This window comes from Macadamia integrifolia, unplaced genomic scaffold (genome assembly GCF_013358625.1).
Source record: "Macadamia integrifolia cultivar HAES 741 unplaced genomic scaffold, SCU_Mint_v3 scaffold1291, whole genome shotgun sequence".
In the NCBI taxonomy this organism is placed as follows: domain Eukaryota; kingdom Viridiplantae; phylum Streptophyta; class Magnoliopsida; order Proteales; family Proteaceae; genus Macadamia; species Macadamia integrifolia.
Window position 1 is genome coordinate 115,943 of NW_024868146.1, and position 64,552 is coordinate 180,494.

General features: G+C 42.6%; 1 protein-coding gene and 1 long non-coding RNA gene across 2 annotated transcripts; one reads left to right on the top strand and one right to left on the bottom strand.

The window, feature by feature from the left end:
* The first annotated feature begins 18,983 nt into the window (after positions 1-18,983).
* LOC122063316 lies at positions 18,984-20,540 on the top strand. Its single transcript, XR_006135300.1, has 3 exons — positions 18,984-19,118; positions 19,495-19,695; positions 20,070-20,540. It is a non-coding gene; the product is annotated as an uncharacterized LOC122063316 (long non-coding RNA).
* Positions 20,541-21,077: 537 nt separating this feature from the next.
* Positions 21,078-56,665, bottom strand: LOC122063315 (dihydrolipoyl dehydrogenase 1, mitochondrial-like). Its single transcript, XM_042627033.1, has 2 exons — positions 56,324-56,665; positions 21,078-22,700 (listed from the first exon to the last, which is right to left on the bottom strand). The coding sequence occupies exons 1-2, from the start codon at positions 56,600-56,602 to the stop codon at positions 21,450-21,452; spliced, it is 1,530 nt and encodes a 509-aa protein (XP_042482967.1). The 5' UTR covers positions 56,603-56,665; the 3' UTR covers positions 21,078-21,449.
* Positions 56,666-64,552: the final 7,887 nt, after the last annotated feature.

Below are 64,552 nucleotides of genomic sequence, written 5' to 3' on the forward strand. Positions count from 1 at the left end.
AGCAGCGAAATCAGAGTATAGTAGCGGATTTTATAAATAAAATGGGAAAAACTTCTAATGGCAATATAATAGCAATAACCAAGTTATTCTATTACATTCATCCATGACATATACTATAATCTCAAAATATACAATTCAAAACTATATCCAAAAGTATCAAAAGATGATATACAATCTCACGATGCAGCATAAGCACAGTGGTCGCAAGCACAATCCTGGTCATGCTTCTCTACTTCTGGCATCCACCAGTTGCTCACACCGTACTTCGACCCAGAAGATACTGGATCACCCACCATCGGCACCATGATACCTGCATCATCATTTAAAATGGGGTGTATGCGTGAGTGAGCTTTCCAACTTGCTTAGTGAGGAGTGGGGTCAAGCACATCCAAGCAAGTCAATAGTAGTAGAAATTTATGATGCATGATTACAAAAATTAAACACATAGTCCATGATGCTTGTGATGCAATTCATTTATTTATTATCCACCTAACAATAGAAACTAAGTCCGGTAAATGCTACTACGTTGCATTAGGCTGTATCTCTCGTCTCAGAAACGACATCGACTACGCAACGATACAAACCCTAGCTATGATTAGAAGCCTGTCGGTCCTCGTATGAGTCCATGGGTTACACAGCAAACCCCTAATAACCCCCTCCTAGCAATCACGGCATCGATAACACATCAGCCACATCAGACAGGTTCCCACCTCCGACAACAATCACATTGTACCGTGGGAGTGGGACTTCAGAAAGGCTCATCAAACATACCACAATGGGTTATCCAATACCTCAACCCCTGTTGGCAAGGGTGCGTAGCATAGGGAGTGATGCCTAACCACATATATACTACATGCTTTTGCAATGTTACAGTTAGTATGGATTACACGATACCAAAGAGACCTCAGCCACAAAGTGTAATCCATCTCTAAATACAGTCCCGGGTTCACGATACCAGTGAAACCTTGGCCACAAAGTGAAACATGAGACTGTTTACCTAATCTAGCATACAAATAGTAGTTGAATATGGACTACGTAACACCGACAAGACCTCGGCCACGAAACGTATCTATTTCGAAATGTAGTCCCGGGGTACACGATACCAGCGAGACCTTGGCCACAAAGTGTAACCCGCGACTGCAACTAACTCTAATGCACATAATCAATGCATGAATGCATCATACATATGGCAATTAAGACACTGGTACCACCTCGGCCACGCTGGATTCCGTCTCACACACACCGCATCCAACATACATACGACGATCACAATACCGGTATCACCTCGGCCACACCGATTCCCGTCATACATTCCATACAATTCATATCATGATCATAAAATAACAATTTCAATTAAACAGATAATTCTAAGCATGTGATAAATTTAATAAATAATAAACATTTCAAAAATAAACACAGTCCATCCCTCATATGTTTCATGATCAATTTTGTTTGGGTTCAAGTACGGCCATTGATCGATCAATTCAATTCTAGCTTCAGGGCATGTGCCCATTATTGTCCTAGACACAAGGGAATCATATATCAATAAGTGTCAGAAAACATCGGGAGGGACCCACACAGGTCACCCCCAAAATGTACAGACACTGTCACTAGGTGACAGTACTGTCCCTGGAAACACCCATTGGAAACAGGGCATTTCCATCGGAAATATCAGTCTTGTTTCCAATGGATGTGATAGAGAGCACATTAGGCTCATTTGTCCATCAAAAACAGCTACAATGCTTCCTGTGCTATATTTCCAGTGGACACAGAAAGGTCCAACTCGAATTGGGGCTTTTCAGCTCGGGCCCGATCGCCTAGATTTGTTTCATGGAGTTTGTAGGGGATGTTTCTAGCATCATTCTAAGCCGAGAAAATTCCATTTTCACTGAGCCATTTGGGAGATACGTCGATTGAACAATCGAAACCCTAGTTGGTCTTTTGGCATTACATGTTGCCAGAGCTCACCGAGCTTGGTTCGAGCTCAGCAACAACACCAAGAGGGTAGAACACCCATCCTACAACCCTAACATGATGTGTACACAAAGATTCCATTCATAACTAGATTTTCCTCGGTCAAAATGAAGAGAGAGAGAGAGAGGCATGGGAGGTTGTACTTACCTCCGGTGGTGAATCTGGCAACAAGGCGGCAGCCGGCACCAAGGTAGGCCTTCAATCCCCTTCTCCTTCCTCTTCTTCTTCCTTCCTCTCTTCTTTCTCCACTCTCCTATGTTGGGCACAATGGAAATGTGGAATGAACCCTCATTTCCCAACTTATAACTTAAGTTGGCCCTTAGGGTCCGTTTGGTTTGGGCCTCTTTTGAACCAATCGGGTTAAAACGATTTTCGGGGCACGAGCACCCGCATAATTGGGTCCATTAGGTGTCCACATCAAGAGGAAGATGTGGAGGATGATTTGGGATTATCTAGAACCATTAACGATGAGAGTGGCGAGACCCACGGGCATCGAAACCTCTACAGTAGCCAATGTACCCACCAGAAACAGGCACTGGATTCATGCCCAAGCTGCTTTCGGTGGCTTGTTTCCGATGGTCAAGATAGCCTGCTATCTTGATAACTTACTGTCCCAGGGTTGGTCTCACATGGGTGGTCACCCTCGGTCATGCCTAAGGATTCTCGGTAATTATGATGCATACTAGAATTCAAGTGTGGGAAGTGGGTCACTTACTGTCTGGGATTGAAAGGTATGATTCCCCTCCAGTTAGATAGGCATGAAATGCACGAAAATGTGGAGTCATCTCTACCCCTTTGGCAATGCACAGTCGTGAACCAAAACCCGATCGTATTTTTGATCTCCGATCCGAGACCTATCACAATAGTTTAAATTTGACCGAATTAGGGCACGGGTGTAACAGCATCCCTCGGGTTAAGTAGAGATACCTACTTGTGTGCCTCTCTCTAGCTTTTTTCCTATTTTATTTTATTTATTTAATTTTTTAGCATTTTTTATTTCAGCACTTTTACTTTCATCTATTTGCTTTTTAATTGCATGGTTTGAGTATTTAAATTCCTAGATGCGAATGGTTAGGTCGTTCAATTTTTATTACAATTTCAATTTCCAATTTCCCTAGTTGTGTTGGTTAGGACGTTTTTTGATGCATTTGTGTTAGGACGGTAGTTAGAAGTAGATCACTATAATCAATCATTGCACTTTTGCATTACTAAAAGAAGCTTAAAATAAAGTGGTTGCTCTCCTTATGTTCGACCCATTAGTTACACTGATCCGTACCCTTGCGAATACTTTTAAAATTCAAACACCATACCTATTCTTGAAAGATGTCTTTTGTATGTCACTCCCCTTGATTTTCAACTGATGATATCCAGATCTCAAATCAATCTTCGAGAAGGTAGTAGCACCTTGCAACTAGTCAAACAAATCATTAATGCAGGGTAATGGATATCGATTCTTGATAGTCAGTTTGTTCAATTTCAGACAATTAATACACATCTACATACTGTCTTTATTCTTCACAAACAAGACTGAAGCACCCCAAGGTGATACACTAGGTCTATTAAAACCCTTCTTCAATAAATCCTATAATTTTTCCTTTAATTCCTTCAATTTAGCAGGGACCATCCTGTATGGTGCCTTGGACACAGGTTCTGCCCCAAGTATTTAGGTCAATACAGAACTTAGTCTCCCTATCTAGGGGCACAATACATAATTCCTCAGGGAACACATCAGAAAATTCTCTTACCACTTCCAACTCTTCCAATGTTGCAGTCTTTTTAGTGGTATCCTTGACACATGCCAAATAGGCTTCACACCCTTCTTCTAAAAACTTCCATACTTGGGTAGTAGAGATCAATAACTTCCTAGCCTGATCAATCTTGTGCCCCTGAAATGTAAACTCATCTCCTTCTCAGGGTCTAAATAAGATCTTCTTTTCTGCACAAAGTACACAATCTTGATATTTTGACAACCAGTCCATGCCCAGTATCACATCAAAATCCCTCATATCTATGAAGATTATATGAGTTATCATATCTCACCCACATATCTCTATGATACATGGCTCATATACATCCTCTAAATCCACAATAAATTCAGTAGGTGTACTAACCATCATCTTATGTGCTAAATTTTTCGGTTCTATTATCAATCTTGAGGCAAAATGAGAGGACACAAAAGAATGGGATGCACCAGAGTCAAATAGTAAATATGCTGGTATCATAGAAACAATCATTGTACCCATCACTACTCCAGGTGCAACTTCAGCTTCTTCAGCTATCAATGCAATCACCTTTCCAATTGCCTGTGGCTTCTTGGTAGATGCAGATGAAGAAGTCACATTGTGTTCTCCAGACTTTCTTTGAGGATAAAACCTTGCATAATGTCCTAGTTGTTGACACACATAGCATCTCACATAAATGGGCTAAGTAGTGGTGATGGCTGGCTGAGATTGGGCAAAAGCTTGACTTGAATCTATCTTCCTAGGTACAATAGCAGAAGAAGTAGCTCCCTTTGCAAACCTCCCAAACTGTTTTCCTATGATAACTGTCTTGGCTCGTCTTGCTACCTGAACTTGATAACTTTCCCTTTGCTTGACTTCAATTGACTTGGCAATTTGGACCACCTCAGCATAAGTCTGCAACATCAGACCCTTCTCTAACTTCTTAGCTTTTGCTCTATCATTCTTTATGTGCTCAGGCAAGAAGTAGTATAGGACTTCAAATTGCTGCTAGCACTCTAATACTGATTTAAGCCCTTGCATCAATGCCATGAACTCAGCTTCCTTACTGTCCCTCACACTGATAGGAAAGTAATTTCAATTGAAGGCCTCTACAAACTGTACCCAGGTTGGTTGTGGATACCTGGCTAATAGTATGGGTCTAGTAGCCTTCCACCAAGCATGGGCTTCATTCTGCAACTGGTAACTGGCACACATAATTTTTTGTTCATCACTGGAACCCAATACTTCCAATTCCTTCTCAACTCCTTCTATCCACTTGGTAGGAACTAATGGTTCATGACTCACTCCACTGAAATATGGGGGCCGATACTTTTGGAAATTCTCCCTCAATTTTCTAATATCATTCCATACTTGCACTGTTGGAGGGGTTTTTGGTGTCTGCCGTCTTGTAAGGGTCCCCATGGCTAGCACTGCTTGGGATGTATGCCCACTAGTGGTATGTACTGTGGTTGGCACCCCATAAGCAAACTAAGGATAATGGATTGTGGAAGCTGGGGGTGGTGGTGCCATAGATGCATGATTGGATGGTGATTCTTTGGCACGTATAGCTATAGCCAGCTCTTCTACCATTGCCCTGTGTGGTTGTTGCTGCTGCTGTAACTGTCGCTCCATATTTTACTGCATTGTTTGTTGCAGACCTTCTTGAATTCCTTAAAGCATGTTTGTCACTATTGCTGCCATATCCTATGCTGTAAGTACTGGTGGTGCAGGTGGTGGCATGGATGTTGCTACTGCAGGGACAGATGCATGAGCAAGTATATTAGTCCCAGATGCAATCGCACTTTCTGCCTCATCTTCCACTGGCACATAAAGGGTAGCTCTAGTAATTCGACCCCTTTTTCAATGTCATGGCTCTTATTGAGGTTGAATATATATTGGTGGAATTTTTGGGAATTCTTTAAAAATAATGATATATTAATTCCCAATGCTCAACACATATTTAGCAAGGATGTCATGTGGCATAATTTACAATAAGTCAATGTCTTGGTGTCTAGCCAATAATACACACCTTCATAGCCTAAATATACACTCTTTCTTTCAATAACATACAAGCAATATCAACAGCAAGAATGCTTTTATCTTGAGATTTTTAGATATTTAGTACTATGACACTGGATGTTCTAGAGTCTTATGAGTTATGAGACTTTATCTCTAGAATCTTGGCTTTGATACCACTCTGTCACACCCTGCCTCTAATTAGGCCAAGGTATGCGGCACTAGACACCTTACCATATCCAGTCAGCCTATTTCCCCAGCATCTAAACTCAGTGTAGCTCATAATGCGACAACACACAGCTATAAATCAGAGTTCATAATGATATAAATAGTCCATCTGCAAAATATATTATATCATCTCCAATGTCTCTAAGTGATACTTTATGTTACAATTATCCAGATGAAAGTACACATATTTGTACATTTTTCTCAAAAAAAATATTTACACAAAAAATAAAACTTCTCGTAAGTAACTATATACAATTATATACATCAGAGTGCTCTCAAGCAGAAGTATATATACAAAAAGGTAATGTCAGGATAACTCTCTTCTCCTCAATAGTACTAGCCTCTGTAGGCACAGTCGTCACAGTCATAGTTAGTCCATGGTCGGCCGCATCCTATGGAAAATGGGCAAAGTGATCCAGGGCCACTGTCTCATGAGTTGAGCAGGAAGTCGGTAAAACACTAGCATCATCATTTAGAAAAGTAAATAAGAGGTGTGAGCACATCATGCTTAGTGAGGGGGTGGGGGAAAGCAAGCACATACAATACAAAGGATGTAATGCATGCTCCACACTTTTAATGACGCTTATGGATTCCTATAATATTACACTACTTCCTAGTCCATTACTAGGTCTGATAATCAAGGGTATAGTGCTATGCAACTTAAGTGGTATTCCCGACCCTGTATGTTGGGCCTCAAGAATTCAAGCTCATTGGAGGCAGGAGTTAGCCAGCCCTAGAAAGTAACCTTGGTCGCCCTGCTAACTGCTAGGTTCGTAACCCTAGACAGTCAAGTGTACAATACATCGTACTCTGCTGTTACCCATTTCTGGGTACAGTACATTGTACCACAAAAGTGTACTACAGATCAGGCAGCCACGGGTCAGGATTAGTCACTACCTATCCCCTACTGACAAGGGTTGTAGCACTTGGGTGGTGAAAACCTAACCCACAATTTCTATATGATGCATAGTCAACATACATCATTCACATAACACACAATACACATTGAGCAACCATCAATGCCCCAACTCACCTATCTTACTTGTTTATGCTTCCCTGTTCACAAATCAGTGCCAATAATAATAATAATAGTTTTATGCAAATATCATATGCATGATTTACGGGTAAGATTATAACTAAATAAACACTCCATAAAATAAGTCAGAGCACTCACTCACTTTGGTATTCAATTCTGGCAAGTTCACTTCTTGGGTTCAATAAAATTTCCACACTGTCACTTATGTTCCCTATTTCAAAATATATTTGAATCATTAAGTACATAATTAAATCTTACATCTATCCACTTGTTTTAAGTATGGCATTCCCATTCCCAATATGTAGATGTTTTTATCTGTTCTTCCCTATGTATATGTGTTGATTCCCCAAATCTCCTCTATAGCAGAATTGGGTATAAAGAATTATTAATAGATCCTCATTGGGTGAAGGGGTTTCATCCATACTTACAATCCTCGAGGTCATATGAAATTCCAAGCATTGGATCCTATAGTCATGAGTTATGTTTCTCATTCATTCTTATATATTCAAATGCAAACTTATGTCCAAAGGCCTGCTAACCTATTACATAGCTTATCTAGCTTTTGGAACCCTAATGGTGGGTTACCTAGGTCAAAATTGGCTGGCCGATTGGGACCCACCGATTCTCCTTTACTCTGTAGAATCTGATTCAGCCATCTGTACTTTACTGGTCAAGTTATTGTTAGGCTAAATTAGGCCTATTTCCCTCTTTTGGAATCTAATCTGACATATTCAAGTAAGAGGAGTATGGTTAAATTTCCCAATGACCCATATTTGGGTTTCCAATTGTTCATTTCAGGTTTCTACCATTAAATTCTATAGGAATTTTAAGGTTAAATCTCTATTTAGGGAATTCTGTGGAATTTAGGCTATTTTCCCTAAATTAATCATTACATTGGGATTGGGTACAGATACTGGCAGCCTTATACATATGATTTCAATCCAATTTTGACTTACAACAGAATATCTAAATTGATTTAAGTAATGGAATTCCAATTTTCATAACTATTAAAATTCTGCCCTAAGTTAATTCTACCTAATTGATTCCAATTCCCATCCCACATTCAGCTATTACATCTGAAATCTTAGGACCCTAGATTCCAGGGTTTATAGGGACAAATTTTAGCCAATTGGATCCCTAAAACCTTCCCTGGAATGGGGTTTTCCTCACTGGGTAACAATACCCTACACAGGATTTCCCTAGTTATCTTTAATTGGCCAACAACCTAACCCTAGCTACCCTTTCCATATAAAATTACTTCCCTACCCTTAATATAGCAGTTGATTTACTCACCTGGAAACAAATTTATCCAGAAAGAGTCTAAGATAGGTGAGTTCTCTATTAATCTCCTTCTCTTCTTCTTCTTCCTTCTCTTTGCTTCTTCTCCTTCTCTTTTCTTCCCTTTTCTTCTTACTATTAACAGCAACCCACGACCCTAAGGGGTGAAATACTAGCCTAAAATTCATTTATATGGCACCCCCGGGTCTGTTTGGCTGGGCCCTAGAATCAATTATATAAATACACCTAATTAATCCATTGATAATTAAATTTCCAAAATATTTTCCTTGCTTATTTCTAACATTTAAATATATATACCATCTCAAACCTTATTTGGGTTTATTCACATAGGAGCAACATGGGGTTTTGCATAGTAGGGGTGTGGGGCCTACACCAGGGAAAAACTGTGTTCTTCCAGGTAAAATGGCTGGTCAGTTTGTACCCGTTGATTTGGCCAATTTCAATCCCCTCTTTTGCCTATCATCCTTCCCCTCTTTATCTTCTCTATTATAATTAAAATGTATCTGCCTGCCCACACCTTCTGGTGATCTCCCAGCAATGTTAGCAGGCTGAACAAGAACAAGTGGGGTCATCTCTGCCTTCTTGGCATTCCACTGCTGCCAACCAAGCCAGCATTGGTCTTCTCTGCACTGTACCCTTGCCTGTTCATAGGCAGAGGTGAAATTAGATTAGTGTGTTACATGAAGCCCTACATTGAGGCTCCATCTTCTGCTCTGGAAGAGGTCATGGATCTCCATGAGCCTCTATATTCATGATTATATCTCATAGGAGTTTGAATTTTGTGTGTTCATTCCCTGCAAACACTCACGAGACACCACTCGTCCACTAGGGTAACCTAGGGGTTTAAAGGCTTGTTGCATACTAAGTGCAATGGTTATTCCTATGAAAGTGTGTTAGGTTTTATTTTATTTTATTTTATTTTATTTTTCTTCTTTTCTTTATGTTTGCTTGAGGACTAGTGATTTTTAAGTTGGGGAGTGACGTTCCCACTTTTTGTTCTTGTTCCCATTATTAATCTGGCTCAAGATAGTAAACTTAGTGCTCATGGGAGGCAACCCACCATTTTACTTTAGATTTTGTTTTTGTCTTTTAGTCATTTTCCATGTAAGAAAAGATATTAGGCAAAGTTGGGAGTACTTGCACATCAATCCACAAGGTTATATTGCTCTTTCCCTCTTGTTCATATTTATTTCTCCCTTATTTTTTATTTTCTATATTATGTGCATGCCATTGGGGGAGACAAAGAATAAAAAATAAATAATAAAAAAAGAGAAAAAAATGTTAAACACAATTTTTCATTTTTAAGCATTCGAATTTCATTTTCTTGAGTTATATAGCATGGATTCTGGGATTTATAAATTCCTTTAACACTTAGTTAAACATAGAACACTATAGTCTTCTATTGTTTGTTGAGTTTCCACTTGAAAATTTCGAGTTTTTCCATCTCTTGTAAGATGAAGATATTTCAATGTATCTATGAACGCCCTAAGTAAAAAAAAAAAAAAAAAAAAAAAAAAAAAAAAAAAAAAAAAAAAACTAGTACTTATGCATTTAAAAAAAATCACCTTGTTAGTAACCAGGTCTCTTTGCCACAAGCATTGAGCTTTGCATCAAATAGTTCGATGATTGAAAAAAAAAATTGAGATATTGCTCATTAGTTCAGTTTTGGCTTGTAGCTTATTTGGTTCGAGTTAGTAAGCCCTAGGGTTATTCTACATCTAGTTCCTTAAAGCCATCTGGCTTGAGAATAATTGGCTTAAAGCTCACTACAAGGACCATTTAGAAAGCTTAAGAGGCCATAGCATTCAACAAACTTGAGTAGCATGTGTGAAAAAGGAAAAAATATTGAAAAAATTGCATGAAAGAAAAGAAAAAAAAAATGGGCTGAATTATAAAGCATTTGAGCATTTAAAGTGTAACTTGAAATGGGTGAATTTAAGTGTATAAGTGAAAATTTGCTTCACATGGAAGAATATTCTGTTCTTTATTTAAGCTTATGTTGAAAACATTAGCAAGTCTTTAGAGTTTTTGCTATGAATTATAGAATTTGGATTTTAGTTTATTCTTAAGTGATGGAATTGGGTTGATAGTTTCTTTTATCTTTATTTCATTCGGGACGAGTAAAAGTTCAAGTTGGAGAGTGTGATTCAGATGTATTTTATACATCCATGACCATTTTAATTGAGCATTTTGATTCTAGATTGATGATAAAAATGACTATATAATGTGATTTTCTCGCATTTGCATGTTATAAGATCATGCACATAAAAGATGCTAAATGAGAGGATCCAATGCAATCTAGACACCAGTTTACCCATGGATCGATTCACATGTGATCAAGGGCAAGATGGGAAGAAGTTTCATTGAAGCTATCAAGGGAAAATGAGGAATTTATACTCAATTTAGAAGTTTGACCAAGAGATTGAGCAGCAAAGAAGAATCAGATGAGGGAGGACTTGCGCAACTATAGGGGCATGATGATAATTTTGAAAGATGAGGAGTTCTTCGCATATTGGATATTGGGCTCATTGCGTTTGTAATTTAAAATGATACATCTTTAATTCTAAGTTCGAGTCAATCCGGGGTCAGGATGGAGAGATATAACCGAAAAATTGTTTTGGGATAAGTTGGAATTTAAGTTGAATTTAAGAATTTTTAAATTAATTCTATAATCTCTCTATCCTTTCTGCTACACGTAACACTCCCTTTCCCATTCCTATTTCCTCTTAGTTTCCTTCTTTCTTTCAAACTTTCTTCCCTTACAAGTATTCTCTTTCCTACTTGGTTTCTAACTCTCCTCATCCTTATCTTCCAAGTATCTCTTGTAATATCCTAAGTTCAGAACTCCCTTAGTCTTATAGGTGGTAGTAGTGAATCATAGTCAAAAGCTAATAGATAATAATGAGAATGGGGGGATAAATGAAAGTGATGGAAAGATGGGAAATTGATCAATTTATGTGTGGAGAAGGTCCCACACATGATAGGATATGATAGGCAGAAAGCAGGAAGGCATGGAAACCAAAAAGGGCTAACTGCTAGGATAGGCATGGCTATCCGGCGGGCCGGTTGTGCTAGCAGAATGCCTAAAAATAGCCTTTTTTCTTTGTGGTCCCCACTACTTTGAGGGGTCATTCCACCTATTTTCTACCATGTATAGGGACATGTTAGAGGGTTGTTATGCAACAAATTTCATATCAAACTCATTTCCCGACAATTAGTTATTTAATTTTAAACACTTGGGAAAAATGGGTTTTTCTAAAAAACTAATTTGAACAAACAGACCCTAAGGTTTGTTTAGCCTATATAAAGGGGCAAAAGTGAGCTGTATTCTCTCATTTGCTGTTGTGAACAAAAAGAATACAACGAAGAAAAGAAAGGGAAGGAAAAGAGGAGGAAGGAAGAAGAAAGGAAGAAGAAGATAAGGAAAAGGAAGGGGGGGCTGCTGTTGCTGCAGCTGCTGATGGTGCTGCGGCCCCTATTACTGCACACACCCACATGCTGCTAGGATGCTACCACAACCCAAGAGCTGGAACTCAGGCTGCAATGTTGATGGTGGATCTTTCTACACACCCAAAACCTATTGAGAAGGTAAAACTCTAACCCTGTTTGTGAATTCCACTGAGGCCAGAATGGGTTAGGGGTAAGGGTAGTGCAAACCTGAAATTGGAAGTTAGAAATTTCTTGTGGGAACCCAAATCAGTCTCCCACAGTAAAAGCTCCAACTTCTAGACCCCCAATTGGAACCCAATTGACTATAGGGTCATCCCAGAAACCCTAAACTAAGGGACTTTTCCCAATTGGAATAAATTGACTGCAATTGGTAGTGGCATTTACTTGTGCAAGAATTCAATGTACCTAAGGACAAGCAAAAAATTTAGTTGACTCCTAGAAAGAAAATTGGGTAAATTGAGACCCAAATTGACCTAAGACAATGCTCAGAGACCCAAACCGGATTGGGAAATTAGTTTCTAAAGTGTAGGAATTGAAAATGGGGAGGATGCAACGTGATTTATGTGCTGAAATTACTTAGCACAACTCTGTCAAGAAGAGGCATGGTTGTTGGGTTGTAAACTGCCAAGGGAACCGGCCAGCTAGTTGGCCCTGACAGAATAGGGATGGTTAAGCATTGTGAAGGATGGCATCTTTGTGGATTGTGTAGACATACTCCAACCTACCCAGTAATGGTTAGGCAATGTAAAGGCCTGATTTATGACTTAAATGGGGGAAGAAAATACAATAGAAGGTGTTGAGTTGTGAAATGTCAATGTTGCCCTTACCAATGCTTGGGACCCTACCCCAAGTATATTCATAAGCCAAGGCCAATACAGATATATCCAAAAAGGTAATTATGAGTTAAAAAGTTGGAGGTTCAATTCAGTATACCAAGATTTAAGCCCCAATGGCGGTGTAGGTTAAGAAAGCTAGATTGGTATACCAGCTTAGTTAGCTGGGGTGGAATACTGACTTGAGCTCTGTGTGCTGATTACCAGTAGAGTATGGATTTTAGAATACAAATCCAAGTTAAACATTTAAGTAGGAACCTACAATATACCCGGTGAGGACACGCATGATCTAGAATTTATCGAAAGGACACCAGATTTGAGAAATCAGGTGAGTGGGTGTTTGGTTTATTTTACGGAGTATTTCTTGTATGTTTTGGTTTTTTTTACATATGTGGATGTGGTGATATCTGTGTTATAGATTTATTTTATGTAAAATTATATATTTTCACATGATGCATATTTTATCGACTTGGATGTGATCGAGATTTGTGGATGATTATTATAATAGTGGATGGTAGTGGGTGTGATATTGATGGTCTGTGGCATGGTGTGGCCGAGTATCTGTCTGATACTGTGGGCTCAAAGGTCAGTCTTACATCTATGGCCACAGATGGTTATGATGGATGTTGTGATTGTGATGGATGCATGTAGATGTATATGGTTAGGCTCACATTGCTAGTGCTATAACCCCTTGCCAATAGGGGGTAAGGTATTGGCTAATCCCACTCGATGGTAGGTCACGGAGGACTACTATGCCTAGATACAACGTACTATATCCTGAGAGAGCACAACATGGTATGACATATTGTACACATGACTGTCAGACCATGGGGGACCGAGGCTCTGATTGGGACCATGTGTCAAGGGTTACTATTTAGGGGTTAGTTGGGGGACCAAGGCTCTGATCAGGACTAACTGACTCCTACTTGCAACGAGTTTGTATTCCTGAGGCCCAACGTACATGGTAGGAAATGCCACCTACGTTGCTTATAGCACTTACACCCATAGATACTGAGACTTAGTAATTAGAATGAAAAATTATATATTAATAAATGAATCATGTGGATCTTGCATATCGAGTAAGTGGTATGATATTGTGAGCTTGTGTTGGCATTTATGATTTGTATGTGTGTGCTTGCATGCTCACCCCTCACTGAGCTATATAGCTCACCCCCATTTATACCTTCTTTTCAAAAATGGTAGGGGAGACTACTAATTTATGAAAGGATCATTCCTTCCACACTAGGCTCTCTCACAAGGGAAGCAGACCAAAATAGGGGGATCCTATATTCCTTTTACACACTAAAAATGGTAAAAAGAGGCACTATTTATAGGCATTCAAACCTAATTTGACGGACCTGCCAAAAATAGAATCTTTTTAGTCGATCCACCACACAAATAAGATAGTATTTCATAGAATCAGCCAAGGATTAAAGTATCGGTATCGATCGTCGTATTGGTCGGCCAAAATTAAGATACGTATCGGAGAGTATCGTATCGTATCGGAGATACACTAAGATACATTAAAGATACACACATAAATGGATAGGAAACATTTTTTTAAACACTTTTGCATAAAGAATTTGTTAAAAAAAGCTATTGATAACATGTATTATGCATAAACGCTAAATTGAGGGTATCGTACTAAGAATTCAAGGTCTGTAGTTGTCCCATAAATGTAAAATCCTTGTTCCCAACCTTGATTTCCACTTTAGTTAGAGAGAAGTATGGCTGACAGCAACTTTGGAACAAAAACCCTTCAAAAAATCATTTTTTTTTCCTGAAAAATTATCCATATTGGCCATTATATGACCGTAGAGCCGATACGTATCGATACTTACCGATACGTGTTGATATATACCGATACGTACCGATCGATACATATCGATACTCACCGATACGTACCAATACATACCGAAACGTACATTTTACCTCAATTTTATATTTTTCATAGAGTCGTATCAAGGCATGTCGTATCGTATCGATGTGTATTAGTGGTGTATTGATCCATATCGGTATGTATTGTAGGATATATATCGATACGAAATGATTTAAAAAATTCAATGTATCGTATCGGTGTGTATCGTATCGATCGACTAAATTTAAGATACGTATCGGAGGGTATCGTATCGGTATCGGAGATACTTAAAACCATGGAATCAGCTAATTTTGGAAAAAAAATAAAAGGACGATTTGGCAGATTTACCCAAAATTTGGCGGGCCCGAGAAAATTTTGGATAAAATCTGATCCGATCGTCCCAGTTCTGACTTCCGAGAGAGATTCAGGGAGATCCGGTGGTCCAAATTTTGCATGTGATATATCGTCATAATATCTTTTTGAACACTATCCAATGGCATGGGTTTCAAGCTCCTTTTTCTCTCGTAAAAATTCAAGAATTGTAGTGAAGGATTTTTTGGGTGTTCCAAAAATTTCTTATTCATGTCGTTCTCACACCATCAGAGAGTACATAAAATCATTTCTTAATACCACATGCCATAAGATCGGGTACGAAAAAGTCCCAGGTTGGATTAGGGTTTCAGGATGAATTAGGGTTTTAGGCTGAGTTAGGGTTTTGGGTTACTGCCAGGTTTCAGGTTGGATTAGTACCTGTGCCCTAACTCGGTCTAATTTGAATTGTTGTGATCGGCCTCGGATCAGAGATCAAAAGCATGGCCAGATTTTGGCTCGTGGCCGCCCATTACCAAAGGGGGAGAGATGACCCCAAGTGTTCATGCATCGCATGCTAGTTTAATTGGAGAGGATTCGTACCTTCCGATCCCAGATGGTAAGTGACCCGACTCCACACACATAAGTCCAGGCACGTATCGAAGTTTCTGAAAGGCCTTGAGCATGGCCGAGGGCAACCACCCATGCAAGACTAGCCATGGGATAGCAAGAAATCAAGACAAACCACCGAAAATATGCCACCGGATCCACTGGGCCTGAATCCGGTGAGCTATTTCTGATGAACATAACAGGCTGCTGTCATGGTGTCGATGCCCGTGGGTCCCACCACTTGCATCATAGACAGTCTCGGATGATCCCAAATCATCCCCCACACTATACTCATGATGTGAACGCATTTTAAACCTAAGTGGACAAGTTCTTGGGCTTTGAAAGTCATAATTACCCGATTGGTCTGAATAGGGTCCAACCAAACATACCCTGAGGTCCATTTTAACTTATAAGTTAGAAATGAGTAATTCATTTCCTCATTTCTATTGTGTCCAACATAAGGAAGGAGATAAAAAGGAGAAGAAGGAAGAAGAAGAAGGGGAAGAAGAAGGAGAAGGCTTACCTTGGTGCCGGCTACCGCCAAGTTGTAGAAATCGTTGTTGGAGGTAAGTACACTCACTTCCACCACTCTCTCTCTTCATTTTGACCTAGAAAAAGCTAGGTGTGGATGGAATCTTAGTGTACAAACCATGTTAAGGTCATAGAATGCTCGTTCTACCCTCCCGGTGTTGTTGTCAAGCTCAAACCAAGCCCGGTGAGCTCCGGCAACATATATTGCCAAAAGACCAACTAGGGTTTTGATAGTTAGATCGACGTATCTCCCAAATGGCTCAGTGGAATTGGGATTTTATTGGCTTAGAATGATGCTGGGAACATCCCCTATAAAATCCACGGAACAAATCCCGACGATCAGGCCCGAGCCAAAAAGCCCCAAAATGGGTGGACTGTCCTTAACCACCATCGGAAATAGCCCAATGGATCCACTGGGTCTGCTTCTGATGGCATATTTCCAGTGGACCACTGAGCCTTAGGAGTTCTCTTTCAGTTCCAACGAAAATAGGACTGATATATATGGTGGAAATTCCCTGTTTTCGGTGGGTGTTTCCGGTGACATTACTATCACTGATGGATTTTGTTTGTACCCTTTGGGGGTGATCCATATGGGTCCCTCCAGATATTTTCGACACGTACTGATGTACGATTGCCCTTGTGTCTAGGATAGTGATGCGCACGAGCCCCAAGATCGAAACTGTGTGGATTGATCGGTGGCCTTATCTGAGCCCTAACACAAGCAGAGATCAACAAGGTCAGGGATGGTTGTTTTATTTTGGATTATTTAATTATTATAGAATTGTTCACATGTGTAGATTTAATATGCTTAATTATATTGCTCACATGATGATGGTGATTATCATATGTTACAGTCTTATGGATTTCATACGAACTATTCATTTATATGTATGATGGGATCCAGTGTGACCGAGGTGGTACCGGTACCGTGATCGCCTTGTGTTTGGTTGTGTGTGTGAGACAGAATTTGACGTGGCCGAGGTGGTACTAGTGCCATGATTACCACGTGTATGTTGCATTCATGCATTGATTATGTGCATTAGACTTAGTTGTAGTTGTGGATTACACCTTGTGGCCAAGGTCTAGTTGGTATCGTGTACCCCGGGACTGCATTTGGAAATTGATACTCTTCGTGGCTGATGATTGGTACCGGTGTCTCATAGTCCATACTCAACTGTGATATGTATGCTAGATTAGGTAAACGATCTCGGGTTTCACTTCATGGCCAAAGTCTCGCTAGTATCGTGTACCTGGGACTGTATTTGGAGATGGATTACACTTTGTGGCCAAGGTCTTGCCAGTATCGTGTAATTCATACTAACTGTATCACTATGAAGGCACGTAGCATATATGTGGTTAGGTATCACTCCCTATGCTATGAACCCTTTCCAACAGGGGTTGAGGTGTTGGATAACCCATTATGGTATGTTCGATGTGCCTTTTCGCAATGCCACACCCCCGGTACGATGCAATTGTTGCTAGAGGCAGGAACCTGTCCGGCGTGGCCGATATGTTACCATTGCCGTGACTGCCAGGAGGGGTTTATCAAGAGTTTTCTGGGTGACCCATGGATGCATACGAGGACTGACAAGCTTCTATTCACGGTTAGGGTTTGTATCCTTACATAGTCGATGGCGGTTCTGAGGAGAGGAAACAGCCTAATGCACTATAGTAGCATTTACCAGACTTAGTTTGTATTGTTAGGTGGATAATAAATAAATGAACTACATCACGAGCATCATGGACGATGTGTTTAATTTTCGCTATCATGCATCATGAATTATTATTACTACTGTCTTGCTTGAATGTGCTTGATTCCACACCTCACTGAGCGAGTTGGAAAGCTCACCCCACGTATACACACTTTTTAGATGATGATGCAGGTACTGTCATGCCTGTGGCTAGTGACTCTTTTTCCTTCGGACCTGAGTACGGAGTGAGCGACTGGTGGATGCCGAAAGAGGAGGAGCGTGGCCAGGACTGTGCTTGTGACTTTTGTGCATACGCGGTGCCATGAGGTGTTCGGCGTACTTTTGATTATGTTGATACAGATCTGTGAATAATATGTTTTAAACTTGATATATGTAAGTCTTGAAGGATTGTAAACATAATAACTTGGTTAATGATATTATGTTATCATTAGATGATTTCCCCATTTATATCTAATGATTTCGCTATTATACTCTAATTCTGCTGCTTTTGGTTGGTTGTGATGTGAGATTGTAAAATGTTAAGGTACTGTTATCAGCGATCCTGGTAGGTTTGTATGACAGGTACGTGTCTTACTCACACCGCCGGTATTCTTAATGGTAAGTTGGGTCTATTGGAATTTGGGTGTGACAATTAGGGTTTTGTTGAATTAGGGTTTTAGATTACTGCCGGATTTTGGGTTATCATAAAAGGCCTAAATTCTCCTCTGGTGTATAGCACGAACCTCGATCATTCCCTGTTTGTCATCATTGTCGAGGCGGGTGGAAAAATTGGGTGTCTATAGGTGAGACGAGCCAACATGAGGTGTTTGTTGAGGGATGTCTTTTGCATTCACCTTGGCTTCTTGGTTCCCTTTTCCTCCTTGAACAATGAGACTCCGTAAGGAATGTCCACTGTGAAGATCTATGGTTTTTGTGGGTGGCTTGATTAGTATCGTTTTCCACAGATGGTGCCAATCTATTGTAGAAAAAATCGTCCAAGGCAATCATGGAACATGCACAGAGAGGAAAACACAAGAGAGTGAGTGCCAGGCTAATCCGACGGAATGACTTTTCGATGCCTATGTCAAATCTTACTGTAAACAGATAATTCCAGTAAGAATGGAAAAAGTTTTTTGATCCCTTGAAAAAGGGGTTTACCTGGGTATTTATACCTGAACATGGTGATCCTTTAGTGAGAGTCCCACTTTGGTAGTTTCCTAATTTGGGTAGGAGTCCAAGTATGGCAGGAGTTATAATAGGAAAGTGAGTGTGGAAGACGTCCCAACTAAGGGAACTACACGTCCAAATCAGTTCTCCATGGATAGGGCCAGATTCCCTTCTTTCTAGGGAAGATTCCCTCCTTATGAATTTTTTTGAGGGGAAATTGTAACACCCTAATTTGATTTAACCCTTACTCTGTTTTTAGGCAAAGAAGAAGAGGAAAGAAATGCAACATTGGCATAGTTGGCAGTGGTAGAATGCCTAGAGGGCAGAGATGACCCTACTTGTCGATGCCCACCCTCCAACATCACTGAAAACTCATCAAAAAGCACGTTCACAAAGGTATTGATTCAACTCAAATCTAACTATGTAATTTAGATAGGAGAACAGACCCAAAATTGGGTCAAAAAGTAGTAACCAGCAGGTCCCAACGCACTGACTGGTGGGGCTGCCAGAACCCAAAGATTGGACTTCTGCTCTGTGGGGCCCACACTTCTGCAGCACAGTTTCCCATATATTTTTCCATGAGAAAAGACTTGTTTGGGGACTGCACTTTATATTAGTGGACAGTGAAGTACAATTAATGTTATAAATTAATAATATGATAGGTTATAATAGGTAATTTAACAAGGTACCAGCCAAACAGACCTTTAGGTCTGCACTATATAAGTCCTAGGGCAGTGGGATCCTCCCTTTAATCTATTTCTTCTGTTAACAGTAAGGAGAGAAAGAAGGTAAAGAGGAGAAGAAGAAGAAAGGAGAAGGAAAGAAGAGAAGAGAAGAAAGGAGAAGGAAAAGGCAGCATTAGCATAGTTGGCAGTGGTAGAATGCCTAGAGGGCAGAGAGAGATGACCCTACTTGTCCGATGCCCAGCCTGCCAACATCACTGAAAAACTCATCAGGAAGCATGTGCACAAAGGTACTGATTCAACTCAAATCTAACTATGTAATTTAGATAGGAGAACAGACCCGAAATTGGGTCAAAAAGTAGGAACCGGCAGGTCCCAACCTGCTGACTGGTGGGGCTGCCAGAATCCAAAAATTGGACTTCTGCTCTATGGGACCCACACTTCTGCAACACAATTTCCCATGTATTTTTCCATGGAAAGAGACTTGTTTGGGAACTGCACTTTATATTAGTGGGTAGTGAAGTACATTAATGTTATAAATTGATAATACAATAGGTTATAATAGGTAATTTAACAAGGTACAACCAAACAGACCCTTAGGTCCACACTATATAAGTCCTAGGGCAGTGGGATTCTCCCTTTAATCGATTTCTTCTGTTAGCAGTAAGGAGAGAAAGAAGGAAAAGAGGAGAAGAAGAAGAAAGGAGAAGGAAAGAAGAGAAGAGGAGGAAATAGAGAAGGGATTACTACACCCATCTGCTTACGATAATTCTTGTTTTGTTCCAAATGCTACTGATGAGTGGGATATTATTGACCAACCATAGGTTGTCAGAAGGGCTACAGTTTCATATGGACTATTGTTTGTAGAAATTTGAGCAGCATACCAAGGATTACAAAGAGCGAAAGAGCTGGGTCAAATGCAGTATTCTAGGAAGAAGGGTGGCCTTAGAACCATTTTAGTTTATAGTATTTGTAATATTATGGGTTGTTTTGAATCGGTTCAAGTTGAAAAAGGATTTGGGAGGGATGTTTCTATTGCCAAAAGTGGACAGTGCTGTCAAGGTCATGTATGCCGTCAACTTCTTTCTTTTGGACGATGTAGAATATATTCTGTTTAATTAATGCCTTTTCTTTTCAATATAAAAAATAAATAAATAAATATTTGTAAGTCAGAGAAACCTTTAATCTCATAACACGCATGTTACATGGACCAATGAAATGGTGATGATTTAGAGTTTCGATCTTTTAAGGCATTCAATAAGCTTTAACTGCAAAACAGAGATCCTGGCAAACTGTATTCGCATTAAATTATTTGGTGTCCCCCCAATCCCCTCCCCCCCCCCCCCCCCCCCCCAGATAGCGAAACAAAAATAAATATTTAGTTAAATTCTAAATATTTTGAAGGTTGGTTGAAGTTCTATCAGAAGGGGGGGGGGGGGGGGAGGTTTATAGATCCATTATAAAATACAGCTCGTTTGATCTCATAGATTGTGTGTGTGAGAGTGTGTGAGAGAGAGAGAGAGAGAGAGAGAGAAGAAAGACGAATGGTTCATTTTGATCAATGTTACATACAGAAAAACTCACTAGCTTTCTGCGAAGGAACTGAGATGGCTTTATGCAGCAATCTTCAACCTCAAAACAAACTTAGCTGTAAATTCTACAACAGAAAATCTGAGCTGGAACTTTCGGCCAAGGTAACTAACAATTTAAAGATGTCTGGAAAGGTTACATTCAAAACACATCAAATGTTTTGCAAAATAAGGAAATAAATTACGACAAGGAACATAAGTGACTGAAAGAGAAAGCAGACTCACCTATTTCTTCAAATCCAGCATTTGGAGTTCCTCTGAAATGGAAATGCAGTATTTACTGGATCTTTCACCAATGGCCATAGATCTGGTCAAAAGTTCATATTTCCATCTGCTCCAGTTTATGCACTATTTTTTTTTGGGTCCATCACACTGTTTACAATGTAAGTATATTCCAAAAATCTCAACAAAAATAGAGGAGAGGGAAGTAAGAGAAGCAACTAGGTGCTCCACTTCTACATGTGGATAGGCTTATCATAAGTCGCCATGCAAGCTTCCTTCAAGGCCTCGCTCATGGTTGGATGAGCATGGCATGTTCGTGCAACGTCCTCACTAGCTGCCCCATACTGCAAGGCAAGAACCGCCTCATGGATAAGCTCACCAGCATTGGGTGACATAATGTGAACCCCCAATATCTTGTCCGTCTCCTTTTCTGCAAGTACCTTTACCACCCCTTCAGCATCATCAATAGCCTTGGCCCTGCTGTTTGCAAGAAAAGGGAACTTGCCCACACGGTACTCAACCCCAAGTGCCTTCACCTGCTCCTCGGTCTTTCCGACAGATGCCACCTCTGGATGTGTGTACACCACCCCAGGTACCATATCATAGTCCACATGGCCTTCCTTACCTGCTATGAACTCAACACAGGCTACTCCATCCTCTTCTGCCTTGTGGGCAAGCATGGGCCCTGGAATAACATCCCCAATGGCAAATACACCTGGAACATTAGTTGCAAACCGCTCATCAACTGTTATTCGGCCTATCTTATCCATATTGACACCAATCTTGTCCAGCCCAAGCCCAGCTGTGAATGGAACTCTTCCAGCGGAAACAAGAACAACATCAGCTTCAAGAATACTCTGCTCGCCACCAGCTGCTGGTTCAAGAGCCAGCTTCACACCTTCCCCAGAAGTGTCGACCCCTACCACCTTGGTCTTAAGCATGAACTTCATTCCTTGCTTCTCAAGGGCACGCTGGAATTGTTTTCTGACCTCACCATCCATGGTTGGGACAATATCTGGAGCAAATTCAACAACAGTAACTTCAGACCCAAGCCGGCCCCAAACTGAGCCCATCTCGAGGCCAATGTAGCCTGCTCCAATGACAACGAGTTTCTTAGGGACCTCTGACAGATAAAGAGCTCCAGTTGATGATACAATCTTCTTCTCATCAATGGTGACGCCTGGGAGGGACTTGACATCAGAGCCAGTTGCAATTATGATATTCTTGCCTTTGACAACGGCACTTCCACCATCATGGGTGTCGACAGAGACTTCAGAGGGGGAGATGAACTTTCCATAGCCTTTGACATAGTTTACCTTATTTTTTTTAAAGAGCCCTTCAATACCCCGTGTCAGATTAGAAACAGCTTTAGCTTTCTGGGCCATCATGGCAGGCAGATCAACCTCAACAGAAGAGAACTTCACACCATGGCTGGGAAACGCATGCTTGGCTTCATGGTACATGTGGGAAGAATGCAGAAGTGCCTGACCAAAGGAGGGGAGAATAAAATATGAATAAGTAATTAATTCAAATAGAAGGCCAAAAAAAAAAACGTCTACCATGAAAATGTGCCAGAGGGGAGAAAGGCTAGGTTGCATTCTTTGCCTGTATAACCAACTAAATTCCAAAAGAATTAGAAAATCAGCAACAAAAAATAAATAAATAAAAACCTTACTAGCTATCTTACTATAAGATCATATCAGACTATTCTATGACAGTTAAGATGGAAAATTCTTCCCCATAAACTTGAGGGAAAATAGGCATTATTTCAGTTAGCCATTGTTTACCATATGATTAACAAATGAACCATACAAATATCTCTCTACTGAACAAGAAAATAAATAAAGATTACAGCAACATATACTAGCATTAATCCTCGATCCTCGATCCACAATTTCTACCTGTCCTCATTTTGATATTCAGAAAAAGAAATGAACAAAAAAATACCTCGATCAAAGGACAAACATAAGAGATATTGGGTGCCCTAAAGTTGACAATCGTCAGAGACCAAGAATGTAACTTTCCTTCTCTGGATCATTTTACGATAATCAGCAACCTTCAATCACTAGGATGTGTTTGTAAACAATACAAGAGAAAAGAGAGAGAAAGAGGCTCGATTTGGGTAATGGGAGTCCCAATCGATGAGATTGGGCTGCCCTCCTCAATTCATTATATAGATCAGAAACTACATACTCCTAGTAGGAATAGGAAATATACTCCTAGCAGGAATAGGAGATAATAAAAAAGGAAACAAACCTAACTTCTAATTCTATTCTACTAACACAATTATAGTTAGACTATAGCACACCTAAGGGGAGTTGTGGCTTGGCTAGACTGCTGGCCACGACCCCTCTTTCTCACGCTATACTTCTAATACTCCCCCTAAAGCTGGAGCATAGATGTTAATAATGCCCAGCTTGTTACAAATATAGTCCACTCCACCATTCTCCAAAGACTTAGTGATAATATCTGTAAGTTGTTCTCCTGTGCGGATATGAGTTGTAGAAATCACTCCTTGCTGCATTTTTTCTCGAACAAAATGACAGTCTACTTCAGTATGTTTGATTCTCTCATGGAACATTGGATTTGATGCAATATGGATTGCAACTTGGTTATCACACCACAATTGCATCAAAGTACACTCAAACCCAAGTTCCGTCAAAAACTGTTTTACCAACATCAACTCACAAGTAACATGAGTCATGGCACAATACTCAGAGTCAGTGCTAGACCTCACCACAACAACCTGCTTCTTTCTCTTCTAAGACACAAGATTTCCACCAACAAAAGTACAGTACCCTATAGTTGACCTCCTATCAACAGGAGGACCAGCCCAATCAGCATCACAAAAACCTTCAACGTGATTAGCAACATGTTGTTTGATTAGACCATGAATTACAAATGTCTGGAAAAGCTCTATTGTTATTTCGCAAGGCAATCCACATCGATCTAATGACCATGATCAGAGTACAACAGACCACGCCATGTAAACAATATAGAAGAAAAGAGAGAGAGAGAGATGCAATTTGGGTAATGGGAGTACCAATCGATGAGATTGGGCTGCCCTGCTCAATTCATTATATAGACCAGCAACTACATACTCCTAGTAGGAATAAGAAATAATAAAATAGGAAACGAATCTTTTTTTTTTTTTTTCTGATGAAATAGGAAACAAATCTAACTTCTAATTCTAATCTGCTAAAAAGTTATAGTTAGACTAGAACACCCCTAGCAGGAGTCGTGGATTGCGCTACAGCTGGCCACAACCCCTCTTTCTCACGCTATACTCCTAACAGTGTTAATAAACGCTGAACTTGACAACATACCTCAGTAAGGCAAGGATATGTTGCTTGATGCATTGTTATTTCACTTTGCCCACTTCATAGAGGTACTGATGTCAGAATGCATTTATTAGTTGTCTGGAGTAGAAATATTTATGTTGTTATAGTAATTATATGTAAGATGCACCTCGATTCTCTAACAGAACATAAAGATGTCGTTATGTTATCAGGATTGTGGAGATCTAATTACATATTATCTTCTTTTTTTATTTAAGGAGGTCGTTGGGTTAGATTAGGAAGCTTCCCACATAGCCCAAGCATGTAGGAAGTTACCTTTTTGTCTTGGAATATTATCTTTATCGTGTGTCAGTTATTAGATCAGGTTAGGACACCCAAACACAGCCTGCGGTTGGGAAGGGTACCTTTTTTTTTCCTTTTCTAATTGTGTTTTATTATATTTTGTTACCTAGGTAGTTGAGTCTGTTATGGATACCCCTACTTTTTGTCAATTGTTGGGGGTTCCTTAATTGTATTTTTCTCTCCCCTGTTTTTAGCCTTTAGTAATACATGTAAGGCTTACGCAGCCCCCGCACAATTTTCTCCTCCCCCCTCCTCCAATTGGGTTTTCTAGATCACTTTTTTCCTCTCCTTCTTTCCATCGTTCTGAACCCACCACCACCCGCAGATCCTCCAATTGATCTGCATCATAGGATCACAAAATAGAGAAAACAACCAGTATATGGAGAAAGTGTATATCTTACAACAAAGTAGTCAGATCAGGATAAATTTCAGGTCCGGTCTATTCTGTTAGAGGAATAGACCCATAGTTGTCACGGCGTGCAAGCGACCTTAGAGCTGCGGAATTTGATCAAATCCTGATAATAGAATACTAAGTCGCAGAGAAGTCCTAATACGATTAGGATTCTTAACCAGCAAACTAGAACTCAAAGAATGTCTACTAGATTACTAGAAACTACTAAATAATGATATAATAAGTATTGTAATAAACCCAGAACCTGTAACCACTACCTGCAATAGGAGAGAAAGAGAGGAGACAAGCTAAGCGATAGAGAGATGATATCTCCTATTGTACTAGTAGGAAAGTGGAACTCACTACAGCTAGCTATTCCTAAAGACTAAATAGGAAACTGAATCCTACTTATGGAAAGAATTACAATTAGATCCTAAGCTACTTTGGCAACATATCCCCATGGTAGATATTTTAATGCTCCCCCTCAAGTTGGTGTATATATATATATCAAAAGAAGGCTCCAGCTGGGAACAACTATAATAGATATTAAAAGCAACACCCAACTTAAACATAAACAGAGCAGTAATAAATGCCAGTGAACACATGAGAGAACTTCATTCTGATAGCAGTATTAACATCAATCATCAGCAGCATCAGTAGAGAAAAAACCTTCTTATCGAATAAATCCAAATAGCAATGAGCAAAATAAATGGTAGTGAACACCAGCTGCAACTCATAATATCATAGCAGCAATAGCAACATCAAAAGCATTTCTCAAAGAAGGCCGGTAGTAGGTAACAGCTAACAGCTACATCATAAAAATGCAGCCTTTAACATCTAACAGCTACATCATAAGCCCTTTTCAAAGAAGTCAGGTAGTAAGCTTCCTTGGATGCGCATTTCAAGATTATTAACCCCACCGCCCCACCCCCCCAAAAAAAAAAAGGAAGACAAATAAAACGAAAATATCAATGCACTTATGAGCCCCAAATAAAGGTCACAAATAAAATTGCAGTAGAGTCACTGTGAACCACCAGTAAAAGTGTTGTATAGGTTTCTGCGAACCAAGTAATAACATAAGGTTGTTGGGGACCAAGTAGTCACATCAAATTGTTGGAGACCAAATAACTCAACATAAGGTTGCTGGGAACCAGATAGCATAAGGTTGCTGGTAACCACTGATACATAGCATGTTGTTGAACACCACAAATACCATCTTCATAGATAAAATTGTTGATGAGGGCATGAGCAGATGACAACAACAAATAATCTTCAACCAGTAACTTGAACAGAGAAGAATAATAATCTTCAATCTCCCCCTCATGTGTAGCATGACATGTGAACAAATAATCCAGAGGATGCAATAAAGAATATTCCATTCTGTAACCGCAAAGAAAGAAAGGTTCTAACTATTTATCCATGAGGGCTGAAGCGCCTTTCGAATGGTATGAGTAACGACTTCGCTTCCTAAAAGATAGATTTGACTCTGACTCAGCAGCATCCACCACCAGAAGGAATTGCCTCACTTACCAACTTGGGTCCAAAGGAGGTTCCTATATGAATAGGAACCTCTGCTTAGCTATCTAGGCCTTCGTCCAGACTAGTCCTGCGGGCCCACACTAACCCCACAACCGCATGCACCAGGTATATCCCATCTAGGTATACCTAGACGTTAAACATTGTACGCTTTTTCATCTTTTATTAAATTTATACTGCTGACCTTTTAGCAAAAATAGATGGTGCATCAAAGATCCCAAATCAGACCTCTCAATTCCATGCACAAGTAGTTGAGATGTTGAAGCATTTACCAAACTGCATGACCACTGTTTAGCATTAGTTTGAAGCCAAGTTTTGTCACCTAGCCAAGCTCTACCCTTAACTCCTCAGGGATGCTACTGTGGTAGCCGTTGAAGTTTTGAAGATAGAAGAGCAACAAGTAGAAGGTCCTAGTTGCATTGAAGACGTCAACACAACTAAAGCGGTGCTAGATGATTTAGTGATCGAGAATTGTTACACCCATGCCCTAATTCGACAAATGTTGTGTGTCACAGATGAATCACAGGGAATTGACAGTACCAATGATTATTGGACTGCAGCTATACACTGTAAAGAAGGAAGGGATGATCCTACTTGTCCGTGTAGCTCCTGTCAATAAAATTGGAGGGGATTCAAAACTCTGAGGAAACATGGGTAAGTATCTTAACATTAAGGAGATCCACCTAATTATGTATGTTAGGCGTGCCCTAAGTCAGTGTACATAGTCTTACACAAGACCCCATAACTAGAAGGGCAAGTGCACCAGAGAATACCAGTTAACATGGACCCAGCAGGACTCACCGGTTGGTCACCACCATGGTATTAAGTATCGGTACATATCGTACCGTATCGACCGATACGTATCTGTATCGGCCCTTACCGATACGATATATGGAATTTTTAAAATCCTTTCGTATCGATATATATCCTACGATACATACCGATACGCACCGATACGTGCCGATACTCTATGGAAAATATAAAATCGAGGTGTATCGGTGCGTATGCGCTATGGTCATATAATGGCTAAGATGGGTCATTTTTTAGAAAAACACGATTTTTTAGGGGTTTTTGTTCCAAAATTACTGCCATCCATATTTCTCTCTAACTAAATGAAAATCAAAGTTGGGAACAAGGATTTTACATTTATGGGACAACAACAAACCTTGAATTCTTAATGTGATACCCTCAATTTAGTGTTTATGCATAATACATGTAATTAATAGCCTTTTTTAACAATTTTTTTATGCAAAAGTGAATAAAAAAGTGTTTCCTATCCATTTATATGCGTATCTTAGCATATCTCCGATACGATACGATACGATACACTCCGATACGTATCTTAATTTTGGCTGACCGATATGGCGACTGATACCGATACTTTAATCCTTCGTCACCACCGGTGGACAATCACCCATCAGTGAGCGTCCAACGGTGGTGCTGTGCTGACATAATAGGTTATTTGCCTGTGAAGCCCGGGTCTTCGCACCCATGAACTCTGAAGCACCTCAAATGGTTTATATATCACAAAAAGTGATAGATTAATGTCTTAAATCATTGGGAGGTGGGCCCACATAGGTCAAGTGTTCAATTAAACCTATTCTTATAAAAATGCATTATTTTGGCAAACAGGCCTTAGTCATCTAAGCCATGTATATAATGTACAAGGTTAATTCATTTATCTCATTTTCATGAACTGAAGAACGAGAAGAAGGAAGAAGGAGAGAAAAGAGAAGAAAGAGCAGGGAACAGAAGGAAATTGAAGGCTAAGAGAGAATTCTTCAATCTATTGTACACTTTGTTGAGGTAGGAACTATCCATGCCTTCTCTCTCTTTCCCAATTATCTCTTTTAAGGAACCAAGTCGAGAGAATTCTCTTTGTCAGCTGAAATATACAGGGTTGATCATGCATGTAAGGAATCCTTTGCATGCATGGCCTCTTTTGATGCTTCTACATATGAAGGCATGCAGCCCTAAACTGAATACTAGGAAATTAAAGGGTAATGAACCAATTAAACCTCTAATAAGGACTTTAATTGGAATTTCTGCAGGGTTTCGGCTGAATACAGCTATAATAGGGCCATTTACTTGTCTACAGACCCTAGTTGATGCAAATTGATATGTGGTCATGCTGCAAATAGGGAAATTAAGATGTGATGGCGAAAATCCATCAATTATATTAAAATGCTAGTAAAGGAGTTAAATACCACTGTGAGAACAGAAACTCACTAGACCATAGACACCCAAATGAAGCCTTCAGCTCTGAGAAGGAAATCTGGGCAAAGATCCCACTCTCAGAGCTACACCGGTCGATGACAACCAGTGGACCAACAACAGCCGGTGACCATCCACCTGTGGGAAAATCCTCAAATCTGAAGCCACTGGTTCATCAACCGGTCACCACCATTGGTGGGCCACCATCCACCGGTGCCTACCAACCAGTGACCCTACTGAACTTATGATTCAATGTTGATTTGAGGTTATTAGTAGACTTCAAAGAAGACGATTTCCAGACATGGATGTTAACTTAATTCCCTGTAATTGGCTAGGTTAGAACCAAATTACGGTGAGGCTACGTGGTTCGGGAAATTTGAGCAAGATCACCTATTCGAGACAAAAGGTGGGAGGTTGTTGTGTTTTATTTTGGGGAGTGTTTTTATTATTTATTCTTATGCTTGAACATGTTGCATTGTTATATTTTATGTCAATTGTTATTTCTTTAAGTTCAAATATATGGTGAGTGTGAGGATGTCCGTGTATGTGTGTCTCTGTGTGTGAAGATGTGTGATTGTTGTGGTGGAACACGGGGTGGATTCCGGCACCCTTACAGACTTACTAACATTATCTAGGTTGTGTAATAAAATTACCCTAATACCCTTACAGACTTAGTAACATTATCTAGGTTGTGTAATAAAATTCATACATGATTGCATCATGATAACCTATGTTCATTTATTGCATCATTATGGATGTGCTTGCTTGCATGCTCCCACCCCTCATTGGGCTTAGTGAAGATCAACCCATAGTTGTGTTTCCTTTTCAGATGGTGACACGGGTTCTCAAGCAATAACATGTGGTGAGACACCGGCTACTGTGGCTGATGGGTTGTGGGTATAGGAGTAAGGAGCATGATCCGGACTGCATATTTGATGATTGTGCTTAAGCACCATGAAGATGATTGAGATCATTTTCCTATTTCTTGATTCTTTTTTTGTAATTATGATGTACTACAGTCAATAACTTTGTGAGCGTTATGGATATTTACTCAGAACAACAACTTATGTATATAAAGTTGATAACATGTAGATGTCTCCAGTTGTTATTACAAGTATGATCATATATGATTTCTGTGATTCAGTAGTTAATCTTGTATAAATGTGACGTTAAAGTACTGCATCTTGGATCCTAGAGGTTTGGATGGACATAAGGGTATGTCCAGGTCAAATGCCTTTACCTTAGTCAAACTGGGATGTGACAAGAACACTTCACATAAATCATTCACAAGCATGTTGTTGTTTTTAAAGAGATGAAGTATGTATGTCTAGTCTTTGATGAGCAAGTTCCCAAAGTTGAGGATTCTATGGTCACAACACATGACTATACCTCAGATTATTTATAGTCTTGCCACTAATTGCTTGGGTGAGTTGATATTAGTTCAAGAGGAGCTCAATGGATCTAACTCTCTGACTAGAGATCCGTCAACAAATGCAACTGATACGAGAGAAGCTCGATAAGACTCGGCAACAATGTAGGGACATCAAGGACCAATTAAAATTTTTCCTTCAACAATTTAATCTCAGTCGTTGAGCAACAGGTGGATGACCCAAAAAATGAGTCACCAATGATGGAAGATGAGATGGCGTCAATGGTCGTTGAAGATTACCTGGTGGAAAAAATTAAATCACTTAATCTCTTATGTGAAACGATTAATTTTATTTCTCCAAGTTAATACTTCAACGAGCTTCGCATTGCGGATTTCATATCGTTCGATCATGATTTCAATAGTGACTTCACATTGGCAAGGATGGATGTCGATCAATTGGTGCTAATTCTCCCGTTCTACAAAACTTGTGGACAGGTTTTTCTCAACACCGGGGTAGTTAATGCAAGTGCACAACCATGGAGCGATCCAAACCCATCTAGGTATCCAAATGGAGATGAACCGGATCCATATTTGACTATTTAGCTTAGTAGGATTTTAGAGAGTTTTAATTATTTAGGAATATTATATAATCTTTTATTTTAAGTCTTTCTTTCCAAAGTGGTAAGATACATAGGAGTAGATTCAGTCTAGGATTTCTTTCCTATTTGAACTTGTTTCCTTTTATAGTTTGTTTCCTTTTTAGAGTCTAGGTAGGAGTTTGAATCTTTCTTTAAAAACTTGCTTGTAGCTAACATATGGGACAGAGATTTGAAGAATAAATTGAGTTTGTGGTTGTGAGTGCCCTATGTGACCAAAGAGTGTGTGATTCTCTCCCCCCCACCCCCCTTTTCTCTTGGGTGATTTAATGTAGGAGTTGATTACAAGGACTAACCCCCACAATGTATAGCCCCAAACAATACAACTTAAAAGAGATCTTAGGACAAGGGAACAACTACATGAAACAACCCTTACAATAAATAAGCAATCCACAAGAAATAGGCCCTAAAAGAGATAATCGGCCAGGAGAGAGAAAACCTCCTGCGTAGGGTAATAAAGGGGATGGGGCGACTGCTGCTGTGAAACTAGATTGATGGTAATCCCTAAGGAGGGGACAAAAACCTAATAAAATGAGGAATTTTTTACGGCGGGATAAGGAGTTACTTTCTTAATTTCAAGCTAAGGAGAGAGAAACAAGAGAAGTTTCTCTTGATCAGGGCTGATTCCTTAACCGTGCTCAAAGGAGGATCGATGGATCCTTTGAAGGCCTAGAACACTCCTTCTAATGTCTTCCTAATCAGATCATAGAATAGGACAACAATGGCGATCGATTGCTTTCAAGAATGAGGAACTCCTTGGTTGGCCGATTCTGATTTGGAGAGCTTTTAACAGATCTAAACTTCTTACTGGATTGATAACAGTGAACAGAAACAACAAAGGAAATAGAGTGATTAAACAATGAAGAAACAAGGAAGTGGGAGAGGAGGTGGCTATCTCAGCCTGGGCTTCTCACCGGCAGCTATCCCAATTGCTCTAAGCAAATAATTACAAAACAACAACAACAACAACAAAGCCTTATCCCAACTTAATGGGGTCAGCTACATGGATCCAAGAAAAGCCAAAGAGAGAAGAAAGAGAAGGCGACAATGGAAACAGATTAGTAAATGCTAACAGAGTAGAACACAGCTAAAGCGGGTCCGCTACCTGGATCCTAGCCCTCCAATCAGCTCTATTTGAGACCATACTTGGGACAAGGCCTAATTTGTGCATGTCTTTCCTTGCAACCTCTCCTATGGTCATTTTTTGCCTACCACTAGGTCTCTTGGGTCCTTCTATCTGAATCAAGTCACTCCTCCTTACCAGTGCATCCAATGGCCTTCATTGAATATGCTCAAACCACCTCAAACGACATTCTCAAAGCTTATCAGGAATTGCGGCAACCTCCAGGTCCGCTCTAATTTGGTCATTCCTTACCTTATCCCTTCTAGTTTTCCCACACATCCATCTTAGCATTTTCATCTCCGCTACCCCTAGCTTATCAATATGCTACTTCTTAGTTCTTAACAGCCCAACATTCTACCTCGTACATCATAGCCAGGCGCACGACTGTCCGATAGAATTTTTCCTTAAGTTTTACCAGGACACGTTTGTCACAGTACTCCACACGCACTCCTCCACTTCGTCCATCCCACTTTAATCCTATGTGATACATCATCTTCTATATATCCTTCTTTATTAATGATAGATCCCAAATATCTGAAATAGTTACTTTGCTTTACCTCTCTTCCTTCAATAGCTACCGCGTCATTATCTCTCGCAGAGTGACTGAAGTTACACATCACATATTCTGTCTTCAATCTACTTATCTTAAGGCTCCTTGATTTCAAGGCAAATCTCCATCGCTCTAGATTAGCATTTAGTCCTAATTTTGTTTCATCCAATAAAACAATATCATCCGCAAAAAGCATACACCATGGGACGTCACCTTGTATGTCTTTTGTCAACTCATCCAGAACAAGCGCAAACAAGTAGGGACTTAAAGCAGACCCTTGGTGTAGCCCAATAGAAATAGGGAACTCACAGCCTTGACCGCCCTTGGTTCTCACACTTGTTACCACGTCATAATACATATCTTTAATTACTTCCACATATTTACTCGACACTTTTCTCTTATGTAGGACATGCCACATTAAACCTTTAGGAACCCTGTTGTAAGCATTTTCTAAGTCAATGAAGACCATATGGAGGTCCTTCTTGATAGCTCTAAAGGTTTCCATGAGTCTTCGAAGAAGATATATATCTTCAGTTGATGATCTTCTTGGCATAAAACCAAATTGGTTATCCGTGACTCCAGATTCTCTTCTTAAGTAAGCAAATAATTGCAATTCTTCTTTATTCAAATCTGAGCAATATCAGTACATAAGCTCCTCTATTTAAAGAGAGAAGAATTACAATCATAATAAGACTAGGAGCTAGTTTCCAAATAAGACTAGACACTCCTATTGCAACTAGGACTAGATCTATAACTCCAATATGGAGTAGAACTAAGTAGTTATTGGTCCCTACTGGACCTTACAATCGATGGGCCCACTAGGCCTTATTAACTTAAACAAGTAATTAAATAAAAACATGAAATCAATGGGCCCAATGGGCCCGAGCCTTATTAACTTAAACAAGTAATTAAATAAAAGCATAAAATCGATGGGCCCAATGGGCCCATATTTCTAACTACTAACTTAGCCACTCAAGTGGACTAAGTATGGAACTAAACATGGATCAATAGGCCCTTCTTGGCTGGGCCTTTCTTCCTTTGATAGATCCTTCCAAAGTATGGATCTAAATCAGCTCCCCCCTTCTTAGAATCATTCATCTCCGATGAATAGATGGACATATAATACTTGTAGAGATCCGTGTCAAGACGCCGGCATGGATCCAAGTGCAATCTTGTTGTGGTTGTCCTTTCCACTTGACGAGGAATGAGTAGTATACCTTGGCCCACGAACTGTAGTGAACTTGTTGTCAAGGACATCTTCAATAACATCTTCTGCTAGGGTTACAAATTGGGTAGCTTTAGGGTATGTTCCGTGTTACCTTCATCGGAATGGTGTCCCACGTATAGTGTCTCGTAAGCCACATTGAAGACATAGTTGATCTTCAGAGTAGGAGGTAATTCCAGCATGTAAGCATTGGGATCAATACGCTTCAGGACCTTGTATGGACCCATATTCCAAGGGTGAAGCTTGTGCACTATACCGGGAGGGAACCTTTCAGGTGGAATTGGAACCATCACCTATCACTAGGCTGAAATTCCACATAGTGTCGATGACGGTTAGCAGTTGCTTGATACCCGTCATTGCTAACGGCTATGCGGCGACGAACATTAGCATATACCTCTGTGATATGCCTAAGGAACTTATCAGCTTCACCACTAACACGAGCAAAAGGTGGCAAAGGTACTATGTCAACCGATCGTTGTGACTGCAGTCCAAGAACAATCCCAAATGGTGTACGACTAGTGGTACGGTTGATGGAACTATTGTAGCAAACTCAGCTATGTCCAGAACAGATGGCCAAGTATTCTCATAGTCGCGGACTAGGCAACGAAGCAAATTACCAAGGCTTTATTCACCACTTCTGTCTGTCCGTCTGTTTGAGGATGGAATGACGTGGAGAACTTGAGTTTAGTGTTTGTTTTCAGCCATAGGGTCTTCCAAAAGTAGCTCATGAATTTAACATCCCTATCTGAAACAATCGACTGTGGCAAACCATTTATACACACTATCTCTTTGAAGAAGAGCTTGGCTAAGTGACTTGCATCAAGTGTTTTTCTGCACGGAATAAAGTGTGCCATCTTGGAGAATCGATCTACTACCACGAATATGGAATCATACCTTTCCCATGTAGGTGGTAAGCCTAGGGCAAAGTCCATGCTTATGTCTAGCCAAGGTACATATGGAATGGGCAGAGGTGTGTATAATCCCACATTCTTTTTCTCTCCTTTAGCAAGTTGACAAATAATAATCCCGCATTCTTTTTCTCTCCTTTAGCAAGTTGACAAGTACGAAATCTTTGAATAACATGTTGAACATCCTTCTGTAGTTGAGGCCAATAATAAAAGTCTATCGTCATAGAGTAGGTCTTGTCTTTGCCAAAGTGTCCACCCATTCCTCCTTCATATAGCTCTCGAACCAAGTGATGCCTTAAAGAGGTGCTTGGAATACAAAGACGTGTGCCCTTGAAGAGGTATCCATCATGTATGGAAAATTTGTCATCTCTTCCTCCTTGTAACTTTTTGAACACTTATGAAAAATCAGCATCAGTAGCATACTCATCTTTGATATGTCCCACCCCTGTACTTTATACTGTGAAGGTATTCATCATTAGCACCTTCCGACTAAGTGCATCAGCTACTTGATTCTCTTTTCCAACTTTGTACTTGAGAGCAAATACGTATCCTTATAAATATGAGATCCACTTAGCGTGCTGATCACTAATGGTCTTTTGTGAGTGCAAGTATTTGAGTGCTTCATGGTCCAAATAAAGTATGAACTCTTTACCAATTAAGTAGTGTCTCTAATGCTTGAGAATTTGGACAATGGCATAGAGTTCTGTCATAAGTAGAGTATCTTCTTTTTGCATCATTCAACTTCACTAGTAGAAGACAATCAGATGGCCTTCTTGTATAAGCACTCCTCCTATCCCGACATGGGATGCATTAGTATCCACTTTAAACATAAGATCAAAGTTGGGTAGCCTAAGCATTGGTGGTTCTGTCATCTTTTGTTTGATCAAGTTGAATGCTTTAGTGGCTGCCGACGTCCATTGAAATGGAACATTTTTCCCCATTTTGTGCATTCTGTGATGAGGACTAGAATAGCGCTGAAATTCCGTATGAGCCAACAATAAATGAGGAAAGACCGTGAAAACTACAAACTTCTGTCAAGGTCTTTGGAATAGGCCAATCTACCACACTTTTCACCTTTTCCGGATCAGCTTCTATGCCTTGTGAGGATACAATAGAGCCAAGGATGATAACCCTGGGCAGCACGAAAGAACACTTCTTCAAGTTGATATAGAGCTTCTCCTGTCGTAGTACTCTCATGACACGCCTCAGATGCTCAAGGTATTCATCCTGTGCGTTGCTATAAATCAATATGTCATCGAAGTATACTACAAGAAACTTGCCAATGAAGGGGCGTAGTACATGTGGCATCACCCTCATGAAAGTAATAGGTGCATTGGTGAGTCCAAAAGGCATAACCTTCCATTCATATAGCCCTTCTTTGGTTTTGAAGTCTGTTTTCCATTCATCCCCTAGACGGATTCGAATTTAGTTGTAGCCACTACGTAGATCAATCTTTGAAAATATAGAGGCTCCTGTCAACATGTTTAGTATATCATCCAAACGAGGAATAGGAAAACTGTACTTTACTGTGATCTTATTGATAGCACGATTGTTAATGCACATTCGCCATGATCCATCTTTCTTTGATGTCAATAGGGCTGGTACTACACATGGACTCATGCTTTCTACTAAGAAACCCTTTCTTAATAGATCATCCACTTGTCTTTTGAGCTCGGCATGCTCTGTGGAGCTGAGACAATAAGTGGGCAAATTTGGGAGTACTGATCCAGGCACTAGGTCAATGGCATGTTGGATGTCCCTCATAGGTGGTAGTTCATTTGGCAATTCATCAGGCACCAAATCTGAAAAATCAACAAGTAACTCTTTGATTTGTGGTGGATGTGTGACCTCTTTTACCGGTTCAGCTGCTTTAGTAACAAGGGCTAAGATCAGTCCGGTCTCTTCACTGGTAGTCAAGAACTCCCTATGGGGCAGCACACATACCTTGTCATCCAACATGGCCTTCTTGTTGATATTGTCTTTGAATGGTTGCTTCTTGGTTCAGTGGTTCCTTTAGAAGAGGTCTTTGCAACATTCTTAAAGAGCACATTGTTGTCATAGAGCCAAGGCCTCCCAAGTAGCACATCAGTGAGGACCATGGGAATGACATCACACCATACTTTTCTTTATAATTTGAAACCTTCAAGGGTACAGAACAACGTTGAGTTACAGCCATTGTGTTGTTGTCTAGTAGTGATACCTTGTATGGCCGTGGATGGGGTTCTGATACGGCCAAATTGATTACCCAGTAGGGTAAGAACACGTGGTATCTAAGGAAAGGACACGTGCCGCCCACCTGATAGAGGCCGCAAGGATTCTGACCGCGCCAACCGCGTGAAGAGAATATTCCCCACGAAGGGGATAGGACGTATCCGGGTAGGACTCGAAAAGGAAAGGAGGCGGACCCGAAGAGGACTCCTTCAAGAAAAAGAGAAACCCTAAACCCTAAGGACTATAAGAGAGCCCGAGAGGCGGAAGAAAGGTAAGCAAAAAAAGACCCACACCATTACCCTTGTGAAAAACTGTGCGGCCGATCTCTAACTTGGGCGTCGAAGGACTAATCCCGGATAAACCTCCTGGCCACTGCCTTCTGTACTTGTGCAGGATCAGCTCATACGGATTTTCGGCAACAACAAATTGGCGCCGTCTGTGGGAAACGATAGTAATGGTGGGGAGAACCTACAATCGTAAGAAGACTAGAGCAGCGTCGAACATAAACATGGGGGAGGAGGACCTTCAGGAGGGCTCCCTCCCTCGACGGAAATCGGAGAAGAACGGGAAAACGATGATCGGGAAGGTTCTACAAGGGACCAGCGTTCGGCCGGATATTCGGTGCTCGGAGATAGTAATCCTCCACCCCCTCCTAGAGCGCAGGAATATGTGACAAGGGAGCAATTCGAAGCCCTCCAAGAGAAATATGACCGAATGGCCGAGGCAATGAAGGAGGTCTCCAAAGCTGTCTCTCAGAAGACCGACGGAGCACCACGAGGCCCCCATATTCGGCCCGAGCGAGCTCGAAACGAGGACCGGAGCAGTACAAGATCGATAAGGTCCGGTCATAATCCTCGAAACCGAGCAATGAGGGAAAGTCCCGCACCCAGGGAAAGGACGCGGCATGCCGCCCGAGCCAGGCATGGGGAACCACGCCAAGGAGACAAACAGAGACACGAGGACTCGGGGTTAAAGCAGATGATCCTGGACCTGAAAGATGAGATCAGGAAGGTGGCAGAAAACCAGATGGGAGCTCGCGAGCCATACCTCACTAATGACACGGCTCTAGCTAATGAGGTCATGAGGGACCCACCCCCGGTCGGCTTTCGCCTGCCAAAGTATGACACCTACGACGGGTCTGGGGACCCCGTCGATCATCTGGAAGGCTTTAAGGTTACTATGCAGTTCCATCGAGTCTCAGAAAACATCATGTGTCGCAACCTGCCATTGACGTTCAGAGGAGCGGCAAGGCTATGGTACAACCGTTTGCCAACGAAGTCGATCCACAGCTTCAGCGATTTAAGTTACTTCTTCGTGAAGGGATTCTCCAGTAGCCAACCCCTTCAGAAAACCACGTTGAACTTGACCAACGTCAAGCAACACGAAGGAGAATCACTGCGAAACTACATGAAGTGCTTCTAACAAGAGAAGATCACGATCAGAGGTCTGGACCCGAAAGAAGAGTTCACAACCCTGCTGGGAGGCGTCAGGGATAAGGAGTTGAAAAGGTCTTTGGCGAAGCATACACCGACGAACCTAGCCAAGATGAGAGCTCGGTGCGATAAGTACATCCAGATGGAAGAAACCCTTTAAGCTTATGAAGAAGCTGAAGAGAAGACAGGAAGGAAAAGGATCTCAAGAGGCGACGACAAACCTTCCAAAGAAAGCAAAAGACAAAAGTCCGAGCGTGGTCGGGCACCCAATCCACCAAGGAGGTTCGAGAAATACGCGCCCTTGAACTGGAAACGAACGAATGTGCTGATGCAAATAAAGGACTCCCAAGATGCCAGAGCCATGAAGTGGCCAGGGAAGATGGGACGACACCCCGAGAGACGCAATATGGACAAATATTGCCACTTCCACAGGGACCACGGCCACGACACCGAAGATTGTTGGCACCTCAAGGGGAAAATAAAAGGAATGATCCGAAGAGGATATCTAGGCCGATCCGTGGACCGCGAAAAGGAGGATGCCCAAGACGACAATGACCACAGGGACAACCGTCGTAGAGATGGCAAAGGCCGCCATGAAAGAAGGGGGCCAGCCCACAGAGGCAATCAGGAACGGCAAAGGGACCAGACACCCGAGGAAGCTGACTATCACCTCCGAGATGAGAATAAAAGCCCAACTAAGATTGTAGTGACAATCTGTGGAGGCCTAGCCGCTAGAGAAAGTTCAGTCTCGGCCAGGAAAGCAAAATCCTATGCGAGAAGCGTACATGTGGCTGAATGGTTGAACAAGAAGGCGAGGACGGGGGTGGTTATTTCCTTCTCAGATGACAATCTGGAAGGGGTGCACACTCCGCACGACGATGCCCTGGTAATCACCATGACCATAGCCGATTGCAGAGTGAAGAGGATCTTGGTGGATAACGGCAGTTCAGCTGATATCCTGTTCCTTGAAGCTTTCTAGAAGATGGGTCTAGACGAGGGAAAGCTGAAGAAAGTCGAACACCTATTGCAGGGATTCTCCGGCGTCCCAGTAAAAGTGGAGGGATCGATTGAGTTGCCGGTAAGAGCCGGCACCGGAGATCGCCAAGTAACAGTCATGATCAACTTCCTAGTAGTAGGCATTACTTCGGCATACAACGTCATACTAGGGAGAGTTGGTTTGAACCTGCTAAAGGTTGTCGTCTCCACACCACATCTCAAGATGAAATTCCTAAGCAAGAACGGTGTCGGCAAATGTCGAGGCGATCAGGAGGCATCCCGGAGGTGTTACGCCACTACCTTATGGGGAAGAGAAAAGGCGGGCGAGGCGCTCCCGATAGAAGATCTGCGCGATGACAGTTATCAAAGGGGGGGAACCGACTGAGGATCTAATACAAGTTGAGGCCGAAGAGGGGGATAACACTCGCCGATTCCAGGTCGAGGCTATAATGCCAAGGCAACAACGAGAAAAACTCATCTCATTCCTCCGAAACAACTCTGACGTCTTCGCCTGGTCGGCCTTAGACATGCCTGGAATAGACCGAGAGGTAATAGAGCATCATCTGAATGTCAACCTGGCAAAGAAGCCGGTACAACAGAAGAAGAGGCCTTCGCCCCCGAAAGGCAATAAAAAATAAATGAAGTAGAGAAGTTGCTGAAGGCCCAGCTCATCCGCGAAATCCAATACCCGGAGTGGATATCCAACGTGGTGATGGTCCCGAAGGCAAATGGAAAGTGGAGGATCTGCATCGACTTCACCGATCTGAACAAGGCCTGCCCAAAGGACGGATACCCCCTGCCGAAAATAGACCTCCTCATCGATGCCATGGCAGGACACGAGGCACTGAGCTTCATGGATGCGTATTCGGGGTACAATCAGATCAAGATGTCTGAGGGTGATGTCCCGAAGACATCCTTCATGACCGAGGGGGGATTGTACTGTTATGAAGTCATGCCCTTCGGGCTAAAAAACGCAGGGGCCACCTATCAAAGGTTGGTGAATAAAATCTTCAAGGGGATGATCGGCAAAACCATGGAGGTATACGTGGACGATATACTTGTAAAAAGCTTGAAGGCAGAACAACACATTCGAGACTTAGAAAAGGCGTTCCAGGTGCTGAGGCAGTACGACATGAAGCTGAACCCAACAAAGTGCGCATTCAGAGTGGCATCGGGAAAGTTCCTCGGATTTATTATCTCGGAGAGGGGAATTGAAGCCAATCCGGTGAAAATACAAGCCATTCGAGATGTGAGGTCACCCCAGAATGTGAAGCAAGTCCAGGAGCTAACAGGCAGAGTCGCCGCCTTAGGGCGATTCATGTCTCGGTCGGCTGACAGGTGCCTCCCCTTCTTCAAAGCCTTGAAGGGATCCAAAAAGTTCGAATGGACGGAGGAATGCGAAAAGTCCTTTGAACAACTGAAGGAGTACCTGGCTGCACCCCCACTGCTGACGAAGCCAGACGCCGAGGATACCTTGCAGTTGTACCTTGCTGTATCAATAGTGGCGGTAAGCGCAGTACTGACGAAGGAAGAAGGAAGGCAACAACAGCCAATATACTATATTAGCCGAACCCTGCTAGATGCCGAAACAAGATACAAAAAGACGGAGAAAGTGGCGTAATCCCTGGTAACAGCGGCAAGAAAGCTGAGGCCCTATTTTCAATCACATACGGTATGCGTACTCACAGACCAGCCCCTGAAGAAGATACCTCAACGGCCGGATATGTCCGGTCGCCTGGTAAACTGGGCCATAGAGTTGGGAGAATTCGACATCCAGTACAAACCGAGAACCGCAATAAAAGCACAGGCCCTCGCAGACTTTATAGTCGAGATGACACTCCCTGATGATCCCCAGGAGTTTTCTGAGGACCGAGGAGAAAAGGCTTGGACATTGTACGTGGATGGTGCTTCCAATAGCGCGGGAAGCGGCGCAGGGATCATATTGGTCAGCCCCGGAGGTTTTAAGATCGAGTACGCCCTACGGTTCGACTTTGATGCCTCCAACAATGAAGCAGAGTACGAAGCGTTAATAACCGAAATTAATCTGGCGCGAGCTTTGATGGTACAGGAGCTGGTGGTGTATAGTGATTCACAGCTCGTGGTACGACAGGTTAATGGAGACTACGAAGCCAAAGAACAAAGGATGGTTGAGTACTTGAAGACAGTGCGAGAAAGAATAACAGCCTTCAAGAAGTTCGAGGTAAGGCAGGTGCCACGAGAAGAGAATGCTAGTGCAGACGCACTGTCGCAGTTGGCCACCTCTGACTTCACAGACCTTGGACGATCGGTGTATTTTGAAGTGCTACCACAACCAAGTACCAAAAGACCCCAAGAGGTATTACCCGTAGGCGAATACGGCCATAGTTGGATGGATGCCATAACCGAATACCTGAAGGAACACTTCTCGAGAATAGGGACGAGGTAAGGAAGGTACGAATGAGGTCAGCACGCTTCCTTCTGAAGGACGAGACGCTGTACAAAATAGGGTTCACCGTGCCGTACCTCAAGTGCCTGACCCCCCCAATGGTGAGTACGCACTCCGAGAAGTGCATGAAGGGATATGCGGCCAACACCTGGGAGCCCGGGCCTTGGCACATAAAGTGCTGAGGCAGGGCTTGTTCTGGCCGACAATGAGGAAGGACGCAAAATCGTTAGTCAGGAAGTGTGTCAAGTGTCAGATGTTCGCCCCCCGTCCCCAGGCAGCACTCTACCAAGCTCTCATCCCTATCAAGCCTAATACCATTCGCCATGTGGGGAATGGACATCCTGGGCCCATTCCCCCTGGCCACGAGATAAAGGAAGTTTGTAGTGGTGGCGGTAGACTACTTCACGAAATGGGCAGAGGTCGAAGCACTGGCGACGATATCCGAAAAGAATGTAAGGAACTTCTTCCAAATGGGGGTAGTCTATTGATTTGGAATCCCTCGGGTGGTGGTAACGGATAATGGAACTCAGTTCGTCAACCCAACTTTCGGCTTGTTTTGTGATGCCCTCGGCATTGACCACAGGAAAACATCTGTCAGTTATCCATCGACCAATGGGCTAACAGAGGTAACCAACCGTACCCTGCTCCAAGGAATAAAGAAGAGACTGGATGATGCCAAAGGGTTATGGGAAGATGAGTTGTACAACATCCTCTGGGCTTACCGCACAACTGAGAGATCGACCACCGGAGAAACACCCTTCATTTTAACTTACGGCACCGAAACTGTACTTCCGGTGGAAGTAGGGGCCGTAACCCACCGGATTCAGTACTATAATGAAGAAGAAAATGACAAAGGATTCCGAGCGAATTTAGACCTCTTGACCGAAGTCAGGGCACCTCGTAAGAAAGGATCGCCGCCTACCAGCAGAGGGTTACGAGGCACTACAACTCCAAAGTCCGAAAGAACAAGTTCAGAATGGGTGACCTCGTCCTCAGAAGGGCAAAAGTATCAGACCCGAGGCATCAAAGAAAGCTAGCTCCAAATTGGGAAGGTCCTTACAGAGTCTTAAGGGTAATACGACCAGGGTCCTATCACCTAGAGACTACGGGGGGGAGAAAAGGTACCCCGATCGTGGAACTCGAAGAACTTAAGAAAATTCTACCAGTAGTGAAGTAGAAAATTCTACCAGTAGTGAAGTAGCAAGCACTCACATTTTGTAATTTTTTGCTCCTAAGCACTTTCAAGTTGTAACTCCTCATCCTAAGCTCTCCGGAGGATTTTATTTATGAAAAATATATAAGCTGGTTTACGGCAATTGATAGGAATTCTCCTGTTTAGTGGCTTTAGCTTTGCCGAAGGTCATTACCTCGATTGTTGATCAAGGCAGAGCCAAAGGAAATTTGTGGAAGGGATACAGCCGAAGGTCCTCAGTTATGTGACAACGGCCGAGGGAACTACCCTCGGCTGGATGTTCGGCCCAGGACCAGAGGTTAAAAGACCCCTCGGCTGGAGCTGAGGGGGAACACAACACTTGGTGAAAATCCTACTTGTTCAGGATCCCTTAAAGTCCATGGCCCTCGGACTTGGGAAACCTCTCAGATAAGCCGATGGAGCAGAACCAAGCCTCGTACTAGAGTAGAGGCGTATTAATCCTTAGGCTGCCAACAAGGGGTTTCGGCCTTCTTGCACCTACCTACGGGCTAAAGATCCCATATCAGAAAGAAAACGCAAAAAAACAAAAGGCTAAGGTATCCGAAGAAACAGAAATATTCATTGAAAAGGCCCGAAGGCCGAGATTATATGAAAAGGCCCGAAGGATCATATCACAAAAAAAAAAGAGCCCAAGGCTGAGGTAAGACGCAGGGTGGCTTCAGGGGGCATCCATCCGGTTCATGGCCTCGTCCTCGGCATGGTGGAGGGTCTCCTGATCGGAGCCATAGTGACTAGGAGTCAGAGGCACCTCACGTTGCAGCTGAACCTCACCATCCTCGCTACAGCCTTCGCCATCGGAGTCGGCAACCTCGTTGGCTGTTGGGGCTGCCTCAACACACTCCTCTTCGAAGATGAGCCCGCTGTCCTCGAAAGAGACCTCTGGGTAATGCTCGAGGACCCAGTCTCGGACCTCAGTAGCACCCATTGTGAAACCAGGGGCGATGGCGCGCTTGATCTCCTCCCGAAAGCCCTCAGAGGCCCTATACTTCTCGGCCTCTCGGAACTCGGCCTTTTGAACCCTTGCCGTTATCTGCGCCTTCACCTCCGCAAGCTTTCGATCACATTCCTGGCGAGTACGAAGAAGGTCCGCTTCCAGGTGCTCCACCTTCTCGAGGAGAACCGAACGCTCATTCTCCAGGGCTGACTTCTCGCATTCGGAAGCCTCCAGGTCTCGGGCCATGGCTTTGGCCCGGATCGCCAGCTAACCCACTTGGTTTTGGGCCTACAGAAGACATCGATGGTCAGAATGTTGTAATAATAATAAATTTAGGTTTGGACGACCGAAGCTTACCCCTGCCATGAAGATGCAGGCGCTGGTTATCATGGCCGCCGTCCCTTGTCGTTGTGCTTCGACGACATCTCGGGCGAGACTACCCTTCAGTACCAGCTCACGAGCGACACGCCCGACGGACAAAGTGTCGTCTTCTTTGACCGACCACCGAGGGACGAAGCCAACCTCGGCCCTCACATTCCATCCCTCGGACCCCCCTGGACTCCGATACCTACGGTTAGACATTGTCCTCTCAGACGATGAGGGATTATACCCAGACGAACAAGACATCGTACTTACTTTTGGTGAAGACGAAGTGCTAGAGGAAAAGGAAGCTGAGACCGAGGGGAAGCTCTCCGAAAGGAACACCTAGACCGAAGGAAGGCTCTCCGAGGGAAAAACGAAAGTGACCCACAAATGGACCCTCACTTTATAAATGGAAGAAAAACGATACGACTGCCTTAGCATTAATGGCGTCGTCACGTCACCAATTACCACCCCTCGATATTTGCGCCAGGGCGGACCTGACCGAAGGTCCTTACGTCGGTTGGTAGCTCAGGCAAAGGCCGAGCGGACCTGACCGAAGGCCCTTACCTCGGTTGGGGGCTCAGGTAAAGGCCGAGCGGACCTGACCGAAGGTCCTTACCTCAGTTGGGGGCTCAGGCAAAGTCCGAGCGGACCTGACCGAAGGTCCTTACCTCGGTTGGGGGGTCAGGCAAAGGCCGAGCGGACCTAACCAAAGGTCCTTACCTCGGTTGGGAGCTTAGGCAAAGGCCGAGCAGACCTGACCGAAGGTCCTTACCTCAGTTGGGGGCTCTGGCCAAGGCCGAGCGGACTTGACCGAAGGCCCTTACCTCGGTTGGGGGCTCAGGCAAAGGCCTAGCGGATCTGACCGAAGGCCCTTACCTCGGCTGGGAGCTTAGGCGAAGGCCGAGCGGACCTGACGGAAGGTCCTTACCTCAGTTAGGGGCTAAGGCAAAGGCCGAGTGGACCTGACCGAAGGTCCTTACCTCGGTTAGGAGCTCAAGCTAAGGCCAAGCGAACCTGACCGAAGGTCCTTACCTCGGTTGGGGGCTCAGGAAATGGCCGAGTGGACCTGACCAAAGGTTCTTACCTCGGTTGGGAGCTCAGGCCAAGGCCGAGCGGGACCTGACCGAAGGTCTTTACCTCAGTTGGGAGCTCAGGCAAAGGCCGAGCAGACCTGACCGAAGGTCTTTACCTCGGTTGGGGGCTCAAGCAAAGTCCGAGCAGACCTGACCGAAGGTCCTTACCACGGTTGGGGGCTCAGGCAAAGGCCGAGCGAACCTAACCGAAGGTCCTTACCTCAGTTGGGAGCTCAGGCAAAGGCCGAGAGGACCTAACCAAAGGTCCTTACCTCGGTTAGGGGCTCAGGCAAAGGTCGAGCGGACCTGACCGAAGGTCCTTACCTCGGTTCGGATCTCAGGCAATGGCTGAGTGGACCTGACCGAAGGTCTTTACCTCGGTTGGGAGCTCAGGCAAAGGCCAAGCGGACCTGACCGAAGGTCCTTACCTCGGTTCAGATCTCAGGCAATGGCCGAGCGGACCTGACCGAAGGTCCTTACCTCGGTTGGGAGCTCAGGCAAAGTCCGAGCAGACCTGACCGAAGGTCCTTACCTCTGTTGGGGGCTCAGGTCAGGCCCGAGCATACCTGACCGAAGGTCCCGGTCGCAAGCAAAACTAAAGCCGGAGCCAAAAGAATAAGACCTAAGGGGCGCATGAATGAGAGAAAATGATGAAAAACTTGATTACTCCCACAGGAAGAGCCTCCTAATAGGAGTAAGGGGGCTACTGATATGGTCAAATTGATTGCCCAGTAGGGTAAGAACACGTGGTATCTAAGGAAAGGACACGTGCCGCCCACCTGATAGAGGCCGTAAGGATTCTAACCACGCCAACCGCGTGAAGAGAATATTCCCTACGAAGGGGATAGGACGTATCCAGGTAGGACTCGAAAAGGAAAGGAGGCAGACCCGAGGAGGACTCCTCCAAGAAAAAGAGAAGCCCTAAACCCTAAGGACTATAAGAGAGGGCCCGAGAGGAGGAAGAAAGATAAGCAAAAAAGACCCACACCATTACCCTTGTGAAAAACTGTGCGGCCGATCTCTAACTTGGTTGTTGGATGACTAATCCCGAATAAACCTCCGGGCCTCTACCTTCTATGCTTGTGCAGGATCAGCTCATACGGATTTTCGGCAACAACAGGTTCAATCTTCAATTTTCCTTCCACCACGAAGGCTTGAGATACTACATTCACCCAACTCCCACTATCCACAATTACCTGAGCTTTGTGAGGTTCACTAGACATCAAGGTGTAGAAAATATTGTGCCTCCTTTAGTCTTTCCCCTTAGATTTGGCCACTAGGATTCTTGCAACAACATTGACATAGGCATACGGATCATCGTCCTCTGGTGTGTATTCATCATCAAGCTCACCTTCCATTCCTTTAACATTAATGGCCCAATCATCATCTTGAGGTTCATGATTTGCATATCAAGGTTGGACGCAATAGCATTGATGATGGAGTTAGATTTTCCACACTTAGGACATAACTTCGAAACATGACCAGTTCCCCCACAGCTGTAGCATGTCACAGCTCTTGTCTCCCTTCCTCCCATTGGAGCCTTACCCTTATCTTGTGTAGCTTGTGGAGCTCGAGTAGGGAATCCACTGGGTTTGGTTGGTGTTAATTGTCTCTTGCTGTCATTGGGCTGATTGTACCTTCTAGAGGATGATTTGATCAAATCCTCTGTCTCTGTGACTTCTCAATGCATGTGTTCAAGGAAGGTAGTTCTATTACGCCCAGCTTCTCATGAATGTTATGACTCAATCCAAATTTGAAACGGGATATGAGTAGTTCTTCATCTTCATCATAGGCACCTGTTTGTGACAGTAATTCATTAACTTTGTTGACATATTCTTCTATCGTCATAGCATCTTGCCTAATGGTATTCAGCATGTCATAGAGTCGACGTCGGTAGGTTGGTGGTAGGAATCTTTCACAGAGTATCAGTTTCAGGTGTTCCCAATTTTGGGGCATTTGTCGCCTGCACATGAGTTTGTCTTCTTCTACCTTCCACCAGTCCTTAGCTCCACCTGTTAGCTTGGTGATAGCTAATCTCTCTTCAGGCATGCGGTACCAGTGGAAATAGTCATCAAAGGAGTTTAGCCAGTCATGGAAATAAAAGGGATCATGATTCCCGTTGTACTCTTTCAGTTCTTACTACACTTTATGTGTACCATCATAGTGAAACTGATGGTCTTCGTACTCATCATATTCTTCACTCCGAATTGGTAAATTTCTTCAAGCCTGCATAGTAACCCTTCAAGGTACATAGGAAGTGTTGTTAACAGTAGGCTGAGCATTAGCTTGGGCAACAGTAGTCTGAGTATTGGAGTGAGCAGCAGTAGACTCTTTAAGTTCAGCTAACTGTTGGTCATATCCTTCCATCCTTGTAGTCAAGGTTTGAAGGGATTTCTACACATCTTCTAGAGTGATTTGTTTGGAGTTTTCTTCAACCATTCTCTAATACCACTTAATGTAGGAGTAGATTACAAGGACTAACCCCCACAATGTATAACCGCAAAAAATACAACTTAAAAGAGATCTTAGAACAAGGGAACAACTAGATGAAACAACCCTTACAATAAATAAGTAATCCACAAGAAATAGGCCCCAAAAGAGACAGTCGGCCAGGAGAGAGAAAACCTCCTGCGCAAGGTAATAAAGTGGATAGGGCAGCTGCTTCTGTGAAGAGCTGAAAACTGGATCGATGGTAGTCCCTAAGGAGGGTACAAAAACCTAAAAAAATGAGGAACTTTTAATGGAGGGATAAGGAGTTACTTTCTTGATTTCAGGCTGAGGAGAGAGAAACAAGAGAAGTTTCTCATGATCAGGGCTGATTCCTTAACCATGCTTAGAGGAGGATCAATGGATCCTTTGAAGGCCTGGAACAGTCCTGCTGATGTCTTCCTAATGAGATCACAGAATGGGACAGCAAGAGATCGATTGTCTTCAAGAATGAGGAACTTCTTGGCTGGCCGATTCTGATTTGGAGAGCTTTTAACAGATCTGAACTTCTAATTGGATTGATAACAGTGAACAGAAACAGCAAAGGAAATAGAGTGATTAAACAAAGAGGAAACAAGGGAAGTGGGAGAGGAGGTAGCTATCTCAGTGTGGGCTTCTCACCCACAGCTATCCTAGCTGCTCTAAACAAATAATTGCAATTCTTCTTTATTCAAATTTGAGCAATATCAATACATAAGCTCCTCTATTTAAAGAGGGCAGAATTACAATCATAATAAGACTAGGAACTAATAGGAGCTAGTTTCCAAATTCCTATTGCAACTAGGACTATATCTATAAGTCCAACATGAAGTAGAACTAAGTAGCTAATGGTCCCTATTGAACCTTACAATCGATGGGCCCACTGGGCCTTATTAACTTAAACAAGTAATTAAATAAAAGCATGAAATCGATGGGCCCAATGGACCCTTCTGTCTAACTACTAACTTAGCCACTCAAGTGGACTAAGTATGGAACTAAACATGGATCAATAGGCCCTCCACCATGTAGAGTTTGTCATTCACCCAAAATAGTATGAAGAGCAGATTAGAAGATTGCATTCCTCACTTTCAAGAGCTGCCAGAGTTTTGTTATGGATTGAAGCTTGACCTTCATAACACCAAGGTGATCATTCAAATGTCTAAAACTCGAGGTTGAGTTTCTTTTAAGTGGGGGAGGATTGATGTAGATTGATGAACAGAGCCCAGTCAAGCCTTCTTCTACCCATCGGTTCACAGGTGTTCAGGTCCATATATTGTTATACTTAAGACCATAATAACCCCCCCCATTCAGCCCATATGTAGCCATCAACCAGCAGCAGGAAAAGGAGAAGTTTTGACAGATTTTACTGGGTCCCATAGGCCTAGCGTAAATAAGCCAGTCAAAGGAGATATCTGAGATTCTGTGGGCCCCATTGAAGATAGCAAAAGAAGAAAAATTAATTGCTGGTTTGGTTTAGTTATATTTATTTGCTGTTTTAGTTTAGTTGCTATTTACTTAAGTTTCTACTTTCGTAACCATAGGTAAGTAGAAGTTTCTATTTAGTAGTCTAAGTTAGATTTTATTTTGTCTCTAGTTTCGATTTTGAGATGTAATCTTAGATCTAGAGTAGTTTCTACTTTGAAGTTTCCAATTTGTAGTAGTTGCTCTATTATTTAATAAAGAGAAGGGGGCTGGACAAAGACCATGATTTGATGAATTGAAAAAAAAAAAAAAGGTTTTACAACCATGGCTGTGCGACACAGTAGAATGAGGTGAGAACAAATCAAGGCTATACGTGAAAGGCCTTGGTCATATTCCCCCCGCCCAATCTTCTTATTCTTCTTCCCCATTGAGTTTTGTTTCTATTTCATTCCTCTGCGATAAATAAGTAAACAGAAGGTGCCGAAGATTTTGTTTCTCCAGTGTTTGAGTGCTGCTGTTCTGCTGGAGATTGGGCTATTGAGATCCATCAAAAGCTGGTCCCTGACAGTACAATCTCTTCCCTGCGGCTCTTTACCGTATTAGAGATATTCTGCAGCAGATTTCACACAAGTGGAACTCCAGATCAGAGCAGTGATTTAAACCCATATTGCAATAGTAGAATACCCTTCCTCGAATCCTCCTTCGATGGTGAGTTCAACCCAAACCAGTGGCTGGATTTGGATATAACAGTGAGTTGCTATTTTGAATCTTATCTTCTAATTCTGAGTCCCCTTGCTAATTGCTAACCCAGCCATCAGATTTGGCTAACAGTTGGAGGAGTCATTTGACTCACTCTGTCCTAAGAACCTAAAACTCGACTGAACTGTTTGCCTCATCAGATTTAGTAAGTTACTAAATATCTGTGATTTGCTAATTCTTTAGAGTTTGGAGACCCTGTTGACCTGCTGATTGGAAGGAAGTTCAGTTATTTGTTTTCCTTGTTTGGGAGGGTAAAAAGTTAGGTACTGTTTAGGCATGTGGCAATATAACGGTGCCCAAATCCATCTGTTGTTGCTACCGTTCAGATAAAACTTAATTTTCTGGTTGCTGGGAACCGGGGTTATCAGGTACTAATTTAATATTGAATGATTCTATTGTGGGGTTGGGTTTGGTTGAGATGGTAGTTGGTCAACAGTTGGACGGATTAACATATCTAAGGAAAAAGTCCAACAACAAGTGCCATTTGATTATGGCCATGAGACTAAACAAATACACCAATCAACATTGTCCCTCTGTATATCCAATGGTCACGATGGAAATAAGGATATCAAATTCCTACCAAGATAACTGGAAGTTCCAAATAATAAGAACCCTAATGAACCTAAAAAAAAGGATAAAGGCCCAGCAAAAATTACTTGTTTTTCGAGACCCTGCTATAAGTTCTATCCATATACATTCCGATCACCAGCTCATACTAGATCCAGTCTCATTTTATAAAACTCTATATATGATGGATCATATGGCTGACATGGCTCATAAAATTTGACATGTGGTTGGTGTCACAAAGAACAAACCAAACACCAATCAAGAACCAAAACTGTAGAAATAGAAGAAGAATAACAAGAAGAGAACTGAGAGAGAGAGAGAGAGAGAGAGAGAGGGTAAAATATGATGGAGGATGGAGAGAGTGAGCTAGAACAACGACAGATTCAGAATGAGTAGTTTTTATTGTAGTCTAGCCCGCTTCTTATATTGAATGAAGTAACCTGCTCTTAGTAGGAAACCTACTAAACATCTAAGTCTAATTATGATAAAGGTAAATAACTAAAAGTAGATCACAACTCAACATTATCCCATTATCCCACGGTACACAACACTCCCCAATGTAGAAGCAGATTACAAAAGGCAAACTACCCCCAATGTATTACAGCCCCAAACCAAATCAGTTATGAGTTATGACTCTTTAAGTAGTCTTGACAAATTACAGCAGTAGAGGTATGAATTAACCAGAAAAGAACCTTGAATGAATACTTATAATAGTAAAGGACAAATCAGTAGCAAGATCCAACAAGAAGAACCAAAACCCTAGGAGAGAGAGGCCTGCGGCTAGGGTTATTAAGGGGTACCTGCGGTTGTCAAAGTGAGGCTCAAAGATCTCTGATTTCTGTCGGCTGATGTAAGAGATCTGCACTTTCTTGATTTCAGACTTTTAGAGAGAGAAAATGGGGATCTTCAAGAACCGCAACAGGTCCTCTTCGATGACCTTCAAACTAGGATCGAGAGATCCTTTTGGAGGCCTGGAACAAACCCTTAGAAGGGCTTCTTGAATTGAGTTCAGACTGGGGAGATCTTGGCAATCGATGGCCTCAAGAATCTTCACCTTATGCTGATTGATTCTGACTCTTATGCTGTGAGATTGCTCTTGAATCTCACAGCAACGGCAATCAGATTGGGGATGTGGGTGGGATGGCTATCTCATCCTGGGCATCTCACCCACAGCCATCTCAGCTGTTAGAAGCAATTAACTGCATTAATCTTTGTTTACTCAAGTCTGAATTTCTGTCTACAGTAGCTCCTCTTTAAATAGAGGGCTGAAGTTACAATATAGCAGTCATACTCAAATTAGGAGTTGTACTCCTATTAGGACTAACATTGAAACGTAGACAAATTAGGTAACTAATTATCTACTAACTAATAGCCAGTTAAGGCTGGCCGATGGGCCTTATTAGACATAAATTGATGGGCCCAATGGGCCTTTATTTACTAAGGATCGAACCCAGCTATAAGCTGGTTCAATGGTCCTACTTGGGCTGGGCTTTCTTCCTGCGATAGCTCAGCCCATAATGTGGATCTACATCACTCCCCCTCACAGTACAAGGAATTTCACCCCGGAACCTCTCACTAGGTTCAAGGATTTCCTACACAAGAGTGGAACACATCCACAAATAAGTACATAAAGTACAATCCGAGCTACAAATACTCATACAGAAAAATGGCTTTTCACTAAAGCCTGTAACTCTACCAATTCAGCACACTATGATTCTCACAAGATCACTTGATAGCCCTTTTTAAATTGAAATTTCATCCAAGTTCAGTCAGTTATAGTTCTCAAATGACTCAGCCTTATATAGGCAACAAACTAGTTGTTGAGGTCAACAAACAAAGTAAGAGTCAAGCATGATTTTTCTCAAAGATGGGAAGTATTAAAATTATTTTGGTCTTCCAAAAATCAATTTTTTTTGGTAAACTTAGGTACTGTTTAGGCATGTGGAAACTTCACACTGCCCATAGCCATCTGTTGTAACTAATGTTCAGATAAAAGTTAATTTTCTGGTTGCTGGGAACCGGTGTTATCAGGTACTGATCTAATATTGAATGATCTTATTGTGGGGTTGGGTTGTTTGTTGCCTACTTGAGACCTAGCCCAACATTACATTTCCACGGAATCCCCCAATTTGGTAGAAAAGTGCAGGGCATGTTGCCAAGGGTTTTATGATAAGGGTGAGTTGGAAACTTTTTCCCTAACAATATAATAGCTTAGTTTCTCAAGAACTACTTCTCAATTACCATTGAGACAAAGACTTACAAGGTGCAAGGTTAGGGCAAGCATCTTTAAAGCCTAACATACTGCTAAATGAGATAATTTTCAAAGTTGCAGAAACTAGAGAGAGTTCATATAACCTGACAGTCCTGACTCGATAAATCCATACACATATATCCTCAATGCTCTGTTTCTGTGAATGGCGCTAATGCAATATATAACTGCAGCAACAATGGATTCCACAAGCCTTTTTTTTTCTCTTTTCTCAGCGTAAAATCACTAACAGGTAGAATTGATGAAAAAGCATCAGATGGTCCTTTAAAACTTAATAAACGATGTGCAAAATCTATGATTCTCCACCTAAGTTGTGCAGATGACTTCTTCCCCTTCTTCCACAGAGATGTTCAATGGCTAATGGCCTTCATAAAGTTCCAGAGGAGTTCTAAATTCTTGTAGGTCTGAAAAGTTATGAAGAGAAAGCCAAAACCTTGTTCAAAGAAGCTGACACTACAGAAGATCCAATATAAAGATTGCTTTTAACTTTGTGGGTACCTTCCCATCAAGTATTTGGCATATGATCAGTCTCATCTAAGCTTACATGCAAAGAACTGCATTTGGAAGATCAGTGAAAACGGTAAAGGGGGGAGGGATAAGGAATCAGTCATAGGAGGGAAAGTATCCTCTTGTGTGAGCGGGCTCTAACTCATTGTATCTCTAGTAATTAGTAAGGCATCCAAGCATTCCAGTGTCCTAGAGATCACTATATTTATCGTTTCCTAGAAGGTCTAAAAGACTATACAGAAACTTTGCATCAGATTTTCCTACCAAGTGGTGAGCCAAGTGATGCGGATCTAAGTTCCAAAACGAGAATCAGATCGCTTATGACCCACTCAATAGCTCAATTGCAACAATTAATGGCAGAGTTATAAATAAAAAATCTATAAGAAAGTGGCGATTATGTAAATAGATAGAAATTTATAAAGAGTGGCAGACTTGTAATCAATGGGTGTCAGGTGAGTGGGATGCACATGTTAATGAGATGGGCAAACTTGAATAAAAGGAAGGAAGAGGGGTAATACTGGAAAGCAATGCTAAATAAATAACAAAGGAAAAAAAGTCGTGAGAGGGTTAAGAAGTTGTCTTCGACCTCCAGCTCCTGTACCTAGCGGAAATCAGGCAAGTAGGGGGAAGAAGAACTTCTTCGAGAAAGCTTGGGCTGACCTAGGAAGATGGAGAGTCGTGTTGGAAGGTTCTCTCGATTAGCACAACCCACGACTGGAACCAGCAACCCAGAAATCACCATTGATACTCTAAATCAGATTCTAGCGGTAGATGCGCTGCTGCTCAATTGCAAGTATCGATTGACACAACTGACGAGGGAATCTTGAGTTGATCTTCAGGGGTTTGACTCGTCTTGGAACCAGCTTTCTTTGACCAGAACTGAAAGGCAAACAGGGATCTGCCGGTGGAGTTCCAACAATCTCTTCTCAGTTCGTGTTCTATTGTGGCATGATGGACAGTAGCCAGGCAAGGCGTGACTTTCATTTCTGGAGCTTCAAGTGAATCAAGGAAGAACAGCAAGAGATGGAAGGAGAGAATTTCAGGGAGGAGATAGGAGGGGAGCATACACAGCAGCCGTGGTTTCAAACCGAAAAAAAATTGTATTCAATACTCCATTCCAAAATCAAATATGTCCTTCTCTACCGTGTTACATGGCTATATAAAGGAAAAATCAAAACGTAACAATAGAAACCAACCAAAATTAGGAACTGAAATCTAAATAACAACCGAATCACCCTACTACTTGACTGACACATAACTCTAGAAAAAGAAACAAATAAACCAGTCTAATTATGAAAATAGCCCTAAATATTCCAACGCCCAACTGCATCACCAAGGATGAAAACCCACCAGTCCTGTGCAGACAAAAAAAAAAGGGCATACACAGTGCACGAGGCTCCCGCATGTGCGAGGTCTGGGGGGCAAGAACTACGCAGCCTTACCCTGAGAATATCGAGAGGCTGTTTCAACCGCTTAAACACTAGGTCGCAACATTCGTAACTTACCGTTGGACCCAGCACGCCCCTTTCCTGCACAGACACAGATTTAGAAAAGAAAAAGGATTGTCTCTTACGGGGCTAGTGAAATTGGACAAAGCTCCTGTATAGAAAAACATGATTCCTTAGAGAGAACACAAAAAAAATTGTAATATAAATGACCAATCACTATTAATAACAATCATAATTTCTAGCAAACCAAGGTGGAATTCAGATTGTTAAGGACAAAAGGCTCATGCCAAATGTTGTTAGCAATGGTAAGGACAAATTTTACTTGGAATTATCTGTGGAACACAAAAGAGGGTTTCACAAAAATAGCTACACAATAATGCTTAACTGGCTTTTATTTTAAAAATGAGGAATGACACCTTCCCCCAGGTGACACAGCCATCTAGACTCCCTATGTACAGTAGAAACTTAATTTTTTTATTAATCATGAATCTCTTCTTTTTTTTCTTTTCTTTTTTTTTTTCCCCTTTAATTGAAGGAAGAATCCTTGTTTTAAGTTACGGAAAAGTAACCTGGCTCGAGAACTAAATCTGCAGGCATAGAGCTCTGTCACCTGGTTTTCAACAAAAGGAAGATCACATCCAAGAAACCTGGGAACTGGATACAACCTGAGTACACCCCTCAGTTATTGGATGTGAACATAGTTACAGCTCGGGTTTTGAATTGTCTGGGTAATATAGTATTACATTCACTTTAAATTGTCGCATAAGTAGAAGAATCATCAATCAGTCCAGATGTTTTCTCAGCACAGAAATAATTGAGTCTGTAGAACATTGCCTTATTGATGCACCAGTTATTTATGTATCTGAATCACAGCTTTACCATTCATATGTCGATCCACAAATTTGACTAACAAACTAGAACTGCAGTGGGAGGATGAGATGATGAGTTAAATGCCACTATCAACTATATGATTAAGCAAAAGCATATACTTGACAACAAATCAGTTTATTCATAAAAATCATTAAGCTACAAGGGTAAATGTTCGCAAAAACAACTATCAGATAACAGAAAACCAGCTATTTGGACCAGGATTTAACCTCCAGTATCTGTCGTGCAGATGCTGGGCATCCCATAATTCATTCCTTATCGACAATTATCAATTGTAACCAGAGAAGAACTGAATCGTCATAAGAAATAAATTATGCTTTTTTTTATCAAATATGCTAGAAAAGAAAAAATTAAATCTAAAATTGTTGACTCAAACATTAAATTCCCGCAAAAGTACCAGTAATTAAAATCTCCGTATTGAAAGATGAATCCAATTCGATTGAAAAATCGATTACACATGCGTTCCATACCGAACATCTCTAACTGAAGCAATGAAGAATAGAGGGAATAAAGATACCTTGGATGGGATGCAACCGACGTTGAGGCAAGTCCCACCGAGAGTCCCACGCTTCTCGACACAGGTTGTCTTGAGACCTAACTGAGCGGCTTTAATGGCAGCGACATAGCCACCAGGCCCACCACCGATCACGACGACGTCGTTCTCTTCGGATCCAGAGGAAGAGAAGCTTCTGGAGAAGGAAGACAAAGAAAGAGAATATCTCAGAGCTTCTGAAGAGTTACAGATGTTCCTTGACAAGAGAAAAGCCTTTCGCCTTGCAAAGCTCGCCATGGCCATTGCTTCAAGGCTCAAAATTGTCTGGTCTGTCTTTTGCTCTGTTTTGAGAGAAAGAAAAGGGTACGTGACATAGTGAGACATTGAGATAGAGAGAGAGAGTGGTATGAGTACATCGCCTATGAGAACCGTCAGATTGGAGTAAGTGAAATGGTATTTTTTAACGTTCTATCAGATCGAATGGATCTCCATTTTTTCCGAGTCAATTAAAATTTAAAAGGTCATAATTCGGATTTTTTCTTTCTTTATTGTCTTTTAATGATTTTTTTTTTAAATTTGTTTTGGATTAGTGGTTAAGCACTTAGGAATTAAAAAAAAAAAAAAAGTACCAGGACATGGAGATCTCCTTGGCACCTCCAACTTTATGGGAAAGAGGAAATATATATATAATCAATGGTTTGGGTGTGAATATGGTGAAAGTATTCCAGATCCAGCTCCCCTCCATAGAGCCTAGGACTAGAGAGTTTAGGGCGGGGGTGACCTAGGGATGCATGCTCAGATCCTCCCAACCCTAGGATCACTCTCTGGTCCCTGTGCTTTATAGAGAGGAATCTTTTTCCTTTAATTGTAGTTCTTCCTTTTTTTCATTGGTAAAGTGACAATTTGATTGGATATAAGGGTCAACATTACCTTTCATTTTTTGTTATTGACCAAGTAAAAAATACAACACTTCCCTGATGCAATTCAATTGTTTTGATGGTCATAGCGAAAGAGATTTTTTTTTTTTGGGAAGATGGTGGAGTTGTGTCACACCTGTGCCCAAACATAACTGCCATTTTCATGGTAACAGATGATACACCAGATATACCTAGTTCCAATGACTTTTGGGTCGCATCAATTCTGTTTGGAAGGGAAGAATGATCCTACTTGTTAATGTAGTGATTGTTGAACAAACTGGAAAGGGTTTAAACCTCCAAGGCCTAAAGGGTACATACCCTAACCTTAATGATTCCACACATTTTAAGTATAGTAGGCAAGCCTATTATGCGGACATTGACCTCTCACAAGAGTCCCAAGACCTATGGAACCAATACTGGGAAGGATCCCAATCAAATGGGCACATTTGGAGCAACCGATTGATCTAGAGGTGTCAAAATGTGAGGTTAGCGGCTGGAATCCCTTCCCTTTGTGGGGGAAAAGAGACTTGCATTCGGCCCTTTCTCCTCTCTCTCTTTCCTAGGGAGGGGTGTGTCTTGTGTGCTTACCCACGCACCCCGCACCATCGTACTATCGTACCATCGTACCGCTCTCAGAAATACGTGGGCACCTATTTTGCAGAAGTGTAAAGGTCGTCCTTGAGACGAGTATTTGATGATGGTCCAATACGAGAGATTGGAATCAAACAAAAGGGATTTGGAGTCGCCATCTAGGAATATGGGCCTAGGACCAGGGGGTGGGCCCAATTCTTGAGGAAAGGGCCCAGAAATTAGTCTGGTCCAGAGATTTAGGGTACGTGTTAGGTTGTAGAGTTGAGAAGGTGTTAGGCACCCAATCTACCCAGTTCAACCGGTCTTCTTACTAGATACTTTAGAATGAACATTTTTCACAATTATTCCTATTCCGCATGCATGGCTAGGTTATCACACATATATACATTAACTGAATTTAATTAATTATGTACACTAAAACAAGGTCAATAAAAAGTCTACATTATGTTAATTCGGGTGAGAGATTATACCTGAGCTTGACCCATGTTTCAGGTCAAGAGGGGTGGACCCCCGATTAGTGTTGGTACGAACTTTCTTATGGATTCTCCCAGCTCAGGGGAAGATGGTCTTGACCTCCAACTTCCTTTTTTGAGAGATGCTAACTATGGTAATATTCGGATAGAGTTCCGGCTAGGAATGGTTACTTTCAAATTTGAATTTCAATAGAGCTTTTGTTAGTGACGACTGCTTCTAGGCTTAGGTTGAGGTGTCACTTTAGCAGAGCTTCCTCTAGGAAGTGGCTACTTCCGGATTTTGGCTGAGGTGGCACTCCAACAGAGCTTCTACTGGGAATAGGCTATGAGAGGACTAGGATGAGGTGGCACTCCGACAGAGCTTCCGCTAGGGATAGGCTATGGGAGGGCTAGGGATAGACTATGGGAGGGCTAGGATGAGGTGGCACTCCGACAGAGCTTCTGCTGGGGATAGGCTATGGGAGGGCTAGGCTGAGGTGGCACTCCGGCAAAGCTTCCACTAGGAATAGGCTACGAGAGGGCTATGCTAAGGCTTGAAGGAATTCAAATGATTGAAGAACTTCGAAGGCCCGAAGAACACTTTGAATCTATAAAGATCTCTTTGAAGACCTGAAGAACCTTAAAAGGGGGGAAACAAGGACAAAGTTTCTCCTACAACGGATGCTCACTTGAAAAATTTTGGATGATTGAAGAACTTCAAAGGCCCAAAGACCACATCGAAGATTTGAAGAACACTTCGAATCTTATAAAGATCGCTTCAAAGACTTGAAGAACTTCAAAGAGGGGGGAAGAAAGAGCGCAAAGCTTCTCTACAAAGGGTGCTCACTAGGAGGCTTGAGTGTGGAAAACCAAAGGGAGGGGTGTTTATAGATTTTTGGGCCAATGGGGTGGAAATGGAGATTTCCTGGGCCAATGGGGTAAAAAAGTAGATTTTTGGGCCAATGGAGTGAAAGATGAATTTCTTTGGCCAATGGGATGAAAAGATGTTTTTCTTAACCAATGAGGTGAAAAGATGCTTTTCTTGACCAATAGGGTGAAGGAAGTATTTTTTGGCCAATGAGGGAAAAATATGTTTTTTTGGCCAATGGAGTGAAAATGGTGTTTTTTTAGCCAATGGGAGGTCACAATGTAGGGTACGCTAGCGGGGGGTGCGGAGTACACAAGCGGGTGAAGAGGGAATCTCATCCAAAATCCAATCATCGGATTAAGGGTGCCAATTGCCGTCGTGGGTGTGCGGTGGAGCACGGCAGCACCTGCATGAGGGCGGGTGTAATATCCCGCTTCTTAAACCCGGTCTGATTTCACGGTTGAACCGGTTTAACCATGCAGGAACCGAGCCAGAGGATGTTAGAGCGGGTTCCTTATGGGCTATGATGGCACGGGTGACCTTAAACACCGGCTGGCCCGACAAGTCCGAGCCAGTGCCAGAAGAGACGGGAGTGCCCAAACCGTGTACGTGCATCTACCATAAGGCTATGTACGGATGAACAGGTATTATATCCGTATTTTAAGATATATACGTAGGCTACAATGTATGCCTGGGGTGGGGTTTGAGCCGAGGTCCGAGCCCGGTCAAAATCCCAAGTTTTGACTCTCGGATGGGTATGTCAGGCGGGTCCCTACCCACCTGAGTGACCCATCCGACACTATTCACTTAATTAGGAATAGTATATAAGACTTTATGATTTCCTTCTTTCCATTTATTACCCTCGCACGTTTGGTGAGAAAAGTAAAGAGGAGAGAGAAAAGAAAGGGAAGAAGGAAGGAAGAGGAAGAAAGGAAGGATTTCAGCGGCGCCGAAGCTCGATCTTGCCATTCCGGTGCCGGAAGAGTAATCTTCAACTCGAGATCTACAGTTGGAGGTAAGAAAAGCTGGGTTTTATGAACATTAACCATACCCACGCTTTAAACCCTTGATTCGAGTATGGTTTCTTAAGATCTTGTAAACACCCTTTGAAATGATGAATCTAAGGTTTAATAGATGATTTATGTGTTGATCTTGAAGGATTTGAAGAGATATTGACAAGGTAGAAGGAGCATTGTGAGTTGGAAGTGGTTTTGAAGGGTTTGAAGTCATTATTGAGCAAAGAAGGTAAGATGGTTCCCCTCACTTGAATCTAACTTAAATCTAAGCTAGAACCATCCTATAGGACTCTAAGGGTGTGAAGAATGGGTTGAGAAAAGCCCTATTTGGGTCCCCAAGGAATGGAGGAAGTTGAGAAGAAACTGGGGTTTTTCCGCCAAAACCGGCGGGTAGGACCGGTGGGTAGACAACCCACCTGAGACACCCACCTGAGAGGACCAGGGGGGTCCCTGGCCAAACCGGCGGGTAGGACCGGCGGGTCCTACCGGCGGGTCCATACCCGCCGGTCCAAAACCGGCGGGTAGGACCGGTGGGTAGACAACCCACCTGAGTGACCCACCCGAGTGGCCAGAATGTGATTTTTAGGTCCGATCGAGCCCAAATCGGACGTGGGACCTTCTTTCGACGTTCTAAACACGATTTTGACGTCGGATTTCATTAATTTTGATTCTAAATTGGTGAAGTACTAACCCCGCTCAATTTTGTTAGGTTCACCAAAGCCTTCCCGATTCGCTCCGAATCTCACCCGTACCGAGCGGGAATCCTTGTGCGCTACAAGTAAGTGGAGAGAGGACGTTTGGCCTTGTTTCAAGGCATTTGTTTGGCATTCATATAACTATATCTAATTTAGTCATGTCATCATGAATATGCTATATAGATTAGTCATTCCATTCATTGATGTGCATATATGCTATGTTTACTTTCAATTGCAAATTAAATGAGATGTTATATGTTGAATGTGGACATCATGTTGCATAATGCATTGATAGATTAGATGCCGTGGTCGGCTTGGAAACGAATGCATTGGTGGCCCGTGGTATGGGACACGAAGGCACTATGCAGTCGTACTGCATATAGGAGCATGCGGTATTAGGATTCTCACCATCCCGTGCTACGACCCTTCCCAACAGGGGTTGAGGTGTTGGGTTGCCATTTGGGGGGAAGCAGGGGTCGCGGTTATCGGACACTGTGGCGGTTAGGCATTACGCCCGGCAAGTCGTGTAGGACAGCCGGCAACCCCGGTGGTATTTCAAGAGGGCCAATCGTACTGCTTTTAAATTGCTGGAGTCAGCACTGTCATTTAATTTATTTACATTTCTGTTGAGAGCCGGTGGACGGCATTGTCTTTATTTTTCCGAGTACTCACGGTGGGCATTCTCCAACAGCCCTATGGGCGTATCGCGGGAGGGAGTTCGCGGCTCGTACCCGGAGTATACGCGCACTGTGGTTGTAGTAGCACTAAAACCAAAGACTTAGTAATGTTGATTAGGTGTATGTGATCTAAAATGATTTGCATGGCATGTAGTGCATATGATGTGTTGTGATGTGTGGACTGTTGTGTGTGGTCCACCTCTCTACTTACTGAGCTAGTGAGCTCATTCCGCGTGTACACCCCTTTTTAGATGATTTTACAGGTCATGCAACTGAGGAGCAGGGGGTGGGTCCCACCGTCGAGTTCCCTGAGGAGGACTGGTGGACCCCTGAGGAGTTTGAGCACGGCATAGACTGCGCGTGTGGGAGCTGTGCTGCGAGACAGCAGTTCTGAGGCCGAGCTGAGCTCCAGCCTTGAGACCGAGCCGAGCTGTGTACTCTGATGATTTTGGTTAATTCTTGTATATACTTGATATTTGAACTTTATTCTTTTTGTGTATATATTATGCCTTCGGGCCCAAATGTATATATTTATTGTATTACCAATTGGGTATCAAGTATATGGGAATTATGTACAGGTAAAACTTAGTCTTCCGCTGATATGATGAATTGATGTTAGTGTGTGTATGCTGTGGTGGAATACAGTATCTGATGATCCTGGCAGGTTTGGGTTAACCGGTGTTAACTCGGTCACCGCTCCGGTTCAGGGTGAACGTGGTGTGACAAACGGTGGTATCAGAGCGTGATGCTCTGCTCCGCTCACAGCATACCATTAGGATCCCGTAGATTCTATAATAGGAAAATGGGGTTGGGCAAATATAAAAGCTTTAAAGATTAAAAGTCAAAGAAAGGAAGTATAAAAAAATTGAGTTATATTATAAGTTGCATTCATGGCATGCGTGAGTGTAGATAAAAGGTAATTAGGTTGGTACTATAACCTATAAAGTGCTATTTCGACGAAATTTCGGCAGCATAACGGCGTAAAGTGGGATTTCCAAAAAATTTTACACAAAACCTGATAAACAACAGATAATAATATAACAAAGAGCATAGATAGAAAGATCACATCACCACAAAACCACACAGGAATTCCACATATGAAAACATTATAATAGTCCAATATCCAAAGATGTTTCATTCCATAAATGAAATTCAAGTTACATCGCAATTACAAGGAATGAGAATAAAGAAAGGTATAATGTCTACAAAAAAAGAGAAAAAAATGGATAAATAGCTGGGCGGCCAAGCTAAGCCTCACTGGTCGTCATCATCGTCGTCGATGATCACCACGTTCGCTGGAGGCCTGGAGTTAAAGTCGAAGCGGTGATCGTAATAATCTAACCTCGTGTTCACCAATCGTACCTCCCTCCTAAGCCGGCCATAATCTGCTGAGATGGCGGTGGCCCTGGTGTCCAAGTCCTGACCCAGCCTACGGAAGGAATCCTCCAAGGTGATCTGTCGTGAGGCAATCTCGTCCAGCCGCCGCAGTATCTGAACCTGGCCATCCTGCAAGGCCCGCATGGAGGCTGTCCTGTCCTCATAGTCGTAGTCACCACTCCCAGGTGGTGGGGCTCCATATGGTGGGGCTGTAGCTCTGGAAGAACTAGGGCCCGTACCTCTCGATGCCTGAGGCACCTCCTCAGGGATACTGCCGCCCATCAGATCCGCCTCCTCGTCCTGAGGAACGTAGTCCTCGTCCTCCTCATTAGACTCCTCCTCCATGAGGACATCCTCTACAGGGGCAGCCCTCCTACCCCTACCTCTCCGAGCTCCCGATCTGGGAGGTGAATCCATGAGGGTGTGGAGACCCATCTTCAAGAGGTTGCTCCGATCGAACCTATCGGCCGGAGTCTTCCCCTCCTCTCCGCTCAGATCCACCCTAAAGAACTCGAAGATCCTGGTGAGGATCCTGCCGTAGGGGAATCCTCCGTCCTCTGGGTGGGAAGCATGGTGCTCCATCGCTCTGAGGATGATATAGGGAAGGCACAAGTGCTCCCTGCCTCCCTCTGCGGCCGTAAAAATACAAAATGCAATGAAAGCCGTCATGAAACCTACCTGGTTCCGATGACCTCCTCTGGGGAGCAGGTTGAACTGGATCAACCGGGCGAAGAGACGGACCTCAGGGAAGAAAGATGTCTCGGACTCCGGGCGACTGCTGCTGCCGCAGATGGTCTCGTAGATGAAGTCCGATGTCTCCATGCTCATGAACGGTCCCTGAGGCCTACTCCTGGGGGGACTGTAGTATCGGTGTCCCGCCGCCGATATGCCCAGAATGCTGGCCAGGGTGTCTACCGTCAGCTGGATATCCACTCCCCTCACCAGGCTGCTGACAGTGAGTTCCCCGTACTGATACGACACCTCGAGGTTGCAGTAAAACCGTCGGACGAGCTGATCGTAGCACGGTCGGTCCACCTGAAGAATAGTGTCCCAGCCCAATGCTGAGAACCTCTCCTGAAGCTGGGCCTTGTGGAAGTCCTCGACTACCACGGTCTTTTCCGTCAACACTGGCCCCTTCAGGAAGATAGGCCATTTGGCTGCGGCCTCGGCACTAGTGAAGTGCTCCTCATCGTAGTCTGAAGGGTCAGTCTGAACAGGTGCAGGTCTCCCTGTGCGGTGAGCTGGAGTGCTGGTCTCCGCACTTTTCCGCTTAGAAGCGGTGGTCTTGCGTCGAACACCAGAGGAAGATGGTCCTCTGCCGGTGCGTGAAGACATCCTGACAATAAGTAAAGAAAGTTGGGTTAGTACAGTAAGAAAAGACAGCAGCATTAAAGAAGGGGAAATTCAAAACCCAATTTCTGCAAAATGGGAACGGCAACGATCTAGGAAGGATAGAAAACTTATGACATGAAACATGGTGATGGCAACGCATGGAAACGTGCCAAAACAGTAAAATGACAGCAAAGGACAGCAAAAGCAATAGGCATGAGTGAAATGGGGGAATTCAAGTTCATTGAGCAAATTGCAATAGAATGGAGTGAAAGCTTGAAACCCTAGGTCTAGAATGAAATGCCATAGTAATGGGATGATAAAATTTCAA

Coding starts and splice junctions, on each gene's coding strand:
- LOC122063315 (XM_042627033.1), bottom strand. CDS start 56,602: ATGGCCATGGCGAGCTTTGCAAGGCGAAAGGCTTTTCTCTTGTCAAGG. Junction 22,701..56,323: donor TCGGTTGCATCCCATCCAAG/GTATCTTTATTC, acceptor TCCTTTGGTCAG/GCACTTCTGCATTCTTCCCA.